Source organism: Panthera uncia (assembly GCF_023721935.1).
Source record: "Panthera uncia isolate 11264 chromosome E2 unlocalized genomic scaffold, Puncia_PCG_1.0 HiC_scaffold_19, whole genome shotgun sequence".
In the NCBI taxonomy this organism is placed as follows: domain Eukaryota; kingdom Metazoa; phylum Chordata; class Mammalia; order Carnivora; family Felidae; genus Panthera; species Panthera uncia.
Genome location: NW_026057588.1, coordinates 5903384 through 5974411, shown reverse-complemented (window position 1 = coordinate 5974411; position 71028 = coordinate 5903384). Strand labels below are relative to the sequence as shown.

The window sequence follows — 71028 nt, the reverse complement described above, 5'->3', positions numbered from 1 at the left end:
GTCCATCAACTGATGAATGGATAGAGAAGTGGTATATATATGCAATGGAATATTACTCAGCGATCAAAAAGAATGAGATCTTGCCATTTGCAACTATGTGGATAGAGCTAGAGTATATTATTATGCTAAGCGAAATAATCAGAGAAAGACAAATACTATATGATTTCACTCATGTGGAATTTAAGAAACAAAACAGATGAACATATGGTAACGGGGGAAAAAGAGAGAGAAGGAAACAAACCAAAAGAGACTCTTAATTTTTTTTTAATGTTTATTTATTTTTGAGAGAGAGAGAGTGCGAGCAGGGCAGGGGCAGAGACAAAGGGAGACACAGAATCCGAAGCAGGTTCCAGGCTCTGAGCTATCAGCATACAGCCCAACATGTGGCTCTAATTCAAGGACTCCAAGATCATGACCTGATCCAAGGTCAGACACTCAACTGACTGAGCCATCCAGGTGGCCCAAACCATAAGAGACTTTTAAGGATAGAGAAAAAACTGAGGGTTAATGGAGGGAGTGGGAGAATGGTGGGCTAGTTGGGTGATGGAAAGTAAGGAGGGCACTTTTTATGATGAACACTGGGTGTTGTAGGTAAGTGATGAACCACTGAATTCTTTTTTTTTTTTTTTTACATTTATTTATTTTGATATACAGAGAGCAAGCAGGAGAAAGGCAGAGAGAGAGGAGAGAGAGATTCCAAGCAGGCTCTGGGCTATCAGCACAGAGCCCAACACGGGGCTCAAACTCTTGAACTATGAGATCATGACCTGAGCCGAAATCAAGAGTTGGACACTCAACCGACTGAGCCACCCAGGTGCCCTGTGATGAACCACTGAATTCTATTTTTGAGACCAATATCGCCCTGTATGTTAACTAACTATTTAAATAAAAAGTTGAAGGAAAAATAAATAAGTGAAAAAGAAAATGGTGCTAAAATATATTGAAAGATAGGATTTTGCTTCCACTAAAATGCATTTAAGAAAAGTATATAGGGGCACCTGGGCGGCTCAGTTAAGCCTCTGCCTTTGGCCCAGGTCATGAGCTTGCAGTTTGTGAGTTCAAGTCCCACATCAGGTGAGCTCGAGCCATGCATCGGGCTCTGGGTGAACTTGAGTCCTGCATTTGGCTTTGGGTAAACCTGAGCCCTGCTTCAGGTGAGCCCTGCTCCTCTCTCCCTCTCTCTCTCCCTCCCTCTCTCTCTCTCTCTCTCTTTTTCTGCCCCTTGCTCACTTGCACCATCTCTCTCAAAAAAAAAAAAAAAACATATTTGGATGAGGCTTTGGTGATTACAACTTCCCTCATGCTTCTTCCGTGTTGATAAAAGTAATTCACATCAGGGGCGCCTGGGTGGCTCGGTTGAGCATCCGACTTCGGCTCAGGTCATGATCTCGCGGTCCGTGGGTTCGAGCCCTGCGTTGGGCTCTGTGCTGACAGCTCAGAGCTTGGAGTCTGTTTCAGATTCTGTGTCTTCCTCTCTTTCTGACCCACCCCCGTTCATGCTGTCTCTCTCTGTCTCAAAAATAAATAAATGTTAAAAGTAATTCACATTAAACAGGACTGTTGTTGTTACAGGAATTACTGACACTGGAGGACGTGGCTGTGGACTTCTCCCGGGAGGAGTGGCAGCTCCTGGCCCCCGCCCAGAAGGACTTGTACCGGGATGTGATGTTGGAGAACTACAGGAACCTGGTGTCAGTGGGTGAGGAGAACTCCCCTGTGTCACTTAGAGGTGCCTGGGCACTGGCCTTTCCTCTATCACTCAATGAAAGCTTTGCCATCGCTGTGGTCTTGAGAAGAGTCCAATGTTTGGTCCCCTTTCTTGACCCCAGACAAAGCAGTGTAATCTTTTCTATCCTGAAAGAGAATCTTTGCATGTGAGAGATTGGTTGTCTCTAAAATGTAGTATTTTCCCATCTTGACCTACTGTACCCCAAGTCACTAAGCATCTAAGTCTTCTGTCATTTCTCATGAACAGGGTGTCAAGCTACCAAACGAGGTGCACTCTCTGTGTTGGAACACAGAGACGGAGCATGGATGAAAGCAGAGGATGAAATCCAGGATAGAACCCGTGCAGGTGAGTGAGTGAGAACCAGCAAGGGGAATGGTGGAGGAAGTTACATTCTAGTCATGAAGACAAGGTGTCACAGCAGAGAGGGTGTCTGAAGATACCTAAACAGCCCCTCCTCATACTCCTTTCCCCAGATGAGAACTGTTTTTCTTTGTGGCTATTTAGCTTTAAATATGCTCCTTTTCTCTCCTTGGATCTTCCATTTATTTCATCTTACATCTTTATAATTTTCTTTTAAACTGGGATCATGGAGGGGGCACCTGGGGGCTCAGATGGTAAGCGTCCGACTTCTACTCGGGTCATGATCTCATGGTTCATGGGTTCGAGCCCCACATCAGGCTCTGTGCTGACAGCTCAGAGCCTGGAGCCTTCTTTGGATTCTGTGTCTCCCTCTCTGTTCCTCCCCTGCTCACACTCTGTCTCTTTCTGTCTCTCTAAATAAACGTTGAAAAAAATTTTTTTTCAATAAATTGGGATCATATGATCAACAATAAAGAGTCACCCCTGCTATGTCATCTTTAAAACACTTTTATTTCATACCGTTCTCATGAGACAATTTGTTACTGTCTTTTTGCCTAGGAATTGGGAAGGTTGACAGTCATCTGCAAGAGCACTCTCAAAACCACAGATTTCTGAAGAGCCTTCAACAATATGGAGAACAGAGCACATTTAGAAATGCTGTTCACCTGAGCGAATTACATTTTGCCTTAACACAAAATCATGTGTTTGACTTATGTAGAAAAGCTTTGAAATCAAGTTTAAGTTTAGTTAACCAGAAGAGAAGATATGAAAAAGAGAAAGCCGATGACTCTAATGGAGACGAGAAATCTTTTCTACGTGGTAATCATGAACGTTTGTATACTGGAATTGAATTCCCCGAATGTGCGAAACACGTCAGCACTAAATTCCAAGTCTTTAAGCATCGGAGGACTCCTGACACGGAGAACTCCCAAGCATGCATCGAAGGTGAGAGAACGTGCATCAGGAGGTCCCGGCTCCTTTACCGTGAGGGCGGTCGCGGAGGAGAGAAGCCCCGCGGGTGTGATCCGTGTGGGAGATCCTTCTCCAGAAATGTCACGTTCACTAAGCATCAGAAAACTCCCGCACCAGACAGAGTCTGTTTGGCCAACGACTGCAGAAGAGGCGCTAGCGCGAAGGGCAGCCTTGCTGTGCCTCAGCAAACCCGTACGGCAGAGCGGTCCTACACGTGTGGCGAGTGTGGAAAAGGCTTCGCCATGAAGCGCTATCTGATCGCACATCAGCGAACTCACAGTGGAGAGAAACCTTACGTCTGTGACGAATGTGGAAAAGGCTTCACCGTGAAGAGCAACCTCGTTGTGCATCAGCGAACTCACACAGGGGAGAGACCCTACATGTGCACTGAATGTGGAAAAGGCTTCACCATGAAGCGTTACCTTGTTGTACATCAGCGAACTCATACCGGAGAGAAACCGTATACATGCGGCGAATGTGGAAAAGGCTTCACTGTGAAGAGTAATCTCATTGTGCACCAGCGATCTCATACTGGCGAAAAATCTTACATGTGCTCTGAGTGTGGAAAAGGCTTCACCACAAAGCGCACCCTCGTTATACATCAGCGAACTCACACAGGAGAGAAATCTTACCTATGTAATGAATGCGGAAAAGGCTTCACCACAAAGCGCACCCTCGTTATACATCGGCGAACTCATACAGGTGAGAGACCCTATGAATGCAGGGAGTGTGGTAAAGCCTTCAGCCAGAAGATCTGCCTCATACAACATGAGAGGTGTCATACAGGAAAGACTCCCTTTGTGTGTGCTGAGTGTGGCAAATCCTACTCTCACAAATACGGTCTCGTTACGCATCAGAGAATTCACACGGGGGAGAAACCCTATGAGTGCAGTGAATGTGGGAAAGCCTTCACCACAAAGTCAGTACTCAACGTCCATCAAAGAACTCACACAGGAGAGCGACCCTACGGATGCAGCGATTGTGAGAAAGCCTTCTCGCACTTGTCAAACCTTGTTAAACATAAGAAAATGCACACGAGAGAAACAGGTAGATTCAGTCAGGTTGGAAATTCCTTTAACACAGAGTCGGGGCTCATTACTTAACGAGTGAACTCGTGCAAAACAAAAGCCCTTTGAATGTGATGCCTTCTGTGGCAACCAAGACTTCGTTAAACATCACTGTTTCCAGCAGATTGGAATGTCGTTGTGTCCCTGCCTGTTGTCATATGTGTGCCCTGAGGAGATCAGAGAACTCGTCCAGGAGGTAAACCTGGTGAATACAGTGAATGTGGTGCCTTCCGTGATCCTTACCTCGTATTTTCTGTCAATGAAAACATGTTGGAAAAACTCATGCATTGAGCATGGAGATGCCTTGAGCAAAACTTGCTAGTTTCATTATATTCTGAGGAGTGGATACTGAGCCAAATTCTGTTGACTACAGAGACTAGGAAGGCCTTCAGTGGGAAGGTAGATTATTATCAGGGATCGTCGTAGATCATCAGTGAGCTTATTGTTCATAGAAATACCATTTTAAAGAAATTCATGTTGACCATGACCATGGGAAAGCCTTTACCCAGAAAGAAGACCTCAGTGAGTGTCAAGAGTCCACACTGGAGCAAAACTTTAGGAGGACAGTATGACAGGATGTCAGTGATACATCCTGCCTTGTTTGGTCAGGTATCATACAGAAATTAAAACTCTATGAACATGCTAAATGTAGAGCACCTTTAGTCAGATATCAGAGAACTCGTGAAGGAATGAAGTCCTGTGAAAGTGGAAAATATTTGAATGCCTTTTTAAAAAAAGGTTTTTTAATGTTTATTTTCAGAGAGAGGGTACAAGTGGGGGAGGGACCAGGGGTGGGGGGAGCGGGGACAGTGGATCCAAAGCCAGCTTTATGTGGACAGCAGAGAGCCTAATGCGGGGCTCGAACTTGCAAACTGTGAGATCATGACCAACTAGGCCAAAGTTGGACGCTTAACCAACTGAGCCACCCAGGTACCCCTGTTTGAGTGCTTTTAAATATTGCAAGTCTGACCTCATTGTATACATCAGGTAATTCACCTCATGTGCATTTTCAGATGATACTTGGGAACCCTTTTCTAGTTGCCTTGTCACTAATTCCATAGTTTAAAAGTTAGTCTGCTTTCTTCATCATTGACTAATATTTATTGTTCTATGGAGTGTTCTAGGACTACCCTGTATTATATGATTTGTAAATTTAGTGTTTTGAAGTATTTTTTTTTATTAAAAAAAATTTTTTTTTTAACATTTATTTATTTTTGAGACAGAGACAGAGCATGAACGGGGGAGGGTCAGAGAGAGAGGGACACACAGAATCTGAAACAGGCCCCAGGCTCTGAGCTGTCAGCACAGAGCCCGACGCGGGGCTCGAACTCACAGACCGTGAGATCATGACCTGAGCCGAAGTTGGACGCTTAACCGACCAAGCCACCCAGGCGCCCCGAGTATTTTGAAGTATTTTTTTTTTTTTTTAATTTTAATGTTTATTTATTTTTGAGACAGAGAGAGACGGAGCATGAACAGGGGAGGGGCATAGAGAGAGAGACACAGAATCTGAAACAGGCTCCAGGCTCTCAGCGGTCAGCACAGAGCCCGACGTGGGGCTCAAACTCACGGACCGTGAGATCATGACCTGAGCCGAAGTCGGATGCTTAACCGACCGAGCCACCCAGGCGCCCTGTATTTTGAAGTATTTTAAAAGGAAACTTTTAAATTTATGATAGCAGATATTTGTACTTGCTTAACTCAGTTTTTAATTATGACCAGATATTTTATAAAACCACCTTCCAAGTTTTTTTTTAATTTTGTTTTTTAATGTTTATTTACTTTTGAGAGAGAGAGAGAGACAGAGCACAAGCAGGGGAGGGGCAGAGAGAGAGGAGACACTGAATCTGTAGTAGGCTCCAGGCTCTGAGCTGTCAGCACAGAGCCCAATGTGGGGCTCACACTCGCCAATCAGGAGATCATGAACTGAGCCAAAGTTGGATGCTCAACCAACTGAGCCACCCAGGCAACCCCCAAGTTATTTTTGAAAATGTTTAATTTGAAATCATTTTAACTTAGAAGAAATTGCAAGATAGTCCAGAGACTTCCCTAGTATCCTTTACCTAATGTCTCCCAGTATGTAAACCACACTTTGTTGTTGAATCTAGGAAAATGACATTGGTAGTGTACTGTTAGCTAAACCCTTAACCTTATTTGGATTTCATTAGATTTTCATAGTTTTTGTTTTGTTTTGTTTTTTTAGGTTGTAATTCTAAGCAGCTTTATTACATTATAGAGAGTCATGTAAACCACTACCACAACCAGGATGTAAAACTGTAATCAACACAGAGTCTCTCCCTTTTTATGTTCATACCCTTTATCCAGACCTACCTCCTGCAACCACTTATATTTTCCATCAGTATAACCGTGTAATTCTATGAATGCTATAAAAATCATTTTTATAACTGGATTTTATATATTTTGTAGATATATTGTATTTATATAATTTTATAATTTTGATAAAGGTTATTACAATATTATTGACTATGTACAAATTTATAATTTTTTATTAATAGGGAGCATGTAAACTTTTCATGTTTTTGTCATTCGCAAATTGCTCTGAAGACTTACTTGAGTTGCTGGATGGTTTTATTATCGTGAGTAGTACACATACAAATGTGTCATTACTGACACATTTTATTAGTAATACACATGACCAGTTTATTTTTCCCTTTATTTTTTTAAATTTTTTAAATTAAAAAAATTTTTGAGAGAAAGAACGCACGTGAGCAGGGGGCAGAACGGGAGAGAGATGGAGAGAGAAGCGGGGCTCACCTGCAGCGCAACACAAGTTCACCCAAAGTGGGTCTCGGGCTCACCGATGATGGGGCTTGAACTCATGAACCGTGAGATCATGAGCTGAGCTGAAATCTGAAGCTTAACTGACTAAGCCACCCAGGTGCCCCTTTCCCTTCACTTGAGATTTCCTGGTTTCAACTGTTATAAAGATGGAATGAAATCTGCATACGGGGCTTTGTGTGAACATAAATTTTAATTCCTCTACAATAAATATTCAAGTGTATGATTGTTGGGATGTATGGTAAGTTGTGTTTAGCCTTTTAAGAAACTAGTCTCTTCCAATGTCCCTGTGCTCTTTTACATTCTCACCAGCAGTGTATGAAATACTGTTCCACATCCTCTCCAGCACTGGGCATTCAGTATACTTGGCCCTTGAATAATGTAGGGGTTAGGGGCACCGACCCCCACGCAGTTGAAAATCCACATATAACTTTACTAATAGCCAACTGTTGACCGGGAGCCTTACCAATAACATAAATAGTTGCTTAACACATATTTTGTATATTGTATGTATTATATACTGTATTCTTAAAGTAAGCAATAGAAAAGAAAATGTTAAAATCAGACTTTTGGGGAAGAAAGAAAAATACCATATGATTTTACTCATACATGGAATTAAAGAAACAAACGAATAAAGCAAAAAAAAAAAAGACCAAAAAACCAGACTGTTAAATATAGAGAACAATCTGAGGGTTACTAGGAGGGGAGGTGGGTAGGGGAATGGGTAAAAACATGGGGATTAAGAGTACACTTATGGTGAGCACTGAGTAATTTATAGAATTGTTGAATCACTGTATTATACACCTAAAATTAGTATAACACTGTATGTTAATTATACTGGAATGTTAAAAAATTTACAAAGCCTAAGAAAAACAAAAACAAGGAAGAGAAAGTACATTTATAGTGCTTTACTGTAAAAAAAAAACAAACAACCCTGCATGTAAGTGAACCCATGCAGTTCAACCCCACGTTGCTCAAGGGTCAGCGGTAGATTTTATTTTAGCCATTCCACTAGCAGCATAGGAGAGACTCAGTTGCTCTCCATCCTCACCAGCACTTGGTATTGTCGTTATATTTTACATTAACCATTTTATTAGGTATATAGTAGTAACCGATCTGGAGCTTAACTTGGGTCTCCCTAATGGCTAACGATATTCCACACATCATTACTACTATTATTACAGACTTATTTATCTTATAACTGGAAGTTTGTACCTTTTGATCACCTTCACCCATTTCATCCACATCCCACCCCCACCCCTGCCTGTCACAACCAAATTTTTTTCTGTATCTAGGAGTTTGGGGTTTTTTTTTAGATTCCATATATAAATAAGATCATACAGTATTTGTCTTTCTCTGATTTATTTCACTCAGCATAATACCCTTAGGATCTATTCATGAGTCATATATGACAGGATTTTCTTCTTTTCTTTTTTTTTTTAAGTTTATTTATTTTGAGAGGGCACAATTGGGGGCAGGTCAGAGAGAGGGAGAAAGAGAGAATCCCAAGCAGGCTCCACGCTGTCAGTGCAGAGCCCAACACGGGGCTCAGCCTCACAAACCGTGAGATCGTGACCTGAGCTGAAGCCAAGAGCTGGATGCTTAACCAACTGAGCCACCCAGGTGTCCCAAGGTTTTCTTTTTTATGGCTGAATATTCAGTTGTGTGTGTTTGTGCCTGTACCACATTTTTTAAATCCATTCGTTTGTATAGGACACTTAGCTTTTGATGCATGGCTATTGTAAACAATACTGCAGTGAACGTGGGGGTACGGCTGTGTTTCTGAAACAGTGACTTCATTCCATTTGAGTGGATACAGGAGAATTGGTGGATCATATTGTAGTTTTGTTTTTAATTTTTTGAGGAACCTCCGTACTGTTTCACAGTGGCTGCACCAGTTTACAGTATGTCTGTAGGTTGTTCATGAAGAGACATCTCTGATTTAACAAATCACCTACCGGTGTACATTCATACTGGTATTTGTTTCTTTTGACTGCATTACAAAACTACTTTCCTAAAAGTTAATGTCTAAAGACATTTACCAATTCTGTTGTGTGGGTCTAGGGTTGGATTGTCTAGTGTGGGCTGTTTCGACTGGGGCTGCATGAGCTAGATGGCTTTTTTTTTTTTTTTTTTTTACACGTCTAAGTGTCCCTGGAATGGATGGGGTCATTCACAATCTCATGCTGCAAGAGGCTAGCCTGGGCTCTAGTATAATGTGTTAGAGGAGCTTCAAGAGAACCATATACCATACCTCACTGAGCAAGTCTGGTTCTGTCCTGTTTGTTACTGTCTTATTGGACACATTAGTCAGAGTCCCTAGGAGGGGATGCTATCCAAAAGTGTGAATATAGAGATGGAAGGATAAATTTATTTTTTTAAATTAAATATGTTTATTTTTGAGAGAGAGAACAAGCAAGCGAGGGGCAGAGAGAGAGGGAGAAAGAAAATCCCAAGCAAGCTCTGAACTGTCAGTGCAGAGCCGGATGTGGGACTCGAACTCATGAACTGTGAGATTGTGACCTGAGCCAAAATCGAGAGTTGGACGTTTAACCGACTGAACCACTCAGGCGCCCTGCAAGAGTAAATTTAAGAATCACAAGAGTGTTTTATTTCCTTACATTTGTCAAAATTTATACCATAAATATCCTTGTACATGTTTGTTCTCAAAAAGATTAATTTCTACTGAATCAATTCTTAATATTAATCCCTGGCTCAAGGAGAATGAAAAGCTTAAATTGGATAATTGCAGATTGTACTCTAAAAACATTTTACTAATTTACATACTCTGGTCTGAAGCCTGTCGTCCTAAACATACCAAATACCTAAAACTTATTAAATGTGGTGTGCATCTTTTAAACTTAGAACTGTGATAAGCATGATAATAACCTCAATTAATTCAAAGCTGTACATGGTGGACAACAGTTACCTACTATGCAGATGAGAAAAAATAAAACTTAGGCTTAGCATAAGAGTGCCTTTATCCACATGGCCTCGCCACTGTGAATGTTGCTCATCATGAATGTTAAGGTTTAAAATGTTTTTGTTTCATGTTTATTTTGCATTTATTTGAATATTAGACGCATTTTAAAACTTGTTATGAGTACTTGCGACTTTTAAAAGTAAATGGCCTGTTTATTATTTAGTTATTTAAAAAATTAGGTTGGCCTTTCTCTTATTCCTTTTGTAATAGGGTGTGGAAGAGTGGATCTCATGTATTGATCATAGGAATGGAAACTGACACATTGACTCTGGAAAAGTTTGGCGGTTTCTCTTACACACACACACACACACACACACACACACACACACACACTCAGGCCTTTCCTGTCCTTTCCCTCCATTCTTCCAATATATATGACAGGTTCAGTTGGATCCAAATTTAGGATTTATATTGCTGTGATTGTTGATGCTTTTCGCAATTGACACATGTGGTATAACATTCTTTTTTTTACACAACTTTTATTCTTGTGGAAGCTGTCACAGTTGCCTATTCCTGGCCACTGGTCCTCAGAGCCCTGCCTTCCTCTCTGGACCCAGGAAAAGCTCAGTGTGCAGCCTAGGCTCCGCCCTTCCCTGGGCATTGATCTTCTCTCACTTTCGCTGGCCTTAGTGGCCTTCCCACCCCATTACTCTTGCCCACGCCTAACTGGCGCGTTCCAGCGGTTTTCTTTCCTAATCAGTGACCGTCATCCCTGTGCCCTCAGAGCTTCTGCGAACGTTGTTCTCCGTCCAAAAGTCGCTTCAAACCCATTTCTGCTGGAAACTCCCCCGAGGAGGCTTCTGTGAGTTCTGTGCTGTACAAATACCTCCACTTCCTGTTAACAGGACCACGCCAACCGAGCCGTGTCCTAATTTTAATTTTCCAGTCCGCTCGCTGAAAGGGATTTTCCCCGCACCGTTTTTTGCCTGGCGTAAGCTCCAGCTTTGCGCCTCCCACCTGTGCGTTTCTGCCGGGACTGACCGGCCCTTTCACTTTCCCAGCCGCCCCTGCCGGCGGGCGCGGAATCGGGCTCTTGGCGCCCCGTAGGGCCGAGATCCAAGATGGCTGCCCCCACGGGGCATGGCCAGGGTGCGGCCATGTTGCCGCAGCGGCAGAGCCAGGGTCCAGTTGTCTTTTCTCTAGAAATGCTTCAGACCCTTGTTGGCCGCAGCCCCGCGGTGCTGAGGGACGCGGACGAAGTTCAGCGAAGTAAGTTCAGGTGCCGGTCGGTCGCAGTGGCGTGTGGCGAGAATCAGGTGCGTTCGCGGACTGTGGCCGGGGAGGGTTCGTCAGCGTCTGCCTGGGGTGGGTGGAATTCTTGCGGGAGGAGACCGTGGGTGGGTGTTCTTCCGTGTTAGGGTGTGCGCTTGCGGTGCCCGTGGTCTCGGTCAGGAGGTGCTCTCGTAGTTCGTGGGTAAAGATTTCTCGGGAACAGCGACCGGGTGCAGAGGGCACATTTGGGGGCCGTTTACTCGCTGGGGCTCAGAGATTGCGAGCGGGAGGGTGGTGGCGGTCAGCTGCAAGTGGAGCGGGTTTTGTTCGGGGCTCAGAGACGAGCTGGTTCGGGGCTCACGGGTCGGGGTCCGTGGAGCTCACGCGGGGGCCGCCGGGTGCGTCGGGGGTACGGGTGGGAGCGTGGGCTGCGCCTGGAGGCGGGGGGCTTGGCCGCGGCGTGCGGAGCTCGGGCCTGGGCTGCCGCCAACGACAGCGGGTGTGCGTCCCCGCTTCTGCCCTTTCGCCCCGGGTCCTTTTTTCAGCTCTGGTTTTTTGGCAGCCGGCGCCACTTCGTACCCTCGGACTCCCAGGAATGAAAGTTTTTGCCGAGATGAACGAGCCAGCCTATCTAATAGCAGTTTTATGTTGAAGTTGCCGCCTTTTCTCTTTTGTCCTCCGAGATTCCTTGCACATTCCTCTTGGATATTTCTTTTCAGATTCTGACCCAAGTAAAATCTCTTACCAGACTGTACGTTCTTATCACACTGTACGTTCCGTTCACAAGGGATAATCCTTGTCAACATTTTAGTAGATTTCAATTTGAGGCTTTTAGATTATGTGCTTAATATTCATAATTCAGATAAGTTGTGTAAATGGTACTATGATTTTCTCCTTGGCCTTATTTCGTATAATAAACACAGATTGTTTTTAACGTGTGAACCGGTGATATTGTGAGTGGATTCGTATTAAGCATTTGCCTATGTATAATCTATATAGAGATGAAATGTTTGAGATGTTTAGGTATCATTTGGGGGACAGTTTATGATTATGCATTTATACCCTTGGATTTGTTCCCCAGCCTTTCGTTTCCAATATAAACTGTTTATTTTTACTGCAGTTGTACGCGTGTTATTACTTTCTGACTCCCTTTTCCTTATCATTTTCTGTAATGTAAAAGATCAATTAACTGTAAATACTTATTTGCTTCTTGGCCACCCTACTAAATTCTAATTACAGTATCTTTCTCTCCACCCAACATTTTAGTGTAGAACATTTTCACACATACATACTGAAAGAATTTTAAAGTAACCATTCATATACCTACCACCTAGATTTTACCATTAACTTCGGACTAGACTAGCTCTACCAATTAGTTACCTGAGCCTCTATCCATCTTCTTTTCATGAATCAGTCTTCTTGTTGGTTTTGGTGCATTTTATTTTATTTTTTTAATGTTTATCTATTTTTGAGAGAGAGAGAGAGACAGAGCACTAGTGGGGGAGGGGCAGAGAGAGAGGGAGACACAGAATCGGAAGCAGCCTCCAGGCTCCCAGCTGACGGGCTCCCAGCTGTCAGCACAGAGCCCAAGTCCGGGCTCGAACTCACAGACCGTGAGATCATGACCTGAGCCCAAGTCGGACGCTTAGACGACTGAGCCACCCAGGTGCCCCGGTGTTGGTGCATTTTAAAGACAGTTGCAGATCACTGCCAGTACTCTAAATGCCTCTGCAATTACATGATTAATAGCGTTCCAATAGCTTTTTACTTGTTTCCTTTGTTTACTTAATGAACAGAGATTTTATTTACAAATAGTCTTGGCCTGTTGTGAAGTGGAATGAAAGTGAATTTTGGAACGAAATTAATCTGATTTTTCTTTTTTTTTTTAATTTTTTTTTTTTAACGTTTATTTATTTTTGAGACAGAGAGAGACAAAGCATGAACGGGGGAGGGTCAGAGAGAGGGAGACACAGAATCTGAAACAGGCTGCAGGCTCTGAGCTGTCAGCACAGAGCCCGACTCGGGGCTTGAACTCACGGACCGTGAGATCATGACCTGAGCGGAAGTCGGCCGCTTAACCGACTGAGCCACCCAGGTGCCCCTTAATCTGATTTTTCAATTCCATTGTGTGATGGGTGTGACCTGTGTCTCTTAACCACTTGGCAAAAAGAGAAGTTAAACTCTCTCCCTCAGGGTTGTTTTGAAGAGAAGTGTAGTAAAATACCTAAAATTGTGGTCTGTGATGGCAGGAGCCTAGTGTATTTGAGTAAAAAGGCTGATAATTTCCCCATATTTATGGTTTTGTGCTGTGTGAAATTTGTATGTGTAACTCATTTTCTCTCTCCCTACCTCCTTCCTTACTTCTCTCTCTTTTTTAAAGTAAAGTTGTGAACTTACATTAATGATCTAGCAACAGCAATTTAAATGTAGAATGCCAATAATTTTCTGACTTAAAACATAAGTGCTCTTATGAAAAAAGATAATGAGGAACTAAAAATGACCTCTCAAATATTACACTGTTGTCAGTATTTCTTTTCAGAAGTTCTTAGAAGTGGATTTTTCGGTTACTGGTGATACTTTTATTGCCTAAGTGAATGTTAGGTGTGGTTGGGTGGCTAAGTCGATTGAGCAGCCGCATCTGACTCTGTGTTAAGCCCGAGTCAGGCTTGTGCTGCGTGTGGAGCCTGCTTAAGATTCTCTCTCTCCCTTTTCCCCTCTTCTCTGCTCGGGCTTTCTCTCTAAGAATAAATAAATAAATAGGTAACTAAATAAACTTTAAAAATGTTAAATTATCCCCATGAAATGTCCTGCTCTTTAATACTGACCTTGACCTGTGTATGCTTTAAAATGGTCTAGATTTTTTTTTTTTTTTTAATTTTTAGAGAGAGTGTGAGTGGGGGAACAGGGCAGAGGGGGAAAGAGAGGGAGAGAGAGAGAGAGAGAGAGAGAGACATTGAGAGAGAGAATCCTAAGCAGGCTCCATGCTCAGCACAGAGCCTGACACAGGGCGTGATCCTAAGACGGCCGAAATCAAGAGTCAAGACGCCCAACCAACTGAGCCACTGAGGCGCCCCTAGAATTAAAAAAAAAATTTTTTTTAAGTTTACTTATTTATTTTGAGAGAGGAGAGCAAGCAAGTGGGGTAGGGGCAGAAAGAGTAGGCAAGAGAATTCCAAGCAGGCTCTGCACTGTCAGTGCAGAGCCCTACTCCGGGCTTGAACTCACCAACCTCAAGATCATGACTTGAGCTGAGATGGAGGGTCAGTCGCTTAACCAACTGAGCCACCTAGGCGCCCCTAGAATTTTTCTATTTAAATGTTGTAGCCAGCCACCTGACTAAAGATGTACACAGACGTGTTAGGTGAATACTGATGATTTGCCTCTTTCTATTTTTAAAATTTTTTTTTCAACGTTTTTTATTTATTTTGGGGACAGAGAGAGACAGAGCATGAACGGGGGAGGGGCAGAGAGAGAGGGAGACACAGAATCGGAAACAGGCTCCAGGCTCCGAGCCATCAGCCCAGAGCCTGACGCGGGGCTCGAACTCACAGACCGCGAGATCGTGACCTGGCTGAAGTCGGATGCTTAACCGACTGCGCCACCCAGACGCCCATACCTCTTTCTATATTCAAAAGTCATCTTTGATTATTTTTTCAAAGTGTGTGGTACTGGGTAATGTTTTCAGATGTAAATTCTCAACTCCACCTTTGTAGATAGAGTGTGAAAGCCTGAGAGAATGGTCAACAAGTGGATCTGGCTGTATTCCCACAAAACTATTTACAAAAACAGGTGGTCTAGGCCCTGTGTTACTGACCCTTGATTTAGATGATTATGTGGCTTTTGCGTTCTCATTTGGAGTTGGGCAAGTAGAGCCCATGAACTGAATCTGGGCCTGTGCCTGTTTTTGTTAATAAAGTCTTATGGGAACTCAGCCACACCTATTTTTTTTTTTTTAATATGACTGCTTTTGAGCTATAGTAGTATAGTTGAGTAGTTGCTACAGAAGCCATGTGCATTATATTTTTTTCCCTTTTAAAATGTAGTTATGTATGTTTAAAAATATATATATTAGTTTTATTCACACTAGAGATTGCAAAATAACATACAGTTTGTATTTGTCGAAGTATTATGGTAATTAGTACTTTTATATTCTTCTCTGTCTATACAGAGATTTTATTTTATTTAAAAAAATTTTTTTTTTCAACATTTATTTATTTTTGGGACAGAGAGAGACAGAGCATGAACGGGGGAGGGACAGAGAGAGAGGGAGACACAGAATCGGAAACAGGCTCCAGGCCCTGAGCCATCAGCCCAGAGCCTGACGCGGGGCTCGAACTCAGGGACCGTGAGATCGTGACCTGGCTGAAGTCGGACGCTTAACCGACTGCGCCACCCAGGCGCCCCTATACAGAGATTTTAGAACAGTTTTTCATTCACCACTTCTATGTTATATGCTGCCATGGAATACTTTATTTTTTACTTTATTTATTTTATTTTATCATTAATATTTTTTAATGTTTATTTTTGAAAGAGAGAGAGAGAGAGAGAGAGATACAGAGTGTGAACGGGGGAGGGGCATACAAAGAGAGAGGGAGACACAGAATCCTAAGCACTCCAGGCTCTGAGCTGTCAGCACAGAACCCGACGTGGGGCCCGAACCCCTGAAACTCGAGATCATGCCCTTAGCCAAAGTCTGACACTTAACTGACTGAGCCACCCAGGTGCCCCTGTCATGGAATATCTTAACTCTTCATGTTTTTAAAACCTTCTGAGAGATGATCATTATTATGTTTCCAGTTGGTACTGACTGACTTCAACTCTTATTTACCAGTTTTATTTCTCTTGACTCCTTGCTCCTCTGCTTGCATTGGAAGATCCTTTCCTTTTGCTTGAAGAACCTTCTTATTTGCTGTAACACAGGTCTTCTGATGAAGAATACTGTGTGCTTTCGCCTGAAAATTCAGTTCTATTTCCAAAGAATGTTTTTGCCAACTATCCTATACAGGTTTATACTTATAATACTCTACAGAGTATGAAGAACTGGATGGCAATGAGAAATTATGAAGACAATGTGTTATTATTTGCTTATTAGCATGATGTTCTCAAAACCAAAGTGTATGTCCCCTAGGATGTAAAAAGACTTTTGCAGAGGTAGATGGACATGCATGATTTAAGATAAAAATGTGTATCTCTTACTGTCTGTGTGTCCTCTTTCCTAAAAATGATGTGCCTGAGGAGGCCCCTGCCACTTGGCCCAGAGCACTTAATAAAAAGACCGATTTTTTTTTAATTTTTAAATTTTAGTTAACACACTGTGCAATATTGGTTTCAAGGAGTATAATTCAGTGATTCATCACTTGCATACCACAGCCAGTGGGGGGCGCCTGTGTGGCTCAGTTGGTTAAACATACAACACCCAGTGCTCATCCCAAGTGCCCCCCTTAGCACCCAGCACCCATCTAGCCCATCCCCCACCCACCTCCCTCCATCACTCCTCAGTTTCTTCTCTATCATGAAGAGTCTCTTTGTTATGCCCAGAATTCGTGATCCCCAAAGACCACCAGGGAGCCGAGTCCGATGCAAAAGCAAAAGAGCCTTTATTCGAGCTAGCTCGAGCTCAATCCCCTACCTGTACCCACACAGCGGTGAGATACCAGGGAGAGAGAGCGAGTTTCAAAAGCACAAAGGTTTTATTGGGGTCTAGGGGCAGTTGGTGAGGTAATGGCTGTGGCCTCAGCCGATTGGCTGGGGAAGGGTCGTGGCCTTGGCCGATTGGCTAGGGAAGGGTGGGAGTCCTGTTACTCAAGAGGAGGAGGCGCGGTCCTCCGGCATAGGCCCACCCCTTCATCTTGTGGTTTTTTTCCCTCTCTTTTCAAAAAGACAGATCTTTGGGGGCCTTGGTTTAAGGTGAATGCATAGCGACAGTGACAATATTTGGGCCTAAAGAGATTGTGCCGCTCAGAGTAATTTGCTTTTCAGCCTGTAGGTGCTGGCTCCCCAGGGACAAGAGGAATCCAGGGAAAAAGGAGAAGATTCCAAGACTTAGGCATCAGCATTTCTGGGGAAACCTTTGACTGGAGACTGAGATTTTTGAACAGAAATTTAGAGCTGATCCAGAAGAGCTAAAGACAGAGCATCCCGGTTAGCAGCCATTTCCCAAAATCAGAAGAAGATGATCCAGGCCCAGGTGACTTTTGGTTTCTTTTATTCTTTCCTCCCCCTCCCCCAATGGATTTGTAGAGGCCTGTAGAAAAAAAAAAAAAAATCAGTGCAATTAAACAAAAAAGTTTGAATTGAGAATAGCAGGATCTGGAGAAATCTGGGCCAAGTAGGATCAGGAACATATTTTTCATAGGATTCATACTTTGTGGCTCTTGTTGGAATATATGTGATTGTGCAAGACCCTGTAGGTCACGATACCTGTCAATGTTGCACATATCTCTGACAGCCATCATGAGAGAATCTTGGTAAGTTACATGGCAGGCATTAGTTACTGTGATCTGTTTCTACTGCCAACACTTCTGATACCAAACATGTGAATTTTTTCATACCAACGACCAGTTCCTCAACTCTCTAGACACCACTGTGTACAATCTGATTCAATCTTGACGCTAACTACCTGGAGTTACTGTCGTACTCCACAAATTTATAGGGCTCAGTCCCACAAGACTGACCTCATTACAGATGCCAAGCATTAGGTGCCCAGGGTACCCATACTTCTGACTTGGCTACAAATAGGCAGTTCCCACAATCCCTTCCTTGGGTTCGAGAATTCACTCCAATGGCTCACGTAACTCAGGAAAACACTTTACTTCACATTTACCAGTTTATTATAAAGGCTACAAGATGGGAACAACCAAATGGAAGAGAAGCATAGGGCAAGGTATGGGAGAAGGGGCGAGGACCTTCCATGCCATCTCCAAGCAAGCCACCCTCCCAGCACCTTGATGTGTTAACCAACATGGAAACACCCCAGCCCTGTAGTTTAGTGTTTTTTATGGAAGTTTCATTATGTAGAGGCGATTGATGAAATCACTGGGCATTTAGTGATTATCTCAATCTCCAGTTCCTCTCCCCTCCCTACCCTGGGGTAGGGCTGACACTTCCAGCCCTCTAATCAATAGCTTGGTTCTCATAGCAACCAGCCACATCCTTAGGGTATCTAGGGGCCCACCAGAGTTACCTCGTTAATATAAATTCGGGTATGGTTGAAAGGGGCTTGTTACAAATAACACAAGGTGTCCCTCCCACCGCAAGCCCTTCTAAAGGCTTTAGGAGCTTTGTGCTAGGAACTGGAGATGAATACCAAATATATACCTCTTATTATATCACAGTATCACAGGCATCGACTGTGAGGAGAAAACAGACTAGTTCCTTGAGGGAATGTTAATGTTTCATGACACATAGGTTTGAAGTTCACATAGGTCTTTGATCGTTCTTCATAGATCTGTTGTGGTGAGTAAAGGCCTTAACTGCCCTTACTTCTCATAAATGTAAAAACGTGGTTCCTGCAGCTGTTTCTTCATTGTTTCTATTGGAGTGTTAACTCTGCCTAATGATATGCACACATACATATATATATTTGTCTATGTACATCTATGTGTCTATAAGTATATTTGTAGTTTTTTTTATAAATTTGCTTGATCATTAATCTCTTTGCTTTATACATGTATTATACGGTTCCTTTATTTTGTTTAGTATATTAACCACTGAAATTAGTATGGGTTTTCTGGTGATTCTAGCATATCTGCAGTCTTCATCACTGATTTTGGTATTGGTTCACATGCTCGTGGTGAACTTAGAAATCTGTGTTATTCATCTACGTACTTCCATATTGGCAAATAGATGCTCAAATTTATACAGATGTTCTTACACCAGCAAGAGGATTTAATGGTACATATTACAGAAACTTTCTCTGATTTTCAACTTTGTTTGATGAGGAGAAGACTGCACAGTAACATAATATTTTACAAGATTTCTTATTCTATCACCATGTATTAAAGAACAAAAACCACCAACTTCCTTTATGGTGAAATGAACAGAATAGTTTCCCTTATCCATTTTTTACATATCACTGAAAGAACATCATTTCATTAAATGTAACTGTGTTATAACAGGAATCCCTGACATTTGAGGACGTGGCCGTGGGCTTCTCCCGGGAGGAGTGGCGGCTCCTGGCCCCCGCCCAGAAGGACCTGTACCGGGACGTGATGCTGGAGAACTACAGGAACTTGGTGTCCGTGGGTGAGGACGACTCCTCTGTGTCTCTCACAGGGTGCTCTGCCAGTGGTTTTTTTCTTTCTCAGCTACTTAACTCTTTAGTACTCTGACATGATAGATTCTCGCATCCTTTTCTTCTCTCAGACAAGAGAATATAATGTCCCCTCTCTTGAGAGAAAAGCCTTGATGTTTACAGATGTGAAACATTGTTTATTCCCTAAAATGTAACATTATGCCCTCCTGATATACCCCAGGCCACGGAGTCGTCTTCTTCTTCTTTTTTTTTTTTTTTTGGTTATTTATTTATTTTGAGAGAGAGAGAAAGTGTGAGTCAGGGAGGGGCAGAGAGAAGGGAGAGAGAGAGAGAGTCCCAAGCAGGCTCCGCACTGCTGGCGCAGAGCCCAACATGGTGCTTGACCCCGCGAACCACGAGATCGTGACCCGAGCCACAGTCGGACGCTGAACCAACTGAGCCACCCCGGTGCCCCAACCACTGAGTCCTCTATCATTTCTCACGAACAGGGTATCTCGCCAGCAAACCAGATGCACTCTCCAAGTTGGAAGGAGGAGAACTTTGGACAACAGAAGATGAGATCGACAGTCGAATCTGCCCAGGTGAGTGAGAAGTTGGCAGGGTGGAGGGTGGCTGCAGAAGCAGTACCCTGGTCAGACAGAGAAGGCGTCACAGCTGTGACAGCCCCTCCCCACATCTGTTTTCCTCTATGGGAACTCTTCTTCTTTGTTGAAATTTCGAGGAAAATATATCCCTTTTTTTCTTTTGAGATCTGATCCCTGTTCCCTGTTTGCTTTATATACTTCTTGTTTTTGTTTGTTTTGCATAGTCATCTTCTTCCTCGGACTTTCTAATCTTCATCCACTGTGACAGTGTCTCTCCTGCTGTGAAATTCCACTTTCCAGGCCTTTCTGGAAAAAAACAACTTTGACTTCCCCACTTTTTTCTCACTACTATGCCTGCTTACCAGGAAATAATGATTTCCTTCCATAACTTCTGACTATTCCTTTGATACTTGGTCTCCATGGTAACCTAGCTTTTGCTGTGCATTTATGTCGTTTTTTGTCCCCACCCCCACCCCGGGAACCCCTGAAGTTCTCCATACTTTTGTTTTTGTTTTCTTCTCAGTTCTCCTCACTCTTAAGTTTCCTCCATTCCCGTGAGTCAACCTCGTTTCTCTTTTCTTAAGATGTCCAATTGACTTCTCTCTCAATATTGTCTAATGCATGCTTTCATCCTATATATTTTACCCTTCTTCATGGCAGCCAGCCGTAACTTCCCATTCTGTGTGTGAGCACAGGAATCATCTTCTCTTCATCCTTTTTTTATTTTTATTTATTATTTATTATTTATTTTTTTTTTCATCCTTTTTTTAAAATGCAGGTTCTTGAGGTGCCTGGGTGGCTCAGTCGGTTGAGCATCCGACTCTTGGTTTCGGCTCAGGTCATGATCTCGCGGCTTCGTGGGCTCAAACCACAGAGCATCGGGTTCTGTGCTAGCAACACGGAGCCTGCTTGGGATTCTCTGTCTCCCTTTGTCTCTGCCTCTCCCTTGCTTGTGCTGTCTCTGTCTTTCTCAAAAAATAAATAAATAAACTTAAAAAAAAATAAAATTTAGGTTCTCTTTGAGTTCAACACAACTACACATTTTAAATTGTCCCCATCCTGGCGTTACCTTGAATGTTCTCTGCTTGCTGAGCTCTCAGAGGTTATTTAATTAACAAGAAAATATCTTTTTTAACATGCCACATGATTGCCAGACCAAACTAGGTCATAAGTTATGTCTGCTTCAAATGATTTCCTTCATGGTTTTGTTAATTCAGATTTTCCTTTAATTATTAGATGTTATCACTGCATTTATTTTCCTAAAGCTTTTGTTTTCACATGATTTTTTTTTAATTTTTATTATTTATTTTTGAGAGAGAGAGAGACAGAGCACGAGCAGGGGAGGGTTAGAGAGAAAGATGCAGAAGTAGGCTCCAGGCTCTGAAGCACTCCCTGACATTGTTGTTGTTGTTGTTGTTGTTGTTGTTGTTGTTATTGTAATTCAGTCACACCCTGATACTGGATGTACCCATGTATTATTACTTTTCAATTTGTAAAGTGATGGCAAAATGGGGCACCTGGGTGGTTCTGTAGATTGAGCGTCCAACTTCGGCTCAGGTCATGATCTCACAGTTCATGAGTTGGAGCCCCACGTCGGGCTCTGTGCTGACAGTTCGGAGCCTGGAGCCTGCTTTGGATTCTGTGCCTCCCTCTCTCTCTGCCCCTCCACCACTCACTCTCTCTGTCTCTCTGTCTCTCTGTCTCTCTCTCAAAAATGAATAAATGTTAAAATAAATAAATAAATAATAAAAATAAATTTAAAGTGATAGCAAATGGAATTTCTACTAATTTTTCAAGAACTTGAGTCTGATTTTTTTTTATTCAAGTATAATTAACATACAGTGTTCTATTAGTTTCAGGTGTACAATTCAACAATCTAGGGGTGCCTGTGTGGCTCACTCGGTTAAGCATCCGGCTCTTGATCTTGGCTCAGGTCATGATCTCATGGTTCATGAGTTTGAGCCCTCCAGTAACACAAAGCCTGCTTGGGATTCTGTCTCTCCCTCTCTCTATCCCTTCCCTTCCCTCATGTGCTCACTCTCTCTCAAAATAAATCAACTTTTAAAAAAATCTCACATTTTAAGATGTGATTTCACATTTTAAGATAACATCTTCACATTTAGCATGCATGTTTCACAATGCATGCTAGATTTTCCCCTCATTCTGGACTTCAGTAATATTCCTTATTTTAGTGAGAGACATTTTGTCCAGCAGCCCAAGCCACACAATTCCTGAAGTGATCCATGAGTCCTCGCTTTCATTAACCTCTTCCCACTTCTCCCGTTGAGCCCATCAGTGAACCTTATCTTTTCTTTAAATATATCTTGATTTCCTCTACCTCTTACTTCTCCACTGCTTCTTTAACTGTGCTTCACAAACTGCAATGCCTTCTTAATCCTTTGCTTCAGTTGTCTGTACCTAGAATAAAATCAGGATGTTTTACAGATTTAACTCAATGCTGATACTATCTACCTGGAAAGAATGTCAGATCCTATAAGCTAAAGGTTCAGTCCCACAAGTCTGTCCCTACTTCAGATGTCAGTTGCAAGTCCAGATTGTTACCTATGCTTCTGTCCATCTGGCTATAAATTGTAGATGCCCATGTCCCCCTCTTTGGGTTCAATTAATTTGCTAGAGTAGCTCACAGAACTCAGAGAAGCACTTGTGTTTGCCAGCTTAATAAAGGATTTATAAAGGATACAGATGAACAGCCAAATGAAGAGGTACATAGGGCAAAGTATGAAGGATTTCTGAATGCAGGAGCTTCTGTCTCCATGGAACTGGGGTGCACCACCCTCCTGGCACACGGATGTGTTTACCAACCCAGAAGCTGATCAGATTTTATTTAAGAGTTTCTATAGAGCTTTTTTTAAAAAAATGTTTACTTATTTTGAAAGAAAAAGAATGAGCAGGGGAGGGGGAGAGAGAAAGAGAGAATCCCAAGCAGGCTCCGTGCTGTCAGCACAGAGCCTGACATGGGGCTCAATATCACAGACCGTGAGATCATGATTTGAGCCAAAGTCGAGTCAAGAGCTTAACTGACTGAGCCACCCAGGTGCCCCGAGAGTTTCTGTACAGCTGTAATCTCTAGTTCCTCCTGCCTTTCCCTTTCTTGGTGGGTGGGGCTGAAAGTTCCAACCTTATAATCGCTTGGTCTTTCTGGGTACCAGCCCCATTTCGTGGTTGTGTAGGAACCCTATGCTAAATCGCCTCATTAGCATAAACTCAGTTGTGATTGAAAGGGCTTGTTATGAATAACAAAAGAAACTCCCGTTAGGACATTTAGAAGCTCTGTACCAAGAACTGTGGATAGAGACCAAATGTATTTCTTATTATACCACCTGTAGGATTGTCACTTAAAATAACTACTTCACATGAAGGCCTTTTTAAAACAGTTTTATTCCAAACTAAGATTATGAGAGATGACAGAGTGATTCATTGTTCTCTTCTCTCCTAGAAATCAGGAAAGTTGATGATCCCCTGCAGTGTCAGTTACAAAATCGAAGCATTCAGAAGAGTGTGGAACAATGCTGTGAACATAATACATTTGCAAGCATTTTTAACCAGAGTGAAAGTGATTTTCTGTTGAAACAAAATTATGATATGTTTGATTTACGTGAAAAACCTTTAAAATCAAATTCAAGTTTGGAAAGCCAGAGTATAAGCTGTGATTTGGAGAACTCTGCTGAGTTTCATGAAGATGGGAAATCCCTTCTTTATGGTAACCACGAACAATTTTATAGTGTAAATAAATTTCCTGCAGGTGTAAAACCCATTAATAATAATTCCCAGGTCATGAAACAACAGAGAACTCAAAATACGCAGAAAGCCCATGTATGCAGTGAATGTGGGAAAGCCTTTGTCAAGGTGTCTCGGCTCACTGATCATCAGAGAGTTCATACTAGAGAGAAACCTCATGGATGCGGTATGTGTAGGAAAGCATTCTCCAGAAAATCCAGGCTAATTGAACATCAGAGAATTCATACAGGACTGAAACATTATGAATGCACTGAATGTGACAAAACATTTCCTAAGAAATCACAATTCAACATACACCAGAAAACTCATATGGGGCAGAAGCCTTATACATGTAATGAATGCGGGAAGGCGTTCATCAAGAAATGTCGGCTCGTTTATCATCAGCGAACTCATACAGGAGAGAAGCCCCATGAATGCAGTCTATGTGAGAAAGCCTTCTCTACAAAGTTTAGTCTCACTACGCATCAGAAAACTCATACAGGAGAGAAACCATATATATGCAACGAATGTGGAAAAGGCTTCATTGAGAAGAGGCGTCTTGTTGCACATCATCGAACTCATACTGGCGAGAAACCTTTTATATGCGATGAATGTGGGAGAGGTTTCACCCTGAAGAACAGTCTTCTCACACATCAGCAAACTCATACAGAAGAGAAATTGTATACATGCAGTGAATGTGGAAAAGGCTTCTCAATGAAGCACTGTCTCATCGTACATCAGCGAACTCATACAGGAGAGAAACCCTACACATGCAGTGAGTGTGGAAAAGGCTTCACCTTGAAGAGTCCGCTCATCAGACATCAGCGAACACATACGGGAGAGAAACCCTATGTGTGTGGTGTATGTGGAAAAGGCTTCACCATGAAGAGTGATCTCATTGTACATCAGCGAACTCATACTGCAGAGAAACCCTACATATGCAGTGATTGCGGGAAAGGCTTCACCGTGAAGAGCCGCCTGATTGTACACCGGCGAACTCATACGGGCGAGAAACCCTACGTATGCAGTGAATGTGGGAAAGGCTTTCCAGCAAAGATACGGCTGGTCGGACATCAACGAACTCACACGGGAGAGAAGCCCTATATATGCAGTGAATGTGGAAAAGGCTTCACAGAGAAGAGTCATCTCAACGTGCACAGGCGCACTCATACAGGAGAGAAACCCTATATATGCAATGAGTGTGGCAAAGGCTTAACTGGGAAAAGCATGCTCGTTGCACATTTGCGAACCCATACCGGAGAAAAACCGTATATATGCAGTGAGTGTGGAAAGGGCTTCACCATGAAGAGTACTCTAGGTATACATCAACAGACTCATACCGGAGAGAAGCCATACAAATGCAACGAATGTGATAAAGCCTTCCGGAAGAAGACCTGCCTCGTACAACATCAGAGATTTCACACGGGAAAAACCTCCTTTGCATGTACCGAATGTGGAAAATTTTCTTTGCGCAAAAATGATCTCATCACCCATCAGAGAATTCACACAGGAGAGAAACCATTTGAATGCAGGGAATGTGGGAAAGCCTTCACGACCAAGTCAGGGCTCAATGTTCATCAAAGAAAACATACCGGAGAGAGGCCCTATGGATGCAGTGATTGTGGGAAAACTTTTGCCCACTTGTCAATCCTTGTTAAACACAAGAGAATTCACAGATAGTCACTTTGGGAAAACCTGTTGCCAGTTGTAGGCCCTCAAGATAATATTTTGCAATGAAGAATGAATGCAAAGAATGGTATTATCTTTAGTGATCAGTTGTGTCACATTTTATGTTGACAAAAAACTTACAAAACTGCTCGCGCAGTCAGCCTTGATGAAAATATCTTAGGACGTTATACATCTAAAAAGTGTTGACTAAGATAGATTCTATGAATGTGACAGACTAGGAAAGCCTTCAGTGGGAAGAAGACCTATCACGTGATCATCACAGATCATGAACGACTAGGAAAGCCTTTGCCCAGAAGTTAAGACCTCAGTAGATGTTAATTCACACTAGAGAAGTACTTTCCTATGGTAATAAATATAGTCCGGTCTTGAAGTAACGTATTTGCCAGGAAATCCACACAGAAATAACTTAGGAACACGTTCAATGTGGTGGGCTTTAGCCAAATACCAGACAACTTAAGGAAAGAGGCCTTGGGGAAATGATGCATGAGAGCGTTCTGTCATATGTCTAACATAACAGACAATACACCTCTCAGACATTGAGAACAGGATACCTTCAGCCATATGTCTGACTGCCTTGTCATTGATGTTATCAATTTTAAATCGTGGCAGTTACTCTTATCATGTATTAAATTTTAATATGTACAACGCAGGAGTGTTCTATGCGTGTTCTCTGCCTGTTTCATTATATAATTAACCCTTGAGTTTCTTTGTTCCAAGTTTAATTGTTATTACCAAATACTTGAAGTACTTCAGAATGAAACGATATATTCATATGTATAACTCAATATATTTGGATGTGTTTAACCAAGTTTATAAGCAGCATCAAGTGGTTTATAAAATTAATGTAAATGCAACGTTTATATAACTTCTAATTTTTTTTAAGTTTATTTATTTTGAAATAGAGACCGAGATGGGAGAGGGCAGAGAGAGAGAGGGAGAGAGAGAGAGAATCCCAAGTAGGCTCTGTACCATCAGTGCAGAGCCCAGTACGGGGTTTGAGCTCATGAACCGTGAGGTCATGACCATCAGATGCTTAACCGACTGAGCTACCTCGGCGTCATATGTGACTTTTAATTTTGAAATAAGTTTAGAATCACAAAAACGAGTATTTCTGAGATTTCCTAAATGCCCTTCAGCCAGCTGTTTCCAAAGGTAAAACCTTACATAACCGTGGTCCAATATCAAATAGAGGAAAGTGAAATTATTATACTACTTTTAACCACAGGATTTACTTGGATCTCACCAGTTTTCACATGCACTCATTTTTGTTTTTTACATATAGTTTTAAGAAACTTTATCACATATGTAGGTTTCTGTAACCAACACCACAGTAAAAATTCAGAATGTGTTGTCGACACAAACTCCCCATGCCGCCCCTTCATAGTGACACTTTTCCCTGGCATCAGAGATTCTATAAATTTGTCATTTATAGAACATTAATTAGAAAAGTAGAGTCATTTAGCACTTACTCTTTGAAGTTGGCTATTTGACCTTATGAGATAATAGGAAATATATAGGTCTCTGCCCCTTGTGGCCAGCTGCCCCTGGTTGCCGCCACACGCTCCTGAAACCCTTGTAAATTCCTAAGTGATGAGTGCATTAGGAGCAATTTTTATTCTAATGAGGTGACTCTGGGTGGGCTCCTGTAAGGCTTCTGGATGAGGACTGGATGAGGACCAAGCCATAATTAAAAAGTTTGCAACATTCTGCCCAACACCCATCCTCCAGGGAGGGGAGAGGGAAATTGAGTCAGTAATTGGTCGGTCCTGAAGAAGCCTCCATAAGATTCCCAACGATGGGTGAGCTTCCAGGTAGGTGAACACAGCCAGGTTGGGGGAGGGCAACATAACACAACTCCACCAGGACAGAAGCTCGTGCTTGGGACCCTTCCAGGTCTCATTCCATGTGTCTCTTCATCTGGCCGTTCACCTATATGCTTTAACCTAGCTTTTAATATAATTTTTTTTTTATTTTTTTAACGTTTATTTATTTTTGAGACAGAGAGAGACAGAGCATGAACAGGGGAGGGGCAGAGAGAGGGAGACACAGAATCTGAAACAGGCTCCAGGCTCAGCTGTCAGCACAGAGCCCGACGCGGGGCTCGAACTCACGGACGGTGAGATCGTGACCTGAGCCGAAGTCGGAGGCTTAACCGACCAAGCCACCCAGGCGCCCCTAACCTAGCTTTTAATTGGTGTCCGTGTTTCTCCGAGTTCTGTGAGCTGCTCTAGCAAATCAATGGAACTGGAGGAAGGAGTTGTGGGGAACTCCCACTTGTAAGCAAGTCGGAAGTTGTAGGTAACCTGGGGACCTACTACTGGTCCCTGGGTATGAAATGAGGAGGGGGGTTCATTCGTGGGGCCCAGCCCTTCACCTGTGGGACCTGACACTCCAGGTAGCTCGTGTCGGGATAGAGTTACACTGCAGGGCCCAGCTGGTGTCCTGGAGAATTGCGGGGGTGTGCGGAAATCCCCACACGCATTTGGTGACCGGAAGTGCCCCAACGGTCGTGTGGCAGCCAGTGTGAGTAAAGGAGAAGCACGGGAGGAGGCCGACACTGTAGGTTTGTCCAATACGGACCTCAGGAAAAGTCAACCCAAGATCCAGCCAGAAGCTCTGTGGGGTCTTCCCTGCACTTGGACGCCGGACTTCACGCAAACTGGCTGCACCCCAGGTGCTCCTGCCTAAGTGCTCAGCTTGCCCTTTTCCCCAAACTGATGATCAGAATGCGCCCCCGCGTCACATGGGCTTCGGGTGGGTTCCCGCCTCTGAAGAGGCCTGTGACCGTCTCTTTCGAGGAGGGGAAGGCCCCGGGTGCCCTCATGACGGTTCCGATTCTTCCCGCCGGACAGAGGGCCGGCAGCAAAACGACTGCTCCGGTCAGAAGCGCTAGGAGAGCTCAGGGAGGAAGCGAGGTCACCTCCCACCCGAGTGCCCTCGGGCCCGGAGCGAGCGAGCCGAGACGCACTTCCGGAAGCCCCGAGCCCGCCGCACACGCCCCTCGCCGCCCAGACCCCAGCCGCTGGCCAGCAGGGCGCCGAGAGCACCGCAGTCCCACGAGGTCCGGGGAGTCCTCGGAGGCTCGGGGTTCGGGGCGCCTGACCGGGTGTGGGTCCCGAGCGAGGGGCCCGGCCCGGGAGGCGGGAATGCGCCTGGGGACGTCCTCAGTCCCCGAGGAAGGCGGGCGCGCGCTCAGGCGAGGTCTTTGGGGCCCGACGGCCGAGGGCGGCGCGTCGGGAGCGGGGCTCGTGTGTTAACTTCGCGGGGCGAGCTGCGGATCCACGAACACCGCGCCTCGGCGACCTCACCGATTTCACCTGGGGCTCCGAAGGGGCAGGTGCGTCCAGCGCGAGGAGAGCTCCTGCGGTAACCTTGACATCGAATCTGAGGTCAATGTTGTTTGGGGGAGTGCAGGATTTGAGAGCCTAGGAGTCTAGAAGTTTTGAGACTCATAACCCCAGGCCAGTGTGTGTGTGTGTGTGTGTGTGTGTGTGTGTGTGTGTGTGTGTGTGATTTAATGTTCATTTTTGAGAGAGAGAGAGTACAAGTGGGAGAGAGGCAGAAAAAAGGGGGAGACAGAGGATCCCAAGCGGGCTCTGTGCTGATAGCAGCGAGCTGATGCTAGGCTCGAACACTGGAACCATGAGGTCATGACCTGAGCGATGCTCAACGGACTGAGCCACCCAGGTGCCCCAGGAGGCTCAACCTTCTGGATGGGGGAAGTATTTCCTTTCAGTCTTTTGAGTCCCTTCTCAAGATTCCTAACAAAAATTCGAATCAAAATTTGTCTCCTGCATCCCCTCTCCTCACTGTCCCTGCAAAAATCAGAGTAGTTCGCCATGATCAAGTGCTGTGTCCCTGAATAAAGATAGGCTTTTTATCTTTTTTTTTTTTTTTTTTTTTAAGTAGGCTTCACACTTAAAAGCAGACTTGAACTCATGACCCTGAGATCAAGACCTGACCTGAGATGCTTAACCCACTGAGCTACCCAGGTGCCCCAGGACTTTTATTTTATGGCAAAAGTCTCCTCAGGTATTTCCTTCCAGGTTTGACACAAGCAACCATTTTCGTAAATTCTCCTTCTCCATGAGAGCCATTTCATTAAATTAAAAAAAAATTTTTTTAATGTTTATTTATTTTTGACACAGAGAGAGACAGAGACAGAGCACGAGTGGGGGATGGGCAGAGAGAGAGGGAGACACAGAATTTGAAGCAGGCTCCAGGCTCTTATGTCACTTATCACCACTATCCAATTTTTTTGAATTTTCATGACCCCCCAAAGTAACTGGATGGTTGTTTTGGTATTGTTGAGTTTTGGCAATTCTTAATATATTCTGAATATAAGTCCTTTATCAGATGTACAATGTGGAGATATTTTCTCCCAATCCCTGGCTCCACTCTTCTTAAATGTTGTGCTTAGAAAGTACAAATGTTTAAAAGAAAAAAAAAGTACAAATGTTTTTAATTTTAACCAAGTCCAATTTATCACCTTTTATGGCTCATCCATTACTGTCTTGTCTCACGAACTCTCTGGCTAATTTATTTGGTTTATGAACATTACCTCCCATTTACCTCTCTCCCTTATATTTAGGTCTGGGATCTATCTTGAGTGAATTTTTGTATATATTTAGAGTTAAAGGTCTTAATTTATTTTTCTGCAAACAGAAATACAATTATCCCAGCATCCTTTGTTGAAAAGACTAATCCCATTCAATCATCTTGGTACCTTGGGAAAAAAGCTATTGACCTTAATATTTTTGGACTCTCAATTCTGGTTGTAACTTTCTCATTGACTCCAGACCCTTGTTGGCCTCACTTTAGTGGCCTTTTCCTGAGGCCCCGATCTCAGTCCCAGTTTAGGTTCCTCCCAGCTGCTCTTTCCTCTAGTTGGTGTTGGCCAGCCCCATGCTGATGAGGGACAGAAGCAGAAGAATGTTCACTTTAGTCTGGAAGGCTGACCAATAGCCAGCATAGTTCTAATAAGGATCAAATATGTACTGGTTCCTACATTCTTCTTCTTTTTTATTTTATTTTTTAAAAATCTTTATTTATTTTTGAGAGAGAGACAGAGTGTGAGCAGGGGAGGAGCAGAGAGAGAGGGAGACACAGAATCTGAAGCAGGCTCCAGGCCCTGAGCCGTCAGCACAGAGCCCAAGGCAGGGCTTGAACTCACAAGCTGTGAGATCATGACCTGAGCTGAAGTCGGATGCTCAACCGACTGAGCCACCCAGGCGCCCCTACTTCTTCTTTTTCAAAGTTTATTTATCTTTCGAGAGACAGAAACAGTGCCAGTAGGAGAGGGGCAGAGAGAGAGAATCCCAAGCAGGTTCCTCATTGTCAGCACAGAGCCTGACACCGGGCTCGATCTCTTCAAACCTTGAGATCATGACCTGAGCTGAAACCAGGAGTCTGACACTTACCCAAACTGAGCCACCCAGGCACCCCTAGGTTGCTACATTCTTAAAGGGTCTGATGACTGCCTGTAAATCTCACGGATAGTTACTATCAAACTGAATGATAAGCACCAGAGATATCTTGGGTAAGTAGTTTTATGAGTCGAAATTCTAAGAGAACATTGATGATCCAATACTCCCTGCGTGTCCCCTTGCCGTTGAGTAGTAACCATAAGCATATAACCACCAGATTCATACAGCAAAAGTGCAGCTTTTTCTGCCCACAGTTCCTGTCCCGGTGCTGCTTAAATTAACTTAGTAAGTTGCACCACAAAAGTCTCAAGAATTCTTTCTTCACCATTTAGCTCAACAATCTCACAATATTGTACCAGTTGCTCAAAATCTTTTTCTGTTCTTAAAAACCTCCTCCTGCAAGCAATTTTTCACCAGAAGCTTTCCGTGGGTGCCTGTTACCAGATGTATTTTCCTCTTTCCAGAAGTTTGTTCTCTGCTGCACCATCCACACTTGAACTTTTACTGTTTGGAAACTTTTTTTTTTCTTCCAGAGAGAGAATCCCGGAGGCACAGAGACAGGGAGAGAGAAAGTGAGAGAGAAGCGGGGCTCCAGCTCATCTAATGGGGGCTGGAGCAAACGAACGGTGAGATCATGACCTGAGCCCAAGTCCGATGCTGAAGGACTGAGCCACCCAGGTACCCGGAAACCTTTTTTAAAAAATAAGGCGTGGAGGGGCGCCTGGGTGGCTCAGTCAGTTAAGCATTGGACTTTGGCTCAGGTCATGATCTATCCTTCCTGAGTTCCAGCTCCAGGTCAGGCTCTGCACTGACAGCTCAGAGTCTGGAGCCTGCTACGGATTCTGTGTCTCCCTCTCTGCCCCTCCCTCGCTTGTGCTCTGTATCTCAAAAATAAATAAAATAAAATAAAATACAGAATGTATACTATACACTCGGGCCTTGTCGCTTCCTGCATAGCTCGAGAATGCAATTTAACTCACACCAAGTTTGCCTCCAAGAAATTGAGTCTGAAAATCTACCCGTCTCCCGCAAGACCCGACTTTAAGTAAATGAGATAATTTCGGCGGCTTCTGACTTCCGGGCTATCACCGGCTCGCAGCCGCAAACCGGCCGCCTCGCCTCGTGTACGTCACTTGTCCCACACTCGTTCCAGCATGGCCGCCCCCAAAGCCACAGCCAGTGGGCGCGGACATACTGCTCCCGGAAATACCGGCCAACTGTTCGCCTTTCTTCGACGTCTTAGGGTCCTCCTCGGCCGCCATAGGCTGTCGAAAACTTGGAGCGACGGTTCCAGGAATAGCAGCAGTTCGCGGAAGTGTTACCTTTAGGTCTCCTTGTTTCCTGGAGAAAACCAGGTCGGTGTGTGCTTTTGTCCCTTGAAGGTTTTCGGTTTGTCCCATAGGAGGTTTGTTTCTCATGGGATGACGTGGTGTCCACATCGTGGAAGTGGAGTAGGGTGGACCTGTGGAATTACTGGCTCAAAAGTGGAAGTATTTGAGGGGAACCACGTGGGAGTCTGTGACGCCTGTGTCTGTAGTTGGGGTACTTTTGGGGCCATTAAGACGTTAAGGGTCTGTAGAGATCACGACCGTGTCCGCGCTGTAGAGCGTATGGAGTCCTGCAGCAGGCGGGGCACATCATTTACGATGATCGAAGTGTCTGGTTCCGGAGGGGGGGGGGTATTTAATCTGGGGCTCAGTGATGTTGGGGCTCCGGTGGGTGCTCATGACATCGGGGTGTCTCGCCCGGTTTTCGGATTAATAAGGGCGTGTGAGATCGGTGTCTGGTACAGAGACATTTGTCAGGGCTGCAGCTTGGGACGCCAAGGACCCGGGGCTGGAGTTTGGGTTGAAGTTCTTAGCCGGGCTGCTGGGACAGAAGACTGCAGAGCGCAGGAGGGTAGTTCCAAACCCTCTGTGGTTTGTTTGTTTTGTTTTGTTGTAAAGCCTTTTGTCCAGGGGTTGACTTATTGCAGACCGAGGGGCTAAATCGCCACCGCCGTCTGTTAGTCGTCGTCTATGGCTGTTTTCCCGGGGCAGAGGAAGAATGGAGTCCTTGCGACAGAGATCTTAAGTTGAAAATGTGTAATATCTATCCGTTTGCAGAAAAATGTTTGCCAGCGCCCGCACTCACCTCTTAATACATAGCAGCGGGCAACACTGTTGCTTACTTGCCTGCCCTACGTTCACACTTTGTTCTTTGCCAACAGAATGCCCGTTTTGCTTAGGATCCACCCCTCTTGCAGGGTGATCCACATGTCGGTTTATTACTAAGTACCGGTTGGTGTTAGTCAGCCGTGGTGGTCCCAGTTCCGATTGCTAATGACTGAATTTCTGTGAAATGAGCTTCGTATGTGGTGCGGTTGCAGCCAGCTATCTGTGAAAATCTGCTTACTGGTTTCTGGGGGAGCATTTTCTCTTTTATGTTAGTAATTCTTTGAATCTCTTTTTCTATGTCCATGATGATGTTGTCTGAGTATAATCTTAATTTTCATTCCGGTTTCCAATGTTTATAATTTATTATAATTTATATTATTTTGAGCAAGGCCTCAAAAATGAAGGAAATATAAATGAAAATACAATTTATTTATTTAAAAATGTTTAAAAATGTTTATTTTTGAGAGAGACAGAGACAGAGAGCAGGGAAGGGACAGAGAGAGAGGGAGACACAGGATCCAAAGCAGGCTCTAGGTTCTGAGCTGTCAGCACAGAGCCCTCCGCAGGACTCCCCAGTTTGAACTCACCAGCCGGGAGATCATGAGGTGATCCGAGGTCGGTCGCTTAATTGACTGAGCCACCCAGGCACCCCAGGTCCATTTTTGTTGTATACGTTTCAAGGCTATGTTGTTACGTGCATAGAAATTCAAATTTTTATAATGTGGTGGATTGGACCTCTTAACTAGTGAGTGTTGTTTCTCTTTTTCTTTAGTAATTTTTGGGCTTTCTGGTCCATTTTGTCTGAGAATATAGTTAAACCAGATTATGCTTACTCTTTTCGTGGTATACTTTTTTCCTAATCTTTTATTCTGGAGCTTTCCATGTCATTGTTTCAGACATGTAACCTATACTAGCATGTTATTAGGTTTTAAATTTTAATCCAGTGGGACAATTTTGAGGCATTTGTGTTTAATGTAATTAACTGGAATCCTGGTTATCCTTAATATAATTCTTAGTATGTTTGGTTTAAAAACAGTCATCCAAGTGCATTGTAGTTACCCCACTTATTCTCAGTTTCTTACTCTTTTTTGCCTTGTTTTGGATGAGTTTCATGCCATTATATTTTCCCATTCTGTCAGCATGAAAATTATGAACATCAAGACAATTACTGGTTTTTGTCAGGACACTGGACATTATCTGTACGGCATGGAACCTTCCTTTGTCAATTATGTTAATTGTTCTCATGTTAATTAGTTCTTTTACACTCTTCTCCAGCGATGCAGGAATCTTAGAACACTTCGACTTCATTTACCACTTTTCAATTTATTTTTATTTTTAATTTTTAATTTTTTTAGAGAGAATGAACTGGGAAGGGCCAGAGGAAGAGGGAACGAGAGAATCCCAAGCAGGCTCCACACCCAGCCCAGACCCCAAGTCTGAGCCACTCAAGTGCCCCACCACTTTCCAATTTATTTACAATGTTCTGTACTTTTGTTTCTTATGTATTTAAAACCTCCTAAGATATTACCATTATTGCTTATAAAACCATGCTTCTGATTTTCCCAGTACTTTGGTTTTTAAACTGAAGTGCCTGTACTCACAGGCTGTACAAAAAGCTCTGAAGATATACTTGAGCACATGTGGTTTAAAGGAAAACAGTGCCCTGATCCTCTTCTGTGTGGTCTGTTGTGTGCAAGTGATCTGCCTGATTCCCCTTCTCCTGAGGCATGTGTTGGGTGGATCTCATTTTCCTCGTCTCATGTCAGACTCCCCCCCCGCCCCTTACACATCACACGATGAAGGAAAACCTTCGCCACATTCAGAACCTCAGGCTTTACTGAAGAATAAATCTTCTGGGGTATTAAATAAAGGGACACTGAGTAGAGGTGCCTGGGTGGCTCAGTTGATTAAGCGTCCAACTCTTGATCTCGGTTCAGGTCATGATCTCATGGTTTGTGAGTTCTAGCCCTGCATTGGGCTTCTGTGCTGTGTGGAGCATGCTTGGGATTCTATCTCTCCCTCTCTCTGCCTCTCCCCTGCTTGTGCTTTCCTTCTTTCTCAAAGTAAATAAACTTAAAAAAAAAAAAAAAGGGACACTTAGCAATACTACAGGTATTTGTTAAGGTGAGTGCCCAGGAGTAGTGACAGCATCTGGGCCCAGAGGAAGTGCACCACTCAGACTATGTCATCGCCTCAACCCACAAGTCCTGATGCCCCAGGAGTAAAAGGATCATGTGAAGGAGAAAAAAGTTACGGATATGGTGTCAGTTTTTATGGGATACACCTGACTGAAGATTGAGATTTTTTTTTTTTTAATTTATTTTCAAGATAGTTAACATACAGTGTAGTCTTGGATTCAGGAGTAGAATTTAGTGATTCATCTCTTACATATAACACCCAGTGCTCATCCTGAAAAGTGCCCTCTTAATGCCCATCACCCATTTACCCCATCCCCTCACCTACCTCCTCTCCAGCAATCCTCATTTTGTTCTCTGTATTTAGAGTCTCTCTCTCTCTCTTTTTTTTTCTAAATCACACTTCTCTTTAATAATGCTTCAAAGTAGAATTTTGGCTTCTTTTCTTTCTTTCTTTTCCCTTCCCTTCCGTCCCATCCCCTCCCCTCCCCTTCCCTCCCATCCCTTCCCATCTCCTCCCCTCCCTTTCCCTTCTTTCCACCCAAGTTAATTAGCATATAGTGCATTAATGATTTCAGGAGTAGAATCCTGTGATTCATCCCCTACATATAACACCCAGTGCTCATCCCAACAAGTGTCTTCTTTAATGCCCCTTTGCCCATTTAGCCCATCCCCCACCACAACCCCTCCGGCAATCCTCAGTTTGTTCTCTATATTTAGGAGTCTCATATGTTTTGTCCCTTTCCCTGTTTTTTTTAGCTTTAATTTTTTTCACCCCCTCCCTGTTTTTATATTATTTTTGCTTCCCTTCCCTTATGTTCATCTGTTTTATACCTTAAAGTCCACATATGAGTGAAGTCATATGATATGTCTTTCTCTGACTGACTTACATTGCTTAGCATAATACACTCTAGTTCCATCCACATTGTTGCAAATGGCAAGATTTCATTCTTTTTGATTGTCGATTAATACTCCATTGTGTGTATATATATATATATATATATATATATATATATATCATATCTTAATCCATTCATCAGTTGATGGGACATTTGGGGTCTTTCCATATTGGGCTATTGTCGATAGCACGGCTATAAACATTGGAGTGCATGTGACCCTATGAATCAGTAATCCTGTATCCTTTTTATAATTACCTAATAGTGCAATTGCTGGGTTGTAGGGTAGTTCTATTTTCAATTTTTGGAGGAATTTCTATACTGTTTTCCAGAGTGGCTGCACAAGTTTGCATTACCACCTAGCATTGCAAGAAGGTTCCTCTTTTTTCACAGCCTCACCAAGATCTGTGGTTGCCTGAGTTGTTAATTTTAGCAAGTCATACTGGTGTGAGGTGGTATCTCATTGTAGTTTTGATTTGTGTTTCCCTGATGATGAGTGATGAGCATTTTTTTATGTGTCTTTTTTGGAGAAGTGTCTATTCATGTCTTTTGCCCATTTCTTCACTGGATTATTTGTTTTTTGGGTGTTGAATTTGATAAGCTCTTTATAGATTTTGGATACCCTTTATCTGATATGTCATTTGCAAATATCTTCTCTCATTCCATTGGCTGCCTTTTAATTTTGCTGATTGTTTCCTTTTCCATGCAGAAGCTTTTTCATCTTGGTGAGATCCCAATGGTTTATTTTTGCTTTTGTTTCCCTTGCTTCCAGAGACATGTTGAGTAAGAAGTTGCTGTGGCCGAAGTCAAAGAGTTTTTGCCTGTTTTCTCCTCTAGAATTTTGATGGTTTCCCATCTTCTATTTAAGTCCTCTATCCATTTTGAGTTTATTTTTGTGTATGGTAAGAAAGTGGTCCAGGTTCATTCTTCTGCATGTTGCTGTCCATTTTTCCCAACACCATTTGCTGAAGAGACTATTCCATTGGATATTCTTTCCTACTTAGTCAAAGATTTGTTAGCCATACATTTGTGGGTCTATTTTGGGGTTCTCTATTCTATTCCATTGATCTAAGTGTCTGTTTTGTGCCAGTACCATACTGTTTTGATGATTACAGCTGTGTAATACAGGTTGAAATCCCTAATTGTGATGCCTCCAGCCTTGGTTTTCTTTTTTAGTATTGCTTTGGCTATTTGGGGTCATTTCTGGTTCCATACAAATTTTAGGATTGTTGGTTCTACCTCTGTGAAGAATACTGGTGTTATTTCGGTAGGGATTGCATTGAATATATAGATTGCTTTGAGTAGTATTGACATTTTAACAATATTTGTTCTTCCAATTCATGAACATGGAATGGTTTTGTGTGTGTGTGTGTGTGTGTGTGTGTGTGTCTTTTTCAATTTCTTTCATAAGCTTTCTATAGTTTTCAGTGTATAGATTTTTCAACTCTTTGGTTAGGTTCATTCCTAGATATTTTATGGGTTTTGGTGCGATTGTAAGTGGGATCGATTCCTTGATTTCTCTTTCTGTTGCTTCATTATTGGTGTATAGAAATGCAACCGATTTCTGTGCATTGATTCTATATCCTACAACTTTCCTGAATTCATGGATCAGTTCTGGCAGTTTTTTGGTGGAATCTTTTGGGTTTTCCATATAGAGTATCATACTGTCTGCGAAGAGTGAGAGTTTGACTTCCTCCTTGCCTATTTGGGTGCCTTTTATTTCTTTGTGTTGTCTGGTTGCTGAGGTTAGGACTTCCAATACTACGTTGAACATGGTGAGAGTGGACATCCCTGTCATGTTCTGTTTAAGAGTCTCTTATGGTTTGCCCCTTCTCTTCTGTTTTTATCATGATTTTCCTTCCCTTCCCCCATGTTCATCTGTTGAGTTTCTCAGATTCCACATATGAGTGAAATCATGTGATACCTGTTTTTCTCTGATGACGTATTTCACTTAGCATAATACCCTCTAGTTCCATCCACGTTGTTGCAAATGGCAAGATTTAATTCTTTTTGATTGCCAAGTAATGTTCCATTGTATATATATATATACCACATCTTCTTTATCCATTCGTTAGTGGGACATTTGGGCTCTTTCCATACTTTGGCTATTGTTGATAGCACTACTATGAACACTGGGGTGCATGTGCCCCCTCGAGCCAGCGTTTTTGTGTCCTTTGGGTAAATACCTAGTAGTAGGACAAGCCCCATTTTAACAACATGTTCATGTTTTCATTCTGCTTTTTTTTTAAATCAAAATATATTTATTTTTTTTTTTCAGGAATAAAATTTAGTGATTCGTCATTTACATATAACACCCAGTGCTCATCCAGGACTGAGATTTCTGAAGAGAAGTTAAGAGTAGATCCAGAAGACACAAAGCAGAGCTTCCCCATTGCCAGCCATTTTCAGAGAGCAGAAAAAATGATCCAGGCACAGGTGACTTTTGGTTTATTTTATTCTTTCCTTTGTTCCCTAATGGTGTTGTAGAGACCTATAAAAAATCAGTTCCATTAATCTGAAAAGTATGCATACATATATCTTTTGTCTGTCATCTCCATATGGATGGTGTTTCTAGGTTAACAGGATTGAACTTCTACATGTTATAGGAACTTCTCATTGGAAGAATGGATGGATGACTGAGTGCACAATTACAGAATATTTAATTAGGTATTTGCTTCGTCTACATTGTACCAAAATAAAAGCACCACTACATGTCTAGATAAAACCTATAGAGTGGAAATAGGCAGAAAAATTTTAACATTTCTTCCATACCATCAAAAGGACATCACTTCATTAGAGAGCACTGTTATTACAGGAATCCCTGACGTTTGATGATGTGGCTGTGAACTTCACATGGGAGGAGTGGCAGCTCCTGGCCCCTGCTCAGAAGAACCTGTACCGGGATGTGATGTTGGAGAACTATAGGAACCTGGTGTCATTGGGTGAGGACAGCTCCCCTGTGTCACTCAGAGGGTCCCCATCAGTGGCCTTTCCTTTCTCGGCTTCTTAAAGCTCTGGAGTATGTATGCTGCTCTGAAATTAGATTCTCAGTCCCCTCCCTGGCTCCAGAGACATGGGTATGTTCTCCCGTCACCTAAGTGCACAACCTTTACTTTGTACAAATGTATGGTATTGTGATATATATATATTTATGTATATACATGTATGCTTTTGTATACATATATACATATGTACATGTATATTTTAACATATATACATACATATGGATATGTATGTATATGTACATATATGTATATCTTTTTGGCCTTCATCTCCAATTTTGGCACAGAGCTCCTGCAACAGTTGTGATTTCCTAGGTTATAAGAAGATAAATGTAAAATGGGTGTCTTTTGTTATTTATGTAACAAGACCCTTTCAACCATATTTGGATTTATGTTGATGAGGTGATTTTGGAAAGCCACTATATGACCTAAGGATGGAGTCTGGTTGCCAGGGGAACCAACCACGATTAGAGGGTTGCAACTTTCAGTTCCACCTCACCTCTGGAGAGGAGAGAACAGCTGGAGTTTGAATCAGTCACCAAAGGCTAATGATTTAATTTACTTAATCATGCCTACTTAATGAAGCCTCCATAAAAACCCACAAGAACAGGTTTAGAGACCTCTTGAAATGGTGAACACACGGAGGCGCAGGGAATGTGGGATGCCGAGACACAGCCTGGAAGCTCCACACCCCTTCCCACATACCTTGTACTGTGTATCTCTTTCACTGGGCTATGTCTGAGTTATATCTGTTTATAATAAACCAGTAACGTAATAAGTAAATTGTTCTACTAAGTTCCGTGGGTTGCCCCAGCAAATTAATTGAACCTGAAAAAGGGGGTCATGGGAACCTCCAGTCCATATTTAGTCTATCAGAAGCTCAAGAAACAACTTGGACTTGTGATTGGCGTCTGAAGTGGAGGAGGTGTGCAGTCTTGTGGTAGTGAACCCCTAACCTGTGGGATCGGAAGCCGTCACCAGGTGGAGATTGTCAGAACTGATCTAAGTTGTCGGACACCCAGTCGGTGTCCTTTGGTGTCACAGAATTCCTTGATGTGTGAAAACCCCATGGATCAGGTGTCTGAAGTCAAGTACTTAGTAGAGAATCAACGGGAGAGGAGACATGTAGGGCAGTATGTTTTTCTTTTGTAATGTGAAAATTGTTTTGTTGTCAACTGTAACATTTCTGTGGTCTTCAGAGACCCCAAGCCCAATGCTTAGTCTTCTGTCATTTCCCATGAACAGGTTTTTACCCCAGGAAACCAGATGTGCTCACCAAGTTGGCTCAAGGAAAACCAACAGGGACAGTGGAAGATGACATCCCCTTTCGAACCTGTTCAGGTGAGTCAGAGAACCAGGAGGGGGCTAGGCTGTGGAAATCATATTCTAGTTGGCCAGATAAGAGTCACAGCTGTGAGAGGGTTTGAGGATAGGTAGGCAGTGCCTCCATGCATCTCTCTCCCAACGTGCGACCTCTTTTTTTTTGTAGGAGTTTAGAGAAAAATATACTCTTTGCCTATTCTGGGATCTATTCATTTTTATCTACATGTTAATATTTTGCTTATTTGCATAGTTTTCTTCTTCCTAAGATTCTCTGATCTTTCCCTTCCTCTTCATTCCCTTTGACCTCCCTTGCTATAAAATTCCATTGTCCAAAGGCCTCTCTCCAAAGAGAACACTTTGAATTCCTGTCTTCTGACTACTGCACCCCTCTGTCCCATTGGTAGTGTTGATTTTCCTTCCTAACCTCCACCCCAGCCAGGATGCTGGGTCCCCAAAGTCTTCACTGTGCCCTTGTCCTCACTCTGAAGTTCTCCCAAGGTTCTGTTTTCCATCTTCTCATCTGGTCTCCTAGCCCTTCACACTTTTCTGCATTCTAATAAGCTAAGTTTCTTCTGTTCACTTAAGAAAATTCCCAAACTGACATCTCCTCAATGTGATCCACCAGACTTTAGGTCTGTATAATTCACTCATCCCCGTGGCAACTCTCCTGAGTTCCCAGTTACTGCAAGGAACTCACCTCCTCTCTCCTCCCAGAAAGCCCCTGTAAGTTTAGGTTCTTCTTTACTCCCGTGCATCTCACATCCTGGCCGTCCAGGCATGACCTCAGATATTCCCTACCTGCAGAGTGCTCTTCTTTATTTTTTATTTATTTTTTATTTTTTTTAATGTTTATTTATTTTTGAGACAGAGAGAGACCGAGCATGAACAGGGGAGGGTCAGAGAGAGGGAGACACAGAATCTGAAACAGGCTCCAGGCTCTGAGCTGTCAGCACAGAGCCCAACGCGGGGCTTGAACTCACGGACCGCAAGATCATGACCTGAGCCGAAGTCGGCGGCTTAACCGACTGAGCCACCCAGGTGCCCCCAGAGTGCTCTTCTTTAAAGGAGTCAGTTGTTCATGAATTTTAACTAAAAAGATTTTTTTTTTTTAATTTTTTTAATGTTTATTTATTTTTGAGACAGGGAGAGACAGCATGAATGGTGGAGGGTCAGAGAGAGAGGGAGACACAGAATCCGAAACAGGCTCCAGGCTCTGAGCTGTCAGCACAGAGCCCGACGCGGGGCTCGAACTCAGGGACCACGAGATCATGACCTGAGCCGAAGTGGGACGCTTAACCGACTGAGCCACCCAGGCGCCCCTAAAAAGATATTTTAACATCCTTCACTCTCTGCAGATCTTACCTCATGCCTACTTTAATTCCTTTGTGTATTTACTAATTTTGAACTTTCTTCTTGTTCATTATAGATGTGACACTGCTGTGTTCATTTCCCTAAAACTTGTATTTTTTCCATTGGATTTGATGACATTGAATCCCAGTTAACTACGTTACCTGTCATGTGACATGAAATTCCTCTTTCTGTGATATCTATGATGTGTCATCTCACTTACACAAAGGCAGAGTTTCATCATCTCTCCTACACTCTCCCCACTGTGTTCCATACATGTGGCTGCTTCCTTCATTCATTCCTTTAAAAATTAGTTTCTGGTAGCTTAGCAGTGTATACTTGAGGGTAAGAGCAGTAAGAAAAACACAAGAGCTTTCGTTCTAAGAGAAGGAATAAAGAAAATAATCAAAATAAATAAATATGTCTAGGGAAGTGAAAAGTACTGTGATAAAAATTTAGTCATCGGGGTGAAAAGTACTGTGATAAAAATTTAGTTATCAGGGCACCTGGGTGGCTCAGTTGGTTAAGCATCTGATTTTGGCTTAGGTCATGATGTCATGGTTTGTGAATTTGAGCCCCACATCAGGCTCCACTCCTGTCAGGGCAGAGCGTGCTTCAGATCCTCTGTTCCCCTCCCTCTTTGCCCCCCACCTCAAATATAAGTAAGTAAACATTTAAAAATATGTAAACATTTAAATAGAAAAACTTAGTCACCATAATGGGACAGTAGGGTCTTGGTCTCCTTTTTAGGAATGGAGCGCCCCTCTGATAAGGTGCCTTAGAGCCGAGAGGTGAGGGAAGTTAACAGGTTGCTGGGTTGGGAGTGTTCCAAGTAGAGACCATAGCAAGTTCATTTTTTTTTTAAGTTTATTTATTTATTTTGAGAGAGAGAGAGAGAGAGAGAGGTCAAGCTGGGGAGGGGCAGAGAGGGAGAGGGAAAGAGAATCCCAAGTAGGCTCCACGCTGTCAGCACAGAGCTCACAAATGGTGAGGTCATGACGTGAGCCAAAATCAAGAGTCAAATGCTTAACTGGCTGAGCCACCCAGGCGCCCGAGAGCATAGCAAGTGACATGTAATAATTATGTTTTCAAAGAATCCCTCTGCTGTGTATATAGTAGACAGTAGCAGGCAAGGGTGTAAGCAGGAAAGCCATATAGGAGGCTGCCGTACAACATGACAGGTTGGTTGTCCTCAGAATGGGTGGAAGGGACGTGTTGGTCATGATCTGGATACGGTCATTACAGAGGGCAGATGAGATCTGACATTTAAGTAAATATGGGCTATAAGAGGAAGGAATGAATGGAGGTTGAAGGTAAGACTCTGGGGGTGGAAATGGCTATAAGGAACGTTAAAACAGCATAATTGAAGAATGAGTGCTTGGTCTTGGCTGTGATTTGAGGAATAGGAAATCCTTAAGGTACATTTGAGCAAGTAGATGAGGGATGTGAGCAGCCCCCTGGGTAAGGAATGTTCCAAAGTAAACCTGGACAGTTCAAAGGCCCGAGGCAGGAGTGTGATCTGAAGAATTTAGGAAGAGTGGACAGAGCAAGACTGGAGAGAAGGTCACTGGGGTAGTGACAGGGGGTTGGGGTAGCAGGTCACATAAGGCCTTTTAAGGACATGTTAAGACCTTGATTTTATTCCTCATGAGATGAGAAAACGTTAGGGAGTTTCAAGTAGAGGAGGCTTGACATGATGTAATTTATGTTTGAAAGGATCACTTTGGCTATTGTACAGGAGACAGGACTCGGCAGGGGAGGAATAGGAAAGCCAAGTAGGAGGCTGCTGCTGTAAAATGAGAAAGAAATTGGCCTCCACGAGGGTGGAGGGCATTGGTGTTGGTTCAGTTCTGGTTATGATTCTAAAGAGGGCAGGTGGGATTGATCAATGAGGTAGGTACTGTGTGTGAGCAAGACAGACAGATGACAGGAGGCGCTGAGGAGTTCTGTCCTGGTTAAAGGGAAGACTGGAGTTGTCATTCACTGTGATGGAGGTGCTGTGTGGAGGAGGAGATTTGGGATGGGAAATCAGGAGTTCCCTTTTGGAATTTGTAGGTTACATGTGCTTGGAACCCATTATTATTGCTCCCCAAGGCCAACCACGGCAATGAATCCTATAGGGAGGCCCGTTTTCCAAGTGTAACCTGATTTCCTGCACCTCTCTCCATCTCCAATGTTCCTTCCCACCCGTTTCACAACCTGCAGCTGTTTTCCTTGTGTCCTTCTTTGCTCTTTAAGTGGTTTTACCAAATGGCAATGTAGGCTCCCTGAACATGATGACTCTGTGTGTGTGTGTCCCCAACATGAGCACATGCCCCGTGCACTGTAGTCATCAGTAAGGATTTGTGAAGTGAAGGAGTCTCTTACCAGTTTGGATGAGGCGACCCTCCAACCTGTGGTCTGCTGCTCACAGTAAATTGTGTGTATTTCAAAGTCTCTGCATGTTTTGTGAGGCCTCCTTTAGAAAGGAGGCAAATCTGTATTTATTCATTGCAAATGATCTAACCTTGTTTTTACGCTACTTTTATCCTTTGGGTTATTTATATTATCGTTTTATCCGATGTGCGAGGAACATTAAAATGTATTTTTATTGATCCTAATTTCATAGGGTCATCACTAAATAGACACCTTACATCAAGAGAGTTTTTCGGTGATCTTTCTTCCAAATCAAGATGATGAATGAATTCATTGTTCTTTTCTTTCCTAGAAATCTGGAAACTTGATGACTATTTACCGGAGCACTTAAAAAATGAAATAATGGAGAATAGCCTAGAACAATGGCATAAACATAACGCATTTGAAAATACTGTTCATCAGAGCACAGCTCATTCCGTGTTAAGACAAAATCATGATATATGTGACTTACATGGAAAAACTATGAAACCAAAGTTAACTTTACGTAACCAGAACAGAAGCAATGAAATAAAGAACCCTGCAGATCCTAGTGGAGATGGAAAATCCTTTCTCCACACTAATAATGAACACTTTCATACTAAAATTAAATCCCCTGAAAGCAAGAAACTCATCATTACTAAGTCCCAATTCAGCAAGCATCAGAAAACACAAAAAACAGAGAAGCCTCATGTATGCAGTGAATGTGGGAAAGCCTTCAAGAGGAAGTCCTGCCTCACTGATCATCAGATCATTCATACAGGAGAGAAACCCCACAGATGTTGTCTCTGTGGGAAAGCGTTCAACAGAAAGTTCATGCTCACTGAACACCAGAAAATGCATACAGGAGAAAAACCTTATGAATGCAATGAATGTGGCAAAGCCTTCCTCAAGAAATCACGGCTCAAAATACATCAGAGAACACATACTGGAGAGAAACCATACATTTGCAGTGAATGTGGAAAAGGCTTTATCCAGAAGGGAAATCTCATTGTACATCAGCGTATCCATACAGGAGAGAAACCTTATATATGCAATGAATGTGGGAAAGGCTTCATCCAGAAGACCTGTCTCATAGCACATCAAAGACATCACACCGGAAAGAGTCCCTTTGTGTGCAGTGAATGTGGAAAATCCTGTTCCCAGAAGTCAGGTCTCATTAAACACCAAAAAATTCACACGGGAGAGAAACCTTTTGAATGCAGTGAGTGTGGGAAAGCCTTTACCACAAAGGAAAAGCTCATTGTCCATCAGAGAACTCACACAGGTGAGAGACCCTACGTCTGCAATGAGTGTGGAAAGGCTTTTGCCTACATGTCTTGCCTTGTTAAACATAAGAGAATACACACAAGAGAGATCTGTGGAGATTCAGTCAAAGTGGAAAATCCTCCCTCAGAGAGTCACAGCTTATCACAGACTAGTGGTGCTGTGCAGGAGAAAGGCCTTGTTAATACAGTGACTATGCAAGTGCCTTCTGTGGCTTGTCACACGCCATTAAACATCAGTGGACTCTTAGCAAATAGCAATGTGGTCATAGTGGGACAGCCTGTAGCCAGATGTGCACCCTTAGGAGATAACAGAGGGTTTGCACAGGACAGAAACCTTATGAATACAGTGAATGTGTTCGTGCCTTCTGTGGTCAATTATGTCTTATTTTATGTCACAGAAAACCAGTAGGAGGAAGCTTGGAGACATTCTACGTGGAGAAGGATTGAGCAAAAATTTCTAGATTGTATTATGGCTGAAAAGTATATACTGAGAGGAATTGTATAAAGGCTGAGGCTGGGAAAGCCTGATTTCCTCATCCTATTAAAAATATGCATTGATACAGAGGCATAATCTGATGTTAACCCAAACACATACACATCAGTTGCTCTATTGTATCTGTTAAAGGAATGGAGGAAGTCTGAGTTCAACTAAGTGGAGGAAATAAGTAGGTGAATTTTAAAAACATACAAGATAATTTGTATCTGGAATGCTGCTATGAATGAAAAATCAGGAAAGGGCTAATATTGGGTGGGTGGGATATGGGACATGTGTATATCAATTCAGTTTCCCCAGGCCAAGATGATTCATTGGAAACTGGGATGTCTGCCGTAAGCTCTTAAAGTTTATTTTATGCAGAGGCACTCATGAAACAGCAGCCTTAGACTGAGTCAGTTCATTAGTTTATGGAGTATTTGTCAAATACTCCTTTTGTACTGGGTCCTGTTCCAGAAGCTGAGGATACAGTAGTGACCAAAAGTAGAAAAAGCCCCTAGTTTCCTGGAGAGAGCACTGAGGTTGCTAGATTATCCTTAAGTGGTATGTTTACACACCAGCTAATCTAATAAGAGGATGTAAATATCCACACTAGGTGAAATAGTCTTGGTTGTTTGCTGTAAGAGGATACTGTAGCCTGGATGGCTTATAAAAAAAAATTATTAAAATGCAAAGTTTCTACATAACGAATGTTTCAAAACTTTCTGAGAAGTCTTGAATAAAAAATGAAGAAAACATTATTTCTGTTGTGGAAGCTGCAAAGTCGAAGATGAAGGCACTGACAGATTTGCTGCTTAAAGGTCTGCTTCCTGGCTCACAGGAGGCAGTCATCTCACTGTCCTCACATAAGGGAAGGGGAAGGGCGTTCGTGGGAGGTCTTACAGGGGCACTGATCTGATTCATGAGTGTTACATCCTTATGACCTAATCACCTCAAGGGCCCACTTCTTTATTTTTTTTAATGTTTATTCATTTTTGAGAGAGAAAGACAGAGTTATGAGCAGGGGAGGGGCAGAGAGAGAGGGTGTCACAGAACTCGAAGCAGGCTCCAGGCTCTAAACTGTCAGCACAGAGCCTGACGCGGGGCCCAAACTCACGAACCGTGAGATCATGACCTGAGTTGAAGTCGAACACTTAACCAACTGAGCCACCCAGGCATCCCATCAAGTGGCCACTTCTTAATACCATCATAGTTGGGATTAGGCTTCAATGTATGAATTTTGGCGGGGGGGGGGGGGACACAAGTAGTCCATAGAAGATAGAGAGTATGGTGGTCCCCTCTTATATGCTGAGGATACATTATAAGACCCCCAGTGGATGCCTGAAGCTAGAATAGTACTCAACCCTATACATAGTATGTTCTTTTTTTTTTTTTTTTTTTTTTAATGTTTATTTTTGGGAGAGAGAGACACACAGAGCGTGAGTGGAGAGGGGCAGAGAGAGAGAGGGAGACAGAATCAGAAGCAGGCTCCAGGCTCTGGACTGTCAGCACAGATTCTGACGCAGGGCTCGAACTCACAAACTGCGAGATCATGACCTGACCTGAAGTCGGACAATTAACGGACTGAGCCACCCAGGAGCCCCAATTTATTTTTTATTTTTTTAAAAAATGTTTATTTTTGAGAGAGTGAGTGCAAGCTGGGGAGGGGTAGAGAAATGAAGATAGAGGATCTGAAGCAGGCTCTGCACTGACTGCAGGGAGTCCAATGTGGGGCTTGAATTTATGAACCACAAGATCATGACCTGAGCCAAAGTCAGGTGCTCAACCAACTGGGCCACCCAGGTGCCCCCATAGTATGTTTTTTCTTATATGCAGACACCTGTGATAGTCTAATTTATGAATTACACACAGACATTAACATCAGTAATAGGACACTTATAACATACTGTATAAAAGTTACGTGAATGTGTTCTCTCAAAACATTTTATTGTCTTGTCCTCACCCTTCTTCCTGTGATGATGTGAGATGATAAAATGCCTACGAGATATAAAGTGACGTGTAGGAGTTGTGATGGTTTTAGCGTTAGGCTACTGTGGATGTTAGGAGGAGGATCATCTGCTTCTAGACCACATTTGACCTCAGGTGATTGAACGCCTTGAAAGCCAAACCATGGATAAGGGATGATCACTATAATTGGCCCAAGGGGTTATGAGAATTTCTTGTCCAAAGGGTATATTACTTCAAGGGAGGGCAAGGACTCTTAATGGACTTTAAAGCAGTTTAGGATGTAAGTAAGTTATTTTTTTCATGTCCATGTCTTATCTCCCAAATAGGTTAAAAATTCCTTGGTAATTTTTTTTGCTGTTTAAATTGTAAAGTTTTAAAAACAAAAAAATCAGTTCCTCAATTGCACTAAACCAAATTTCAAGTACTCAGCAGCAGTATGTAACTAGTGGCTACCTCACTGGACAGCTACCTATATGGCTAACTATATATAGCTAACTATATGGCTAAAAAGCACAGACTGAGAGAAATCTATTATAATTCCCAGAAAGTTATCTTGGGGAGTATTGGTTTACATGGTTTTATATTCCAAGCACAGAAAACTTAAGACAAATATGTTGATTTGGAAAAGTGAGTGAATTAGCCAATGGACTAGTCGGAATGTTTTGTCATCAAAAGAAGGAATGAGTCCTTCAGAGGCAATTCTAAATAATACAGATGTCTCCTTCCAAACTGAGTGTGATTGGCAACTCAATAACCGAATATTAACCAGGCAGAGCAGAAAAGAAAATGGATCCTCAGAAGACATATCATAAACAGGAGGACAAGAACCTCAGTCTGTAAGAATAGAGAATATAGGAGATGGGAGGTGAGATCCCTCGGGGATGTCACGGAGAAGAACCTTTGTTATTTACCTACAGAACTATCACCCTTGAGAGTTGCCACCATATCAAAGATTCCAGCTCCACTGTTCACTGCTGAACTGAGACATGTGCTTTCTCTTCATTATTTACTCTCCCTCTTCTGGGATTGGCCTCTCCTTATCAAGTAACCATCATATAGTCATTCACCTATCCAAGTTATAAACAGTGAGTTCTCTCTGGAAGGAGAGATTTCCCATCCCGTGTCTGTCTCAGAATTCAATATGAAATACTGGGATATTGGTATTCATTCCTTCAGGTATATTTTAAAGCACCAACACAACGCAGGGCACTGTTCTGCACAATGAGGATACATTAGTGAATAAAATAGGCAAAGGAACTGCCTTTATGGAGGCAGAGTAAGTGGATTATGTAATGTAAGAAAGCGTTAAGTCCTAGTAATACTAGGCCTAGTAATACTGATTTAATTACTAGGCCTAGTAATACTGATTTATATTAATGAATAGGTAGTTATAGGCAAGGCTCTATTCCCTCCTCCTTACCCCTCCATGGGCTTTTCTGGATATAATTTGAGCTAAGACATATCTACGGAGGGGAGTCACCCATCGGTATTTGTAACCACATAACATTTAATAATGGTTTCTATGGATTGTCTCTGACAAGCCTCCCGCGTCTGATAGCTGAGAAACAACGCAAACTCTTGAGTCCCATCCCAACACCTCCCAAACCCAGAGCCTCTGGGGGCTGGAGTCCAGGACTCCGCATTTTTAACACCGGCCTGACATACACTTAATTTTGGCGCTCTCTGTCCTAAATCCTGGGTTACTAACCACCCCCACCCTCACATGATTGGATGGATTCAGGCTGTGCCTTTCTCATTGGCATCGGACCTTTGTTGGCCCGCTTTTGGTGGCCTTTCTCCCAGACCCCAATCGCAGTCCCAATTTAGGTTCGTCCATCCGCTCTTTCCCTCTGGTGGGTGATGACCAGCCTCACGCTGTACCAGTTTCTGGAAATCTTGTGTTCTTAAAAACCACTTTCTGCAAGCAATCTTCCGCCATAACTTTTGCGTGGGTGTCCGTTTACCGGACGTATTACTTTTTCTTACCAGATGTTAGTTCATTCTCTGCTGCGCTATCGACACCTAAACTCCTACTAGTTCGTTTGGAAATTTTTTTTTTTTTTTTTTTTTTTTAACACAAAGTGGATAATATACGCCCGGTCACGTAAGTTCCTGACAAGCCCGTCCAACACAATGTAGCCCGCACCACGTCTGCCTCGCGAAGCTCCAGACTTTGAAAATTTATCAATCTTCCGCGAAAGTCGACGTTGAAGATAAGAGAGAACTTCAGAAGCTTCTCATCTCGGCCACTCCCGCTTCTGGCCGCAAATCCACCCTTTTGCTTTGAGTACGTCGGACGCCCCAATATGGCCGCCCGCACGGCCACGGAGAGCGGACGTGGACACAATGCCTCATGGGAAATACCGGAAATTCGTTGTTCGCGGATCTCTGAGGGCCTCCAGTGTTCGTCGGCCGCCGTACTCCGAGGGGTTGCCGGGCGATCCGCGTTCGGGTTCTCCCCACGGATCTGACGGCAACTAGGTCAGTGTGTGGTTTTGTCCTTGGAAGGTTGTTTTATTATTGTTGTTGTTGTTGCTGCTGCTGTTGCTGTTGTTATTATTATTCACGGTGGGCGTTTTGCTTCTCACAGGGTGACGTGTGGACCTGCTGTAGCATGGATCCGTGAAATCACTGCCGGGGACGGTCGGGGAGGGTAGAAAGCGCCGAGGTGGAGGTATTTAAGGAGAACCAGGTGGGCCTCTGATTTGAGGTATTTGAGGGGAACCAGGCAGGTGTGTCTGTGGTTGGGGTACTTTTGGGGCCATTAAGACCGTTAAGGGTCTGTAGAGATCACGACCGTGTCCGCGCTGTAGAGCGTATGGAGTCCTGCAGCAGGCGGGGCCGATCATTTACGATGATCGAAGTGTCTGGTTCCGGGGTGGGGGGTGGGGTGGGGGGATTTAATCTGGGGCTCAGTGATGTTGGGGCTCCGGTGGGTGCTCGTGACATCGGGGTGTCTCGCCCGGTTTTCGGATTAATAAGGGCGTGTGAGATCGGTGTCTGGTACAGAGACATTTGTCAGGGCTGCAGCTTGGGACGCCAAGGACCGGGGGCTGGAGTTTAGGTTGAAGTTCTTAGTTGGGCTGCTGGGACAGAAGACGGCAGAGCGCAGGAGGGTAGTTCCAAACCCTCTGTGGTTTGTTTTGTTTTGTTTTGTTGTAAAGCCTTTTGTCCAGGGGTTGACTTATTGCAGACCGAGGGGCTAAATCGCCACCGCCGTCTGTTAGTCGTCTCTATGGCTGTTTTCCCGGGGCAGAGGAAGAATGGAGTCCTTGCGACAGAGATCTTAAGTTGAAAATGTGTAATATCTATCCGTTTGCAGAAAAATGTTTGCCAGCGCCCGCACTCACCTCTTAATACATAGCAGCGGGCAACACTGTTGCTTACTTGCCTGCCCTACGTTCACACTTTGTTCTTTGCCAACAGAATGCCCGTTTTGCTTAGGATCCACCCCTCTTGCAGGGTGATCCACATGTCGGTTTATTACTAAGTACCGGTTGGTGTTAGTCAGCCGTGGTGGTCCCAGTTCCGATTGCTAATGACTGAATTTCTGTGAAATGAGCTTCGTATGTGGTGCGGTTGCAGCCAGCTATCTGTGAAAATCTGCTTACTGGTTTCTGGGGGAGCATTTTCTCTTTTATGTTAGTAATTCTTTGAATCTCTTTTTCTATGTCCATGATGATGTTGTCTGAGTATAACTTTTTTTTTTTTTTTTTAATGTTTACGTATTTTTGAGAGAGAAAATGCGAGCGGGGGAAGGGCAGAGAGAGAGGGGTCAAAGGAGCCAAAGGGGGCTCTGTGCTGACAGCAGAGAGCCCCATGCGGGGTTTGAACTCACCAACTGTGAGATTATGACCTGAGCTGAAGTCCATGAAATCTATGCTTCACTCACTGAGCCACCCAGGCGCCCAGATTGTCTGAGTATAACCTTAATTTTTCATTCCAGTTTCTAATGTTTATAATTTATTCTTAATGCTTTGGTTCTCCTCTGCAATATAGAGTTCAAAAGTGGGGTGGTAGTGGACATCTTTGTCTTATTGCCTATCATTAAAATTCACCTGCTATATTGTCTGGAGTTAACATGTTTTAAGAACATTAATCCAAGACTTTAAATTTAGCGGCATAAAAATATTCATAGTATTCTTTCAGACAAAAAAAAAAAGCCCTTTATCTTATTTGAGTCATACCTGTCACTAATTCCTTATATTCTTTGTTTACACTTTCTCCTTTGACTGGATAGGTATTTGTAGTGAGGCAAATACGTATTATTGGCCTTTTAACGTAACAGTCTTTTAGTATATTTCAGCTCTTCCCTTTCTTTGTTAATTTAAAGATCTATAAGTTAATCAGTATAAAAGAAATATACATATATAAAGTCACTACCCAGGTTAAGAAACAACATTGTCAGCACCCCAGTGCTGTTTGTGAACCTCTTCCCAATTATATCCCGTCCTCACACCCAAAGGTAATTACCATCTTGCTAGTGTAGCAAACACTTTCATGCTTTTCTTTATAATTTTATGACATAATTAACCATTCCTAATCATTACCACTGTGTATGAACATAATTATACATCATGCATTTTTGAAAAGTTTATTTAAGAGAGGGAGTGTGAGTGGGTTAGGAGCAGAGAGAGAGAATCCCAAGTAGGCCCTGCACTGTCAGTGCAGACCCCAACGCAGGGCTCCATCTCATAACTGTGAGATCATGACCTGAGCCAAAATCAAGAGCTGGTCACTTAATCCACTGAGCCACCTACATCATGCATTTTCTTAATTATTTTTTTTAATGTTTTATTTATTTTTGAGAGAGAGAGAGAGAGAGAGGGAGGGAGAGAGGAGAGAGAGTGCAGGCAGGGAAGGGGCAGAGACAGAGGGAGACACAAAATTGGAAGCAGGCTCCAGGCTCCCAGCTGTCAGCACAGAGCCCGATGCGGGCTTGAACCCACGAACCATGAGATCATGACCTGAGCTGAAGTCAAGTGCATGTAGGGGAGAGGGGCAGAGGGAGAGAATTCCAAGCAGGCACCAGGCTCAGCATGGAGTCCTCACGGAGCTCGATCCAATGACCCTGCAATCATGACCTGAGTCAAAACCGAAAGTTGGACACTCAACTGACTGAGCCACCCAGGCACTCCTCAGCTGTTCACAAAGTTTAACTAAAAAGATATTTTAATATCCTGCATTCTCCATTCAAGCCTAAGCCAGATCATGCCTCATGCCTACTTTATCTTAATTCCTTTGTGTATTTACTAATTCTGATCTTCCTTTTGGTTATTGTCGATGTTACCATTGCATTCGCTTCCTGAAAGCTTCCATTTTCTTCCCATTATATCCTGATGACATTAAGTCCCAGTTAACCATACTACTTGTCAGACATGAAATTCTTCTCTGTGTCCCTGTGATAATAGTTATTTCTTGCTCACGCAGAGATTTCTATTTTTTTCCCTAAACTCCCCAGTGTTTTCCACACACGATTGCTTACTTGATTCATTTTTTTAATGAATTTTTTCTTGATAGCCTAGTGTAACAGCAGTGAGAAAAAGCATAAAAACAGAAAAAGAGCTTTCATTCTAAGATGACAAAATATAAACCTGATCCAATAAGAAGATATATTGTATGTCTAGAGGGTGAAAAGTGCTGCAATGAAATGGTATTTGGAATGTGATGATGGTAGTAACGGAAGAGGAGGTGCTGGGACTGGGGCTTCTCTTTTAGGAAAGGGGACATCTCTCTGAGGTGTAGGTTACATGTGCTTGGAGCTCTCTGCTGCGTCATATTGTTGCTCCCCAAGGGCAACCACGACATGACAATGAATCCTCCAGGGAGGCCCGTCTTCCAAGTGTAACCTGATTTCCTGCACTTCTGTCCATCTCCAGTGATCCTTCCCACTCATTCTCACAACCTGCAGCTGTCCTCCTTGTGTCTTTCTTTGCCCTTTAAGTGCTTTTACCAAACTGTAGTGTAGGCTTCCTGAACATGAGGACTCATGTGTGTCCCCACCATGAGCACCATGCCCAGTTCACAGTAGTCATCAGTAAGGATTTGTGAAGTGAAGGAGTCTCTTGCCAGTTTGGATGAGGCAACCCTCCAACCTGTAGTCTGCTGCTCACGGTAAATTGTGTGTATTGCACAGACTGCATGTTCTGCAATATTTGGAAAGTTGCCAAATTTGTGTTTATTCATGATTACTGTTATTTTCTAATATATAAGGAACATTAAACACAGAGTTTTATTTATACTCATATAATAAGTTCATCATGAAGTCACCTCAAATGAAGCTATTTAAAAAATACTTTTATTCTAGGGGTGCCTGAGTGGCTTCGTCAGTTAAGCATCTGACTTCAGCTCAGGCCATGATATTACGGTTTGTGGGTTTGAGCCCCACGTCAGGCTCTGTGCTGAAAGTTCAGAGCCTGGGGCCTGCTTTAGATTCTGTGTCTCCCTCACTCTCTGTCCTTTCCCTGCTCACACTCTTTCTCTCTCTCAAAAATAAAAATAAACATTTAAAAAATACTTTTATTTTAGTCAATATGGTGGAAGAATTAATTTTTTTTATTTTCTAGAAATCTGGAAACTTGATGGTCATCTGCCAGAGCACTTACAAAATGAATTCATGGAAAATAGCCTAGAACAATGACACAAACATAACACATTTGAAAATTCTCTTCGGAGCAAAACTCATTTGGTGTTAAGGCAAAAACATGATATGTTTGACTTACATGGAAAAAGTATGAAATCAAATTTAACTACTTAACCAGAGCAGAACCACTGCAGAGCATACTGTAGATGGGAAATCCTTTCTTCACGTTAATCATGAACAATTTCAGAATGAAATTAAATCCCCTGAAAGCAAAACACTCATCAGCACTAAGTGCCAAATCATCAAGCATCAGAAAATTAAAAAAACAAAGAAACCTCACGTATGAAGTAAATATGGGAAATGCTTCATTCAGAAGTCCTGGTTCACTGGTCACCAGAATCTTCATGCAGGAGGGTAACCCCACAAATGCAGTCTTTGCAGGAAAACATTCTCCAGAAAGTTCATGCTCACTGAACACCAGAGAACGCATAAACAGGAGAAAAACCTTATGAATGCACTGTTTGTGGCAAAGCCTTCCTCAAGAAATCATGGCTCAGTGTACATCAGAAAACACACGAGAGAGACTTTTTATGTGCAGTGAATGTGGAAAAGGCTTCATCGAGAAGGGAAATCTCATGGTACAGCTGCGGATTCATGCAGGAGAAACCTTATATATGCAATGAGTGTGGGAAAGTCTTCAGCCAAAAGATGTGCCTGGAGCCTGCTTTGGATTCTAGCACATCAGAGATTTCGCACAGGAAAGACTCCCTTTGTGGACAGTGAATGTGGAAAATCCTGTTCCCAGAAGACAGGTCTCATTAAACATCAAAGAACTCACACAGGAGAGAAACCCTTTAAATGTAGTGAATGTGGGAAAGCCTTACCCGGTTCATTATACATCAGAGAACTCATACAGGAGAGAAACCATATAGTTGCATTGAATGTGGGAGATCTTTTTGAGGGAAGTCAGTCCTCACTAAACATCAGAAAATTGATTTAGTCAAGGTAGAAAATCCTCCCTCAGTCACAGGTCCTCACAGACCAGTGTTGTCCTGCAAGAGAAAAACCTTTTTAACGTGGTGACTGTGCAGGTGCCTTCTGTGGCTTGTCAGACGCCATTAAACATCAGTAGACTTCTAGCAAATAGGAATGTGGTCATAGTGGGACAGCCTGCAGCCAGGCAGGTATTTGTTAAATACTTCATTTGTACTGGGTCCTGTTCTAAGAGCTGAATATACAGTGGTGGCCAAAACAGAAAAAGCCCCTGGTCTCCGGGAGAGAGCACTGAGGTAACCTGGATCATCTTTAACTTAACTTTTTTCAAGTAATTTCTCTGTTCACCATAGGGCTGGGGAACTCACATCCCAGAGATTAAGAATCACATGTTCTGGGGCGCCTGGGTGGCTCAGTTGGTTAAGCATCACACTTTGGCTCAGGTCATGATCTCATGGTCTGTGAGTTCGAGCCCTGCATCAGGCTCTGTGCTGACAGCAGGCTCTGTGGAGCCTGCTTCAGATTCTGTGTCTCCCTCTCTCTCTGCCCCTCCCTTGCTCATGCTCTGCCTCTCTCTGTCTCAAAAATAAATAAAAACATTTAAAAAAAATTAAAAAAAATCACATGTTCTACAGGCTGAGCCAGCCAGGTGCCCCATGGATTATCTTTATGTGGTACCTTTACACACCAGCTAATCTAGTGAAAGTACATAAATATCTATATTAAGTGAAATAGACATGGACTAATTGGTTCAAGGAGCATATTTTGGAAGATGGAGGAAAGACTAATGATTAAGATTATAGTGCACAAGTTACTTAAAAATATTTTTTTTAATGTTTATTTATTTTTGAGAGAGAGAGTGTGTGTGAGTGAGGGAGGGGCAGAGACAGAGGGAGACACAGAATCCAAAGCAGGCTCCAGGCTCTGAGCTATCAGCACAGAGCCCAATGCGGGGCTGGAACGCACAAACCATGAGATCATGACCTGAGCCAAAGTTGGGCGCTTAACCAACTGAGCCGCCCAGGTGCCCCCATAAATAAATTTATTAATAAAATTAATAATAATTTTATTTTTTAAATGTGTATTTCTTTTTTTGAAAAAAATGCTTATTTCTTATTTCCTTAAGGAGATTACAAATTCCCTAATTTTAGTGGCTTTACGTAAATTTTAATGTTTAAAAAATTCTGAACCAGGAAGATGAAAAATCATTGCCTCAGTAACACTGACCGCGTTTGAAGTGCTCAACAGTCGCATGTGAATAGTGGCTAGAGGACTGGACAGTACTGGCACTGAGCAAAAACATGAGACAATGAGAGAATCTGTCATCATTTCCATCACACCAGAAGATTATACTGGAGTGTTGGTTTCCATGATTTTATATTTCTAGCACAAAGAAAAAAACCCTAATTATATATAGATTTGTAAAGTGAGTGCACATATTAATGGGCCAAAGTATATTTTGTCACTGAAGGGAAATATGGTTCTAAAGAACAGACTTGTTACCCCAGAGTGTTTTCATTGTGACATGAGAGACTTAATAACTGTTTATAAAGGGACAAAGCAGAAAAAGTGGTAATAATAAAAGTACTCTTACTCCTTCTGAAGAAGGACTCCTCCTTCCCCTCATTTTTTGGTTTCTTCATCCTTCATCATCTTCAATTATCATTTCTTCAGTGCGGCTTTCCCTCAGTTGGCCAGGTTCCCCAGTCTCTCTGTAAGCCCTTTAGAGACTTGCAGTTTCATGTATTTTTTGGTGGTGACTGTGAAGATAATACACAGGTTATGTTTTGGGTTGATCCCTGATGTTGTCAGATCAACCTCCAGTGATCTACAATCCAGGTAACTCTCACACTTCCATTCTTGATTTATTGCGTAATAGTGATGCTGGATGAGAAAGAGAATAAGAGGTCAGTCTGGAGGGGAAAAGGACTTCCATTTTAGAGCTTCCTAGTTTGAGGGGCTGTGGCCATGCATGAGACAGTTTATTTGATACTGTTAATCTCTTGATTAGAATTTAGCGGATACAAACTCAGTGAAGAGTCTCTTGATCTCAAGTCCAAACCCTTAATATACTCAGAATTATGTTTTACTTAATCCATTCAAAGTTTTGAAATGCCTATGTTTATGAACTTTTGCCATAAGAAGATCATATAAATACTGTGTGGAGATCACTATGCCATGCTTTCAAGAAGTCACTAAAAAAATACTGATAGTTTTATAAATGCCTTTTTTTTTAAGTTTATTTATTTTTAAGAGAGACTCAGAGAGAGTGAGCAGGGGAGGGGCAGAGAGAGAGAGAGGGAGGGAGAGTGTCAAGCAGGCTCTGCACTGTCAACACGGAGCCTGATGTGGGGCTCGAACTCACAGACCATGAGATCATGACCTGAGCTGAAGCCAAGAGTCAGACACTTAACCGACTGACCCACCAAGACATCCCTGTAATTGGCTCTTGTAACGGCTATAGACCTGACTTCTGGTGAAGGATGTGTTTAATTCACCAAACTGCCTGCTGATGTACAGTCAGGTTATGCCTCCTTTTCTTTCTTTTTTTTTTTTTTTTTAAGAGGGGTGGGGGAGAGTGGCAGAAAATGGGGAGGGAGGCTCCCTCCTACTTACTAGAAGTAGCCTCCAATCCAGCCCCCTAGACAGGCCCCCGAGGGCATCCATTTTTGCAGCTCCCTCCCTCCAGTAGGTCTCTGACCTGCCTAATCCAGGCCCGCGTTACTGATTCTCACACGTTACGGATTCTCACCCGCGCTGGGCCCCGTTGTCAAGTTTTGGCAGAACTCGGAGCCTGAGCCTCTGTTATTTGGTCCGCTGCCTGGCCTCTGCCTTTCCTACGTCTTGGATTCTGCAAAGCTCGAAGGCCATGCGAAGGCCTCCAGCCCGCAGCTGCCAGGGTCTTCCCCGCCAGCTGCACTTCCTGACCGTGGGAGTGCTCCTGCCTAGTCCTCACGGACACCGCCATCTTCCCGAAAGGCTCGGTAGAAAACCGCAGGGCCAGTGCCGGCCTCTGAGGCATTCATCACAGCGCTGGTAGCCAACAAGACGGCAGGAAAAGGCAAGGTGACACCCCTAAAGCGATTTCAATTTCTTTTGGCGGCCCTCCTGCTGGCCGCTTGGACCCAGATCGCCAAGGTGGGGGTGGCCACTTCTGTGTTGAGCATCTGGGGGCGGAACTCGACTTCCAGGAACTTCGTGAAGGTTCCAGCTCCACCTGAAGCGTCCCTCACCACCATGGAGGTGGGGGAGCTTGAGAATGGGGGTCATTTCGGAAGGGGGTCCAGCCTGTGGTAGATGCGGTGGAGTGTAGAGAAGTTCAGCGTCAAGTGGGTAGAGCTCTGCACGTGTCTCTGGAGTGAAGTGCCTGTGAGGCCAGTAAAGGGCCCTTCTGGGGATTTCTTTTGCTTCGCTGGAGAATCTGGCCTTTAGTAGTAGACCCAGAATGTATTATGCTAAGTGAAATAAGTGAATCAGAGAAAGACAAATACCATATGATTTCACTCATATGTGGAATGTAAGAAATAAAACATGATCGTATGGGAAGGGGGGGGAGAGAAGAGAGGAAAACAAACTGCAAGACTCTTAAAATTTTTTTTTAATGTTTATTTATTTTTGAGAGAGAGAAAGAGACAGAGGGTGAACAGTGGAGAGGCAGAGAGAGAGAGGTAGACACAGAATCAGAAGCAGGCTCCAGGCTGTCAGCACAGAGCCCAGTGCAGGGCTCGAACTCCCAAACTGTGAGATCATGACCTGAGCTGAAGTGCGACGCTCAACCAACTGAGCCACCCAAGCGCCCCCGCAAGACTCTTAATGATAGAGAACGAACTGAGGGTTGATTGAAGGAGGTGGGTGGGAGATGGGCTAGATGGGTGATGGGTGTTAAGGAGGGCACTTTTGATGAGCTCTAGGTGTTGTATGTAAGTGATGAGTTGCTGAATTCTACTCATGAAACCAATATTGCACTGTATGATAACTAAAATAAATTAAAAAAAAAAAAGATAAAACTAAAAAAAAATGGCAGAGGGTCTGTTAGTGTTGGTTGTCAGTGTGAGTGATTCTGTTTGTGGGGCTCAGCGACCAAGAACTGGAGTGGTAGGTATGTATCAGTGAATGTGCTTTCTTGTCCAGGATCACACTCCAGTGTGGGGCTCAGACACAGGGAGGCCTGGGGTGAAGGGTTAGTTAGTGAACGGGTGTTTCTGGTTTGGATTTCGGACTTAACTTGGAGTCAGTTTTTGTTTTTGTTTTGGGAGGAAGCCATTTTATGTCTGGAGACATATGTACAGAAGAGGCAAGAGGCTGGAGCCTTGGAGACCCTGCATCCCTGGAGAGGAGGTAGGTTAAGGTTGAGGCTTAAATGTTGACTACTAGGAATAGACTTGATGATACATTCCTCCAGCTGATCCAAATCCATTTCACTCCTTCAAGCCCATATATTGCTCAAGGTACTCATGAAAGTCTTTCGTCTTGCAGCTTTAACAATCTTGTCCTTATCTTCCTAACAAACAGTAATGAGGTAAGATCTAGTGAGGTGTTATAAGAGATGTGTTTTGTCCTTCTTGTCTCTGAGTTTACCCTACATTTTTTTCTTGGAGGTTTCCTTTCGGGTTTGTTCTATACACGTAAAAACATCTCTGTTAATTAGCCTGAGCTCTGATGTCCACTGAAAACCACAGCATGTTTAATCTCTGTGCTACCTTCACATGTGGAATGATCTGTATAACATAGATACCACTTAATTTCTAATTATAAACATATTTCCATAGTTTAAAATGGTTATATAATAGTGTCACATCAGGTGGGTGAACCAATGGCAAGTTTACTAGAGTCATATTAAATGTATACATTACTTTAAATAGGCTTGACTTATATATTTATACTTTTTTTATATGATTCTCTGCTTATCCAGATTCTCCTACCCATCACCTCTACATTGTGTTGTGTCTTTTTTCATGTGTGTCTCAGAAATTTTGGGTTATTCTTTTTCCTAGGTGTCGCGACCGGCGCGACAAACACCGAGGTGTCAGGGTCCTGAGGGTAGGGGAATGCAAGAAAAAAAGAGAAGAAAGTTTGGGAACAGGGCTGATGGCCCAAGTGACGGCTTTATTGTTGCTGTACACAATCTTTTATAATATAAGACTCTTATGGATCAGGTCATTCTAAGAATAAACAGGTTTCACATGATCACTGCCAGCCAAAACATTTAGTTCTGTGTACTTTGTGAACTTTCTGAACGGGTCACAAGACCTTGTTGATAGATTGCTAGCAAAACACAGTTCCCATGTTTGTTCCTATCTAACTCGGGGTAGAAAAAGGGAGGTAGCATTACTGCCAACACCTGCAGACCACAGGCTTCAGGAATTAACTTCCTCAGCCTTGACAAGGCTTTCGTATGCCCTTGAAAGTGGGGGAATCGGAGGGGGAACCACCGGGTTGGCTGAGTCAACAGGGAACGTTGCTCGACCCGGTCTCAGCCTGGCACCGGGGCCCAGCCCCCCGCACCTAGGTAGTTTATGCCTCGTTGCAGTTGTTAAGTAGTACCTTAAAAAAATTCCCTGCTTCTTGGGGCGCCTGGGTGGCTTAGTCGGTTAAGCATCCGACTTCAGCTCAGGTCATGATCTCACAGTTCGTGAGTTTGAGCCCCGCGTTGGGCTCTGTGCTGACAGCTCAGAGCCTGGAGCCTGCTTCGGAGTTTGTGTCTCCCTCTCTGTCTCTCTGCCCCTCTCCTGCTCATACTCTCTCCCTCAAAGCAAATAAACATTAAAAATAAAAAAAAAATATTCCCTGCTTCTCAATGTTGCACTGTAAAAGAGCAATTGACTTGCTCTTGGTATTATTGAAAGTGAAAGTTTCAGTGAATTCCTTTACATTATTTATTTATTTTTTATTTGAGAGTGAAAGAGGGCAAGCCAGGGAGAGTTGCAGAGAGAGAGAGAGAGAGAGAGAATGAGAATCTTAAGCAGACTCCACGGGCATGGAGCCTGACGTGGGGCTTGATCCCACTACCCTTGGATCATGACCTGAGCTGAAATCAAGAGTTGGACACTCACCTGACTAAGCTACCCAGGCTCCCCACATTTACATTTTTTTAAGTTGAGCAGTCTTATTATCTGCAAATAATTTTGGCTCAAGAATAAAGGGTGTGAACAAACCTGTTTTTTTTTTAATAGTGCTTTTCCCCTTATCCATGTGCCTTGAATAAATCTTTCCAAGGGATGTGAAATTAAGTGAACTAATGTACATAAAAGTAGATAGCATATACCAGGATATAAATTTCTCCATGTATTGCCTTAGCTGCTTCTGACTAGCTTTGATATTTAAAATTTCTATGTCATTCAGTGTATTAGTGTTCCATTGCTGTGTACCACAAACTTAGTGGTTTAAAACAATGCACATTTTCTCAGGGTTTCTAAATTTTTTTTTAATGTTTATTTTATTTTTGAGAGACAGAGAGACAGAGTGCAAGCCAGAAATGCTGACAGCTCAGAGCCTGGAGCCTGCTTCGGATTCTGTATCTCCCTCTCTCTCTGCCCCTCCCCTGCTGGTGCTTGATCTCACTTTCTCTCAAAAAAGAAAAAGATTTTATTTTTAAGTAATCTCTGCACCCAACGTGGGGTTGCACTTACAATCCTGAGATCAAACATTTGATGCTCTACCCACTGTGCCAGCCAGGCGCCCCTAAAGTATCGAGATTTTATGTTAGGGGACACCTATATGAGTTTTCTATTGGTTCTGTAATAAATTAACATAACCTTAGTGGCTTAAACGATGCAAGTTTATTACCCTACAGTTCTATGGATTATAAGTTCAACATGGATTTTCCTCTGCTAAAGTTAAGGATTTTCCTGTCAGTAGGAGTACTTTCTTCTCTGTAGGCTCTAAGGGAGAATCTGTTTCGTTGCCTTTTCCAGCTTCCAGAGGCCGTCCCCGCTCCTTGCCTCCTGTCTCCCTTTCCTCTCATCTTCACAGCCAGCAATGGTGTGTGGATTTCTTGTCACATCACATCTCTCTGGATTCTTCTGCTTTTCACTTATGGGGACCCTTGTGATGACATTTGGCCCACCCGAATAATCCAGGAAATCTCCCTATTTTGGGGTTATCTGATTAGCAACTGTAATTTCATCAGCATCCTGAATCCCCTTTTGCCGTGTGAAGTAGCATGTTCACAGGTTCCAGAGATTAGAAAGTGGATATCTTCCGGTGGGCACGATTCTGCCTACCACAGCACCTGTGGTACCACTGACAAGGTGTGTGGCTCAGGGGGATATACTGCTTAAAGTGAATTTGCTTTTGAGTCCTTAGAATCAAGTGAAGTCAGGAGCAGGGAGCATTATTTCTGGGGACGTCATTAACATGACCTGTGAAATCTGTGACCAGAATCCGAGTGACAATCTAGAAGAATAAAAGGACAAAGATCTCAGTTCTGGCCATTTTCTAAGAGCAGAAGGAAAGGACCAAGGTCCAAGTGAGTTTTACAGATTTCTTTATCCCTTCTTTCTTTCCTGTTGCATTTGTGGAGGCGTATACAAATTGATTTGACTAGTGGGAAAAATACACATTGATAAAGGCCTGTATTTGTAGAAAACTAAATATTGACTATAATGTCAAAATCAAGGCAAACTTGGAATGGTAGAAGTGTAGGTCATAGAATCTGCTCAGAATTTTAAAAGTCAGAATATTAATTAAAAAAACAAACTAAGACTCTGAATTATTTATGTTAAGCTACCCAGATTATCTCCAATATTTTTGGCAGCCATTTCCAGCAAGAGAAGCACTAAATGTTATGTGATTTGCAGTTTTGTACAGAGAAAGTAGATCCTTTACTCAGAGACAGAAATATTTCCTGGCATTGAAATTTCAATAAATTTCTCGATGGCCCTACAGTGGGTAGTGGCTTCAATAGCAGCTTTCTGGTGTGGGCATGAAGAGGCTTTCTGTGGTTGTTTTTCTATTTCCTGTGTGTGTGTGTGTGTGTGTCCATGCACGTGCATACACACACACATATGCACGTTTGTGCTTTCTTATTGGGGTATAGCATACACATAATAAAGTGAATTTTTATACATTTGTACACCTGGCCAGCATAAAGCATTTATTGAACCGGTGGTTGTTCCTTCTAGAGTTCCTTTAATACCTTCTGTTATCCCATCCTTTTCAAGGTATAAAACCTAGATTTATCGAGATGAATTAAGGTTTAAATAGCCTCTCAAACCATTTTGCTGAATTGGATTTTGAGTATAGAACTACCAGTAGAGTTTGTTTTTTTATTTCTTTTTTTTTTAATTTTTGAAAAATGTTTTTATTTACTTTTGAGACAGAGAGAGACAGAGCATGGGCAGGGGAGGGGCAGAGAGAGAGGGAGACACAGAATCCAAAGCAGGCTCCAGGCTCTGAGCTGTCAGCACAGAGCCCGACACGGGACTTGAAACCACAGACCGTGAGATCATGACCTGAGCCGAAGTCGGACGCTTAAGCGACTGAGCCACCCAGGCACCCCTTTTCTTTCTTTTTTAAAAGCGTATTGGGGCGCCTGGGTGGCTCGGTCGGTTAAGCGTCCGACTTCGGCTCAGGTCATGATCTCACAGTCCGTGAGTTCGAGCCCCGCGTCGGGCTCTGTGCTGACAGCTCAGAGCCTGGAGCCTGTTTCAGATTCTGTGTCTCCCTCTCTCTGACCCTCCCCTGTTCATGCTCTGTCTCTCTCTGTCTCAAAAATAAATAAACGTTAAAAAAAAAAAGCGTATTTATTTATTTAGAGAGAGTGAGCAAGTGTGGAGGGGAGGTATAGAGAGAGGGACAGAGAGAGAATCCCAAGCAGGCTCCACACTGTCAGCACAGAGCCCAATGTGGGGCTCAAACCCATGAACTGTGAGATCACGACCCGGGCCGAAACCAAGACTTGGACACTTAACCGACTGAGCCACCTAGGTGCCCCTTTAATTTAGAAAACCTTCTGAATTATTGAGTAAATGGATGACTGAATTATAGTAGCAGGATGTCTATATAAGACTTCCCTCTCTTCCACAATATATAATGTAAATGCACATGTATAGATACAGCCTATACATTAGAAATGATTAGATTTCCACAGATCTCTCCCAAACTGTCAAATAATCACCTCAGATGAAAGAAGAACTTACTGCGAAGCACCTGGGTGACTCAGTCAGTTGAGTGTCTGAGTCTTGATTTCAGCTCAGGTCATGATCCCAGGGTCATAGGATCGAGCCCTGCATTGGGCTCCATCGTGAGTGTTGAGGCAGCTTAAGATTCTCTCCTCTGCCCCTCTCCCCTGCTCATGTGTGCTCTTTCTCAAATAACATAACAAAACATACCATCTAAAAAAAAAAAAAGAATTTACTGCTGCAGGATCATTGTTATTTGAAGATGTAGCTGTGCAAGTCACCTGGGAGGAGTGGGCAGCTCCTAGCAATGTGGCGGAAAGGACTGGTTCCCTGTGTCACTCAAGGTGTCCAATTGACACCTCGTCTTTCTCAATTGTGGACTGATTTTGGGGGGTATCTGAAGTGCTGAATAATGTAAGAGAGGTTGCGGAAGTTTTTCTGGAGGGCCAGGTAGTAAATACTGTAGGCCCTATGGGCTACTAACTGTCCTCTGTATCATATTCTCCTTTTTCCTTTATAACATTTAAAATGTAGAAACTCTTCTTAGTTACAGTCATGGGCCTTAGTCTGCTGACCCCTACATAAGACTTGAACTTTGTAAGTGGTAGATTCTCAGTCTCCTAGATGGATGGGGGAGTGTGCTCCCCACTCTTCAGGATAAGCCCTAGTCCAAGGTGTACTTGCACAGTCTGTAAAAGGTATTATGTAACAATATCTGCATATTTTGCCCAAATATATTTTTCCAAGTATTCTGTAATTTTTCCTAATAGGGTACCAAAATACCAGACCATGGAAATCTTCAAATTGAAGCTAGGAGATAAACCATAAATGGAAAAGGAAAACCATGCTTGGAGCTTTCCAGGTAAGTGAATGAGAAGCATCCAGATAGAAGAGAAATAGAAGGAAATTCCTTGGTTCGTGAAGGCCTCACACCTTTGAAATACTGTGGAGGTGATTCATCTTCTAGTTTCTAAACTTTTGATGGTCTCTAAGGATATCTAAATGGAGTCTCTGGTTATTGCTTTCCTATGTTATTCATCGCTTATGCATTTAGAGGAAAATACTTCTGCATTCCCACCTCTGGATTTGGTCCTGGTTTACTTCATCTAGGGTCTTGATTTGTTTTGCTTAGATTTTTTTTCGTACTGAGGATTCTCAAATCTTTCCCTTTTTCGTTACCAGCCATAGGGCCATTGTATGTTCCTTCCTCTTCTCTTGCGTTGGAAATCCAGTCTTCCATGCCTCTCTGCAAAGAGAATACTTCAGATTCATCGCTGTCTTCTGACTAGTGAACTATCCTGCTTCATTGGATAATACTGATTTCCCTTCCTGACCTTCAACCCACTTTGAGTGCTGTGTTTCCATAACAACCTGGTCTTTTGGTGTTTATGTATTTAGTTCCTCATTCTGGATGGGCGAATATGATATAGAGCAAGTGTAGAAAATGTTAACTATAGAATCAGGGAGATGGGCATATGGCTGTTCAGAGTATAGTTCCTTCAACTTGTGTGTATGTTTGAAAATTTTTATAATGAAATGGTAAGGGAGGAGCTATAAATATTGTAATTTTCAGGATGAATTATAGCTCCCAAATGTACTGAAATAATGGAATTCACTTAAACAAAACAAAAAAAAAAACAAAACAAAGAAATTCACAATCTTAGGTTTCACCTGAAATCAAACCATAAAACTCATGGATACTTTGCTGATTTCCACATATATTTACTGGATCAGGTCTTTCTCTTGATTCAACTTCGTTGTTACTCTTGGTTTAGTTTCCCTAGTCTAAAAAATCCTAGTTATAACCCTGTTACCAACTATATGATATTTAAATCCCTCTCTGATCCAGAGACTCCAAGATACAATATTTTGCTTATATTTAGTTTTCTCAGGATGCCTGGGTGGCTCAGTCAGCTGAGCGTCCGACTTCCGGTCAGGATGTGATCTCACAGGTCTTGAGTTCGAGCCTTGCATTGGGCTGTGTGCTGACAGCTCAGAGCCTGGAGCCTGCTTCAGATTCTGTGTCTCCCTCTCTCTATGCCCCTCCCCCACTCGTGCCATGTCTCTCTCTGTCTCTCAAAAATAAATAAACATTTAAAAAAAATTAGTTTTCTCTCTATTCCTTGAATTCCAAGTTAGCTTCCTTTAAACCAGTCTCTACAAGTCGAAGATTAAGTGCCCCGGTTTCTTGATCTAGAATGAGGACCCCTTAATTGATGAATTCCAGATCTGTAACAACTAAGGTATAAATACAGAATTCAGGAAGAATCAGGAGTGTCACTGGCAAGAAGAGGGCTTGGGGAATGTAACAGGAGAAAGCCAGCTATTATAGTCTGTAGTTCCATTATTTAAGGGACTTGGAAGGAAAAAGTGACAGTTCAGCAGTGTTGTGCTAATGGATGCTTAGATGGTTTAGATGGTTCTCTGGCCTAATTTTATTTTTTAGTTATGTATGTATGTATTTAATATTTATTTGGAGAGAGAGAGCACAAGTGGGAAGGGGGAGAGAGAGAGGGAGACAGAATCCCAAGCAGGCTCCGCACTGCCAGCGCAGAGGCCAAAGTGGGTCTCAAACCCATGACGGTGAGATCACGACTTGAGAAATCAAGAGTCTGAAGAGTCGGACGCCCCACCAACTTTTTGGTTTTAAAATTCACAGGATTTAAAAATTTTAAAAGACACATGGATGATCCTCTTTCTCGTCCTTATATGAGAATAACCTCAGACAGAAAGTTAGAGCATTGACTACAGGAATCTTCCCCACATTGTAAGAGAAGGGCACTTTAGGGAAATTAACTTGGTAGCAGTATTACTGAATTAATAAGAGAGACAAGATTTGGGAGCAGGATGTCCACTGAAAGAAATTTTGCTTTCTGACCTGCCTCTTCCAGAATTTGTTCTAAGTAAATACCTATACCTTCTTGTTTCCCTGGTCATGAGTCACTTCTCTTTTGCTCCTGGAAGGGCCTCCCTCATTCTCTGGGCATTTCCTGTTTACAAAACCCTAAAAGTCAGAATGCGTAAAGGCCTGAGTCATCATTTTCCTGGTTTTTAACTCTCCCAGAGAGACCTCACCTAGTCATTTCTCTTTAGGTAATATTTCTATATAGATAACACCCAAATTGGTCTTCCAGCCAAAATCTTCCTCCACATTCCTATCTCCAATTGAGTCTGCACTTAGATATCCAATAACCATCTCAAAATGTTTGTGCCTCAAAATATAGACCTGGTTTTCCCCACATTCAAAACCTATCTTCCTGATGCTCCTCAACAGTACAGCCAGTACTTAGGCATTTAAGCCAAATGCCTAGGAAAACCCTGCGATTCCTCCCTTTTACTCACAGCCCACATTGAATTCAACATTGAATGTTGTCTTTTCTTTCTCCTAAATGTATCCTGAGTTCATCCACTTGACATCTCCACTGTTGTTGCTCTTGACCCAGCCACCATTATCTCTTGGCTGCCTTACTACATTAACTTCCTGTTTCCTCTTTCTCCCACACTCCGCCTTCTCCCATCAGTATCTGTGTAACAGTCAGGAATCCTTTGGAAATGTAAATCGGAACATGATGCCACCTGCTCAAAACTCCCAGTGGCTTGTCACTGGTAATAGCGTCAGATTCTGATTCCTCCTGTCAGATCTACATGATCTAATTCCCATCTACCTTTTGAACATTAACTCTTCTTTCTCCCTGTATTGGGATTGTACTCAGGACCTACTGGCTACCTTTCTGTGTCTTGATCTGGCCCAAACCTCTGTCTCCAGGCCTTTGCACTGCCATTGTACTTGAACAAAACCTTCTATAATTCTTTACATTCCTTATTCCTGGTTTCTTGGCTCAACTTTTATTTTCTCATTGCTGATTATCTATGTAAAGTTGATCAACTTCCATTCTTTTTCATATCCTTTGAACCACTTTTTGGTCTCTAGTTGTCTTCTTTCCTTCCATTTTGTTCTCTTTTTGCCCACTGGAATGCAGAGAATGTTTCTCTTTAGTCTGTACCCCAGTGCTGTTTACAATACATGATACATAGTATACATTCAATAAATATTGGTAGAATGAATGGCTACATCCCCTCACCATGTTAGATCAGATGTCTCTCCAGCTTACCTGATCTTGTGTTAATGAGATACATTTCTGCTTCATCCTCTTTGCCCATTTTGCAAGGATCTATTCGAAGAGCACCAAAAAGTTTTACTAATTGGAAATTTTCTACCATTGATTCTGTATCAACTGTTTTTGGTTTGGTTTGGTTTGGTTTGGGTTTTGTTGTTTTTTTGGGGGTTTTTTTGTACGTTATGATTTTACTTCATTGTGTTTCTCCTCTTGTCCAAGAAAGAAATTTACACTTAATGATTTCTTTCATGTGACAGTAGAATTGTCAGAGAGCTAGCCCAAACCATGGTATTTTAGAAGCAGTTATGTTCTGTAACATTATTGTGAAAGAATTCATTTTTTTTCCTAGAAGTTTGAGAAGTTGGTGATCATATGCAGTGGCCTTTGGAAATCCCAAACAAGCTAAAGAACATGGAAAGATGTACCCCAATGTTTATAGAAGCACTTTCAACAATAGCCAAATTATGGAAAGAGCCTAAATGTTCATCAACTGATGAATGGATAAAGAATTTGTGGTTTATATACACAATGGAATACTACGTGGCAATGAGAAATAGTGAAATATGGCCCTTTGTAGCAACGTGGATGGAACTGGAGAGTGTTATGCTAAGTGAAATAAGTCATACAGAGAAGGACAGAGTCCATATGTTTTCACTCCTATGTGGATCCTGAGAAACTTAACAGAAGACCATGGGGGAGGGGAAGGAAAAAAAAGTTAGAGAGGGAGGTAGCCAAAGCATAAGAGACTCTTAAAAACTGAGAATAAACTGAGGGTTGATGGGGGGGGGAGGAGAGGGTGGGTGATGGGCATTGAGGAGGTCACCTGTTGGGAGGAGCGCTGGGTATTGTATGGAAACCAATTTGACAATAAATTTCATATTAAAAAAAACATGGAAAGAGGTCATGAACACAGTTCATCTGGAAATATGTTTAATCTGTAAAGAAATCTTGTTACTTTAAGGCAAAGTCATGGTAGTTTTGACATACTGAACTCTAATTCAAAGTTAGTTAACCAGAATAAAAGCTGTGCAGTGAAGAATACCAATAAGTTTAATAGATAAATCATTTCCTCGTATTAAGTATGAAAAATGTTACACTGGAATTAAATGCAGTCAATACAGAAACACCATCAGCACCAATTGACAATTCATTACACATCAAACTGGAAAAGGAAAAGAAAGAAACATTGTGAATGTATTGAATGTGGTAAAACCTTTATGAGAAGGTCTCTGCTCACTGGACATCAGAGAACTCATACAGAACAAAAGCCCCATGGATGCAGTGTATGTGGGAAAAATTTCTCCGGAAGTTTTAGCTCACTGCACATCAGAGAACTCATGCAGGAGAAACGGTGTAAACACCTTAAATGTGGTGAAGTATTCTGTAGGATACATCAGCGAACTGAAAGAAGAATGAAGCCCCATGGTTGCAGTGAGTGTGGGAAAGCTGTCTCCAGGAAGTCTCGCTCGGTACACATCAGGGATTTGACACCGGAAATTCTCCCTATGTAGGCAGTGGCGCTGGAAAATCCTGCTTTCAGAAGTCAAGTCTCATGAGACGTCAAAGAACTCATACAGGAGAGAAACCTTATAAATGAAGTGAATGTGGGAAAGGCTATTTCACAAAGTCAGTACTCAGTAGACCTCAGGGAATCCATACAGAGAGACACAATATGGATGCAGCGATTGTAGGAAAGCCTCTCACAAGTCATGCCTCATCAAACACAAGGCAAGTCACAGGAGAGAGACACATGTGGATTCAGTCAAGGTGAAAAATTGTTTCTGTGGAAATCCCAGCTCATTGTGTATCACAGACCCCATACAAGAGGAAAACTCTGTTAAACAGTGACTGGAAGGCCTTCTGTGGTATTCCAGACATTAAACACGAGTGGGGATAGGAATATAGTTCTTGTAGGACAACCTGTTGTTAGATGTGCACTTTTAGGAGACAACAGAGAACCTGCACAGGAGAGAAACCTTATGGATACTGTCAATGTGGTAGTGCCTTCAGTTACCAATTATGTTTTATTTTAGGGCACAGTAAACTCATAAGGAAAATTTGATACACTCATTATGGAAAAGCCTTTTAAAAGGTGAAAGATTTATACGATCTGAAGAGAAACCAGAGTATTGGGAAAGCCTTTTAATAAAAGTTTTAGCTTTTTATGCAGTTGAAAACTTTCACTGAGAGTACCCTAATGAAGCACTGATAATGGAAAGATAAACGTCATTAAATATCAGTGGCTCTTAGAAGGTTGAATTGTAGTGAGCTTGATTTCCAAATCATCAATAAGTTCTCTTGGGAAAAAATTATAGGAAGACAGTTATATCAGGTCCTTAAGGTCACTTTCCCATTGGATTATTCTCAAAAGACTGATAAAGCTCTTACGGTTATAGTTATTATGCTATAGTTATTATAGCATAATATAATATATTAGCATA

At 42.7% G+C, this 71028-nt stretch overlaps 3 protein-coding genes, 1 long non-coding RNA gene and 1 pseudogene across 8 annotated transcripts in view; all 5 read left to right on the top strand.

Moving 5' to 3' along the window:
• ZNF614 (zinc finger protein 614) overlaps positions 1–4261 on the top strand; it is a 13795-nt gene extending 9534 nt beyond the window's left edge. Inside the window, exons 3-5 of the mRNA XM_049621401.1 lie at positions 1573–1699; positions 1976–2074; positions 2648–4261. Of these exons, the coding sequence (XP_049477358.1) occupies positions 1573–1699; positions 1976–2074; positions 2648–4164 (1743 nt within the window). The 3' untranslated portion in view covers positions 4165–4261. The remainder of the gene's footprint in view (positions 1–1572; positions 1700–1975; positions 2075–2647) is intronic.
• Positions 4262–10953: 6692 nt separating this feature from the next.
• On the top strand, positions 10954–26034 carry LOC125915496 (zinc finger protein 615-like). 3 transcript variants are annotated; one of them, XM_049621378.1, is made up of 5 exons: positions 10954–11119; positions 17102–17309; positions 19240–19366; positions 19865–19957; positions 23418–26034. In XM_049621378.1, exons 2-5 carry the CDS (start codon positions 17295–17297, stop codon positions 25376–25378), a joined length of 2196 nt encoding a protein of 731 aa, XP_049477335.1. In that variant the 5' UTR covers positions 10954–11119; positions 17102–17294; the 3' UTR covers positions 25379–26034. The 3 variants fall into 3 exon arrangements, with proteins under 3 accessions (XP_049477335.1, XP_049477333.1, XP_049477334.1); XM_049621376.1 differs by having other exon boundaries at positions 10954–11166; XM_049621377.1 differs by lacking the exon at positions 10954–11119 and having other exon boundaries at positions 14744–17309.
• Positions 26035–32004: 5970 nt separating this feature from the next.
• On the top strand, positions 32005–47035 carry ZNF350 (zinc finger protein 350). Of its 3 annotated transcripts, none has more exons than XM_049621416.1 (5): positions 32010–32168; positions 38279–38436; positions 38816–38942; positions 40248–40343; positions 44380–47035. In XM_049621416.1, the coding sequence occupies exons 2-5, from the start codon at positions 38422–38424 to the stop codon at positions 45738–45740; spliced, it is 1599 nt and encodes a 532-aa protein (XP_049477373.1). In that variant the 5' UTR covers positions 32010–32168; positions 38279–38421; the 3' UTR covers positions 45741–47035. The 3 variants fall into 3 exon arrangements, with proteins under 3 accessions (XP_049477375.1, XP_049477373.1, XP_049477374.1); XM_049621417.1 differs by lacking the exon at positions 32010–32168 and adding an exon at positions 32175–32303; XM_049621418.1 differs by lacking the exon at positions 38816–38942 and having other exon boundaries at positions 32005–32168.
• A 2021-nt stretch (positions 47036–49056) lies between these two features.
• On the top strand, positions 49057–57609 carry LOC125915556 (zinc finger protein 350-like; annotated as a pseudogene).
• Positions 57610–61240: 3631 nt separating this feature from the next.
• LOC125915597 (uncharacterized) lies at positions 61241–69354 on the top strand. The gene is made up of 3 exons (XR_007455708.1): positions 61241–62815; positions 65240–65331; positions 68937–69354. It is a non-coding gene; the product is annotated as an uncharacterized LOC125915597 (long non-coding RNA).
• The last annotated feature ends 1674 nt before the right edge of the window (positions 69355–71028 follow it).

What these genes read in the sequence shown, in the direction of transcription:
- ZNF350 (XM_049621416.1), top strand. An exon ending in TAGGAACCTGGTGTCATTGG is followed by an intron (nt 38,943 to 40,247) that starts GTGAGGACAGCT and finishes TCCCATGAACAG; the next exon opens with GTTTTTACCCCAGGAAACCA. An exon ending in CCCCTTTCGAACCTGTTCAG is followed by an intron (nt 40,344 to 44,379) that starts GTGAGTCAGAGA and finishes TTTCTTTCCTAG; the next exon opens with AAATCTGGAAACTTGATGAC.
- LOC125915496 (XM_049621378.1), top strand. An exon ending in CAGGAACTTGGTGTCCGTGG is followed by an intron (nt 19,367 to 19,864) that starts GTGAGGACGACT and finishes TCTCACGAACAG; the next exon opens with GGTATCTCGCCAGCAAACCA. An exon ending in CGACAGTCGAATCTGCCCAG is followed by an intron (nt 19,958 to 23,417) that starts GTGAGTGAGAAG and finishes CTTCTCTCCTAG; the next exon opens with AAATCAGGAAAGTTGATGAT.